Source organism: Lissotriton helveticus, chromosome 3_1 (assembly GCF_964261635.1).
Source record: "Lissotriton helveticus chromosome 3_1, aLisHel1.1, whole genome shotgun sequence".
NCBI lineage: Eukaryota > Metazoa > Chordata > Amphibia > Caudata > Salamandridae > Lissotriton > Lissotriton helveticus.
The window spans coordinates 1,605,841,312-1,605,913,400 of record NC_136061.1 but is presented as its reverse complement, the minus strand read 5'-3'; positions in this window follow the sequence as shown (position 1 = coordinate 1,605,913,400).

The window sequence follows — 72,089 nt, the reverse complement described above, 5'->3', positions numbered from 1 at the left end:
TGCCTCGCCAGCAATGCCAAGTTAGGAAATCCGATCCCAGGTTGCTAGCGAAAGTTGACAGGGTAGGTGCTGCAGTTTCCTAAGTGTAGATGAGGTTATGTAATGGGACAGGCAGCATTCCTGGTCCCTTGGCCCGTCTGGCCGCGGACGGGCGCAGACGGGCTGGACTTAGGCGCGACTTCGGCGCCCGTCCGCTGCGCTCCCTATAAGAGTGGGCCATTTTATAGACAAAGGGCGGGAGGGGCAGAGCGCTAGTCCGCTCGCCTCCTTCCTCACCTAAGATGGCGGCCGCACCTGATCGGCTGCAGTGGGCGGGCCGGGGGGGCAGATCGGGCCGAGTGCAGCGTGATGTAAGTCTCAACGCGAGCACAGGATAAATCAAAGATTAACTGGCGGCGCAAATCAAATACAAATAATCGGACTGCTCCAACGTGAGCCCAGTGGAATTTAAAAACAAAGGTTAAAATTACAGCACGAGAGTCAGCCTGTAATAATTTTCAAGGGAGTTAGCGCGCACAATCCTAAGTGCAGGAGTAAGACACTGATCCCGGTTACCACCACGGGATAGCCTCCAGCACCCTATCCAACTGGAACAACCTTCCCTTCCAACTCCATACAGCCTCCTCATTGGCAGACTTCAGAAAGAGACTCGAGACCTGGCTCCTCGTCGGGGAAACAGCACCCAGATTCCCCTAGGTGACAGTGCTGCACTTTACAAATGCTGATTGATTGATTGAAGTATACCGCCTCAAGCTAGCCACCAGTGAGGGCAGAGAAAGGGAATTAGAGAAAAACGTATACATATCCTCAAGAGGATAGAGGTGTGCCATGAACGTGGGCAAAGAAACACAATCAAGAACCCTCAGTTCCCAGTGTACAAAATCAAGAAGATGCTGATGATGGGGTAGCCATAACTGTGGCAGTCACTGGAATTGGCGTAGAACCTGGTCCAAAGAAGATGCGTGGGCATCTGCCCATGAGTCATCCTGCACCAGTGCTCAGTTTCGTGGACCAACCATGGACTACCCAACTCTAGAAGGACCTGGTTGGTAAGACACTATTACCCTGATTTTAAGATTATGGACAAACTATGGTTTTTCATGGGTGGAAGGTGGTCTTGCATCAATGACCGTGGGCTGCCTAGTTTCTGGTTACCCATCTGACAAGGGTAAGGCTGAGTAACTTTACCAGCAACCCTCACACCTCCTATAAACAGCCATGGAAATCGTGGCCGTTGACAGTTGAGGGAAGGGCTCTGCCTGCCTGTTATCCTTTTCAAAGTAGACTTAAATCTAGTCATCACGTGCATGATCCTCAGAGAGCCATATTTGTAAACTCACTTTTGTAGAAGGAAAAACTTTAGGAATTCAACGCCGAGTTTTGGTTCATTGCAATTGTAAGCTGTGCGATTTACTGACAGGAATAATTACAAAATGTTCCCATTCATTTTTTTTACGTGTTTGAGTTGCAGAAAAAAAAGGCAGAGCCTGTTTCCCGTTTAATACTGTTTTTTCTGTTCTTGTTGATAATTCTATGAAAGCAGATTGAAAGGCACAGTACAGCTTTGTGTCGCTTTGACATTCCCTAGGTACAGACGTAAGTGATTGAAAGCAGCACCTATTTTAGTAACTTTTGACGCAAATCAGTGAATAGAAAATAGTCAAGTGTACTCTGATAGATGAGAAAGAACACGCTGCACTGAGGTATGTCAAAACATTACATCGAAAAGGATTTGTGAGCCGAAAGGTCGCCAGCACGCACTATAGAATACCTCAGAAAACCTTACTAAGAAGCACTGGCACGTACGTATGGAATTTGTGGAATTTGTCGTGTTATTTGCCTACAAAAAGAAATGTATCCCTTTCCGCAGAATACTAAAAAATTGTTAAACTCGTCTTTGGTCCAGACTCCAGAAGAGATGATTGTCGATTTAACCCAATTACCAATTTGGCTAATTAACCCAATTAACTTTGGGAAAGAAAACTGTTTCATAACTGGGTTTTAAGAATTCTGGATACCCATGATAAAGCTAGAGACTAAGGCAATCATTTTGAGTAGAGTGGTACTTGCAGCCTATCCTGCGCAAATTGCGGCCCTTTAGACTGGTAGCCCACTGAGAAAATGCCAGGGTGACTGAATAGCCAGTCCGGACCTGTGAACAGGGTCAGACTTCAACCAAGGGGCATATTTACAATACCATGTCAGAGCCCGGGGCTAGTCCAAATTTGACAGTGCCATGTTAAAAAAAATTCAAAAGGCAGGGTTGCACCTTATTCATAACTATACGGTGCACCCCTGTGTTTCCCCTAACGCTGCTGCAAAAAAAGCAGCCTAGTGCCAGCGTAGGCACCCTACCACCATATAGCAAGGGTGATGGCACTACAGGGATGATTGTTTATGTGCAGGAAGGGATACCTTCCTGCACATAAACAATCAATAATGGAGATGTGCACCTTCCATGTGTGCTGCGGAATGCAGCACACATGGAAAGAGCAAAACACAAGGAGAAAATAATAAATTCTCCTTGTATCACCATTCAAATGCCTGGTATTCAATGGTGTTAGTTTTTAGTGCTGCCTCAGCCATGTAAATCTGGGGCAGCGTCAAAAAGCAATAGGTTTTGCTGTGGAACGCACAGTGCAACACCCGTTGCACACCCTTGGACGCAGAGTACTGCGGCGGAAAGGAGTATATTTGCAAGGTGACGTTGAGCCACGTAAAGGGGTTCAGCGACACCTTGTAAATAGGAAAAATTGCACTGTGCCATTGGAGCGTCAATAATAGTGGCGGTAAGGGCTTTTAAATATGCTCTAAATGAGACAGGGTAAACCAGAGAAACAGTATTCCCCGCATCTGTGGTGAATGACCCAACTATGGGGCCCATTACGATGGTGGAACCTTACCGTTAAAGGCCAGAAGTCCCACCATGCCAATTAGGATGCGCCCACCACCCTGGCGGTCGCATCTTGCATATTATACATTGCGCCGGACAGTGCTGTCAGCAGCACCCACCTCAACGCACAATATGCATGTTGTGCCTTGGCATGCACAACGTGACAGGCACCGCACGGTGTCTGCCACCTTGTGTATGCCAATGTAGGGGGGTACCGTAGGTACCCCTCAAGTGCAGCCCCCCACACCCCTGGGGGGCCCGCAACGGACCCTCAAAGTGATCACCGCATGCCTTTCCATGATGGACTCTCTGCCATGGAAAGGCATAAAAAATGCACATGCTAATCAGGCACTGCTACAATATTGAGGGCCTTTTCCCCCCGCCAGAAATCCGACCGGTGGAAAAGCGGCGGACAGTCTTTCTGTGTGCTGCAGTGCCCCTTGCCATTCTAATTTGGCAGAGTGAAACTGGAGCATCTGGCGGGCAGATCGCCACCACTGGGGTGGCGGTGGCCACCGCCATCCCGGCGGTGGCGATCCGCCTGGTATGCTAATGGGCCCCTATGTCTCCAAGGCCCCTTGCTAGTCATGGCCTCCTGTAGTGTGGGACTAGTTTGTACGTTATTGGCCAAGCAGGCTGATTTTGCTTTCCAGTCTTGCCCAGGCTATACAAGGTGCAGCTTTCAAAGCTCTTTATTCCTGCTCGGAAGTGGTGTAAAATGAACAATATCCCCAGTCATAAAAACTCAACTATTTCCTGGTTGTGGAGCTCCATGCCTGGACTGGCATCACCGGCATTTTCCCGGTGGGCTAGCAGGATGGAGGCCGGTTTTACTGCTGGTAGGGGCTTTGTTTATGGGCACCAGCCAGCCGCACTTTCTGCCCGCAGTGCTTATAAATAAACAATACTAAACAAATGGTTTTAAAGCGTTCATCAAAACCATTTGTTTTTGCTTTTGGTCGATACTTATCTTCTGCAAGGCCTCCATGGGCAGTGGTGACCTTCAGATCGCTCGGAGTGTATCGCGAGAGTTCTGCTGTTGCTTGGCAGAGTCCAGTGATAAAGACTCTCCTAAATTCAAAACTGTGAAATTCTTCATCATGCAATCTTTGCAACGCATTTCGGTTTAGTATATTAACATACACCATTGCATTGAGTAGCAATTGTCAGATGTGACAGAATCTTAGAAACATTCATGCCCTCATCAATACTGCCCTGATGACGATGTTCTTAGTGAACCAAGAGGAAAGCTGTATTTTGTCGGTATATGTTACATATAGTATTACTATAGGCTGACATTAGTTTTATAGTCTTCTTTTGTGCAGCGCACAGCCAGATCTGATGTATGTCAAGGAACTCTCATGTGATGATGAAGGAAAAGGAGGCACTGTGAAAAAAGTAATTGCCTAGGGTCACACAATGTGGTGAAGTGGAAGCCGGGATTGATGCAGGGTAGGGATTTTGTGCAATTCAGCCACTACATAGCTATCTTATTCTTTCTCCCATTTTAGATCAAGGCTTAGGGCTATTTGTATAAAAAGGAATGGCGATTTCCAAATATCGATTTTATCCGAATCATATTTGGAAATCACTATTCCTCATATTTGAAACTTTTTGTTTCATATTTGTCATTCCTATGGCGTTGTAAATCAATGTACCTTATGAATATTAATGCGGTACATCGCAGTTTGCAACCCATTTGAAATCACAGCCATCACAGGGATGGTAGCCTGCTGAGGTCAGCAGACTATCACGTCTGTGATTACCTTTTGCTAAAGTTTTTATTTTTGTTGAAATGCAACCCATTTTCCTTAAAGCCATTTTAACAATAAAAAATGAAACCTTTTGTTTTCATTTTTTAAGAGCAGGGACCACTGCTTGCTCTTAAAAATATTTTTGCAGCATTCACAAAGGGGAAGAGGACCCCTTCTAATTTGTAAATGCATTACCACCAACTTTGAGTTGGTGGTTGTTAGACCTGTCAGCCCTTTGGGTGGTCCCTCCTATTATTTGTTTATTTTTGTCCCCTTTTTGCCCCTCAACCCTTTCATTTTTGATGTCCACTGAAATTTTTAGTTGTTGACCTGGGGGTTAGGTACTCCTTGACCCCATGGTTCCTCTTAGGCCTAGAAATCCCTCCTTTTCTGAGGGCAAGCTTAGTTACCCAAAATGGTGGCCAGTAACTGCCATAACGGTTACTTCAGGAAAGGGACCCATAGGATAGCACAGGGAGGCTCTAGAACCTTGCAGCTGGTTCTAGTAGCCTGAGGCCTGCCTATATAAAGGCCAGTGGGAGGGTGGCCATTTTGTAGTGACCAGTGAGTTGTTGTGGAGCCTGGTCAGGAGAGGAGTGAGGCGATCTTGTGGGGAGGAAGGCGCACTGAGCGAGGGGAGATCGACTCCTGAGCCGGCGGCCTCTTAAAGTGACGTGCCCCCTACTCATCGACCAAGCCCTGCTGCGAGGGGATTGATTCCTACTTCCTACGTTGTAAAGTGCTAGGCTATCCACTGGGTGCGGTAGAAAGTTGACCTAGGTAACACCACACAGAAATATTTGTGATCACCGGAGTCACTCACTGCGGAAGAGATCCTGGAGCGCTGGGAGGAAGTTCCCCGGCGGTAGCTGAAGCCAACAGCTGTGTGGGCGCGTGCCTGCCGTGTGAGGATTCCCTCGGAGTCCGTGAAGGGAAGTCAGGCAAGCGCGGCTGAAGCGCAGCGGAAGCAGTAGTTCACCACAGCTGTTGCCGCGGTGACATAAGGGGCGGAGAAGCGCAGACGGAGGCCGGCTGTGGGCGGAGTTCCGAGCTCAATCGGAGCCTGCGAGAGAAGAGCCCGGAAGAGACGCGAATCGCCCTGGAGACCGGTGGAATGAAAGCGGTGAAGTCGTGTTCCATTTAAGCAGGCGAGTGCAGTCTGCTGCTAGCGGAGCCTTCCTCGAAGCCTAGCGAACCGCAAAGGTACAAGTGGGGAAACGAACAGACGGGAGAACCCTGATACAGTAAGCGGGGGCACCAGTTGGGCGGGAGGAGAAGCTGCATACCGATCTCCGATTCCCCCCACATAGTGACTCGCAACCCCAACGGTGATCAACCACTGTGAGACTGGCGTCCCCAGCAATTACCAAGCCTAGGGTGAATCTTCTGAGTGAGGGAGCCTGCTGAGTGAACAGTCTCTGTCCCATGAAGGGAAGCTGGGCAACAAAGGAGTCTTATGAGGAGGGAGAGGGAAAGGTAGAAAGAAACCCTTTGCCTTCAGCACACCATTGGGAAGGAGTTCAGAGTGAACTGGAGCTTTACTCTGCCTGTAGTTACAACCACCACACAAGTAAACTGGTTGTGGGATGAGACTGAATAACCTAGCTGGTACAAACCAATGGGCAGCCGGGGTAGAAATCTTTGCTAGTGAGCCCCTGAGGGAATAATTCCAACATTCCTGTGTGCCACCTGTATTAATTGATTTCCTCACTTGTTGTTATTCAGGTATTCCTCTATGGAGTCAAGACGCTAAAGGGTTAAGCGGGGTGTAAATTGATGAAATTTGTATCCTGCTGTTAAAAATAACCTTGAACCTCCGAGGGTAAGGATCAACTGTAATTAATGGTGTAGAAAAGTGATATTTACTAGTTGCTGCAATTGAAGCTGTGGAATTCTTCCTGTTGAGAAGGGAAATGTTGTGTGTGCAAAACTGAACTAGTGCCTTTATATACGTACATTAGTGTGGAGCTAATTTTTTTTATGTATTGAAACTCAATTTGCTGAAGAACAAAGAACTTATTTTATAAAACAGCTCGTATTTTCCTAAGACTGGTGTAGTGTCTTTCTTTTCTAGTGGATGGACGCTGTGTTACTGTAAGGGTGCGACGCAAGCCTTACACTGTGCCTTTGGGATAGACCTACCCACTCTGTGCCAAGCTACCCTATGTAATCTGGTAACCCCAGGTCCAACAGTGGTAAAGTGCGGATGTTTTGCAACCGCATTTCGGTCATAAACATTCAAACATGCCAATGCGATTTGAAATTTGGCAGGGACCCCCTAAACACACCCCTTCCAAATACCATATCGCAAAATTCAAATTGCGATTGGTAACAACTTACTGAATCGCAATGTGGACTCTGTACATTTCAAAATTAATTTTTGCGGTCTCAAAAGGGCAGATTCTCAGAATCAGCTTGCTTGCAATTGGAAAAAAGCTTTGTATACATGGCCTTTAATGTTTTGTATTTAACTCTTGCTAAATTAATGCACTCTGTTACAATACATACAGGTTAAGCATTTTTAATAAGGATTGATAGTAATAGAAGTTTTTGCTGAGGGTGATGTTTTATTGCTGAAGCTGAAATGATAACCAGAGCACTCACCGAAGGTCAGTGCATGAGACAATTTGCTCCATGTAGCGAAAGTCTTTATTCATTGTCATCCATTCTTCAAATAATTCATCCACCACACTCCTCACCATCTAAGTATTCATTCATTGGGTTATGCAGCCCTGTCTCCAATCTCTATTTATCCATTCAATGATAGAGAAAGGTTCATTATATTTGGAATTTCTTTTAATTTCCTGATGGAGAACCCCCCCACCCCACATACCACTTGAAGTGGTCAGGTCAGGCTCGCTACATGTGCTTGCTACATGCTGTATGGGGTCTGGCCTTACAACATTTTCTAGGATTTTTGGATTCCCAGTGTAGCCCTGGAGTGGCCAGCAGATGATGCCACACATTGATTTCCGACCAGGTTGAATTATTGATAGCCCACCTCTGTCTTGAGTAGAAGGTATGAAAGGCTCAGGCTTTTAGGCTCTGTGAGCATTTCAGTCCTCTTTGGGCTGTCTGTGGAGCCCAGTCTCCACTCAATGTCTAGTGATTTCCACAATTTTCAAAGGTCAAACAAATCAGGCTGTGGTCACATTCCCCTTCTCAGACAAGATGTTGGGAACTTTGGATCCACTGGGTACATACAGGGTTCAAGTGTACCTTTCATGCGTTTCTCTGACCAGAAATGATGTGCATTGCCACACGCTCTGGTCAAAGAAGGGTCAAGCAAGAGGAAAAAGTGTGAGGAATCCCTGTGGGCAACACTTATCTTACATACTCCATTCATACTTTATGATAAATATTCCCAAAACGTTTTCACTGTCCCTAAAAATTGTTGTACTGACCAATATTCACAAAAGGTTATGCTAGTGATGACAATAAGCAATTATATAAAATATGACGTTTAATAATGAAAAAATAAACATAAAAGGCACCTTTGTCTGCCGCAATCCTCTGGACCAAATTTAGGTTATTGGTCTGGACAATGGGCAGACACACTCACTGCAACAAATGGGGATATGTAACGTATCCACTGGTTTTGTTTGTAATTATAATACATTGTAACCATAGCACATCACAAATACATATGCAGCATTTACACTAGTAAGAAATCATGTTTTGTTATGTGAAGCCTGCTTACATAGTCCTCCAAGTCCATTGGAGTCCAAACCTTGGCTAAACGCTGAATGATTGATGCATGCATGGACCCCAGAAGAATTTTCTGTTTGATTGGCATTGATGTTTGACATGCCTTCAACATTGTGGTAGAGTGGAGGAATGTTTTCTGTAGGCTGGTGCATGGTATTACGGGAACACACAATAGGAGGTCAAAAGAATTTGTAAAGCTGTTCACTGTGCACATGCCAACACTAGATGTGCTGTGGACAGTTGACAATATTGTCTGAGACATGTTTTACACCTCAACCACGTCTGCGTCCTGCACAAATTTGTACTTGGGAAAGCATACTGTGTCATAAATATCAGAGCCTATCTCATGCAACATTTTGATCACATATTCCGGGTAACATGCTTTCATTTTCTGTCCATATTTTGTGTAAGAGAGACGTTTGAACTAATGATCATCATTTGGTTTTGGGGAACGTGATGGTACATGGGCCATGAGCATGCACGCCATCATTTGCACAGCATTCACACAGCAGATTCTGAGCTCTCCATCATGTGGGCCTGCATATATTGGAATTAATTTCATATAGCAAATTGGCCCTGACATTTGCACATGCAACTTTGTCCTACTTCTTTTCTGATTCTATATGTAAAGTAAAATGTATTTCCATTGACTGATGGTACCCCTTACAGATCTCACTGCAGTCAATCTATGGGAACACATACAGTCCTTACAGAGTACAAGAACAATCGGTTGACACTCACTGGTAGCATTGGGATCTCCGAAGGTCGCCACCTTGCCATGAGTGTGTACAGGTTTGGTCCAGCTACAAGACAAAAAAACTGGTACATTGCTCTGTGAATGCTAAACATGTCCACTGTGTACATATGAAGCACAGTACGTTGACTTCACAAATGCATGGCATTTTCGGTGTTTTGGACTTGTAGAATTAGACAAAGTTGGATTGCCCTAATGATGGGCCTATGTAAGCCACGTTGCAGTGTGTGCAGATGACACCAGGTACATCACGTAGCAGAAGCACAGAGTACAGACAGGGTACAAGACCAGCCTAGCTTGATACATGGTGCAAGGGTACCTGGCTTTGATGACTATGTGAACGGTCCAATTTGACTGACCACACTCTGCATAGTATGATAATGCCGAGGAATTCTAATGCCAATAGGTGTGCTTTACAGTGCTAGACACATCAGGCATTATGCATGCTTGTTTATCTTCTTCACCACGCTCCTTACATTTGACCAGTGTACTGTGAATGAACAACGAGCCTGCCCAGGCTCATACAGGATTTACTACCATTGTTTTTATAATATACATGTATGTGTGCACATCATGGGGGTAATCAAGCACCCTGTGAAAACTGTGGCCTAATGACATGTGAGTGTGCTCCCCTACAGCATACATGGCGGTAGGACCCCACAGTTTGGAGTCAGTTATTACCTAGCAGGCTGGATGACAACACTCCCTGCACAGTGCTGGATGGGTCCCAATATACATATTGGCCTCCCCTGCACTGAGTTGTATGTTTTTGCTATTGTAATGCCCCTGTGAACAGACCCCTGTGGCACGTTCTGTTCATTTAACTGAGTTAGCCCATATCTTGCTGTACTAATTTATATACATATCTGGGCTATTCTTGAAGAAAAACCTTTTGAAGATGTGTGCAAAAGCCACACACCTACGATTTCATGGAAAATAGGGACTTACCGATAGGCCCAACAACTTCGATCTCTTAATCAAGGAGATGTGCCTCCTCGCTGAGCACATCAGCCCATCTGTGCTTCAGTTGGTGGATACTCTGCTGGACATTGAAGATTTGACTCATTTGATATTGCACTTTCTCCCGCCGCTCCCATCTCTCATGTGTTGGTTAGCCTTTGCTCATCCTACTTCCACATACAATCATTTGGGGCAGGTACCAAACCAACAGCCACAGTTGGCCTCCAAACTCCTCCTCTGACAGGGGAAACATCCTTTACAACAAATCTATCACAATGCATGCTATTACGTAGCATGCCATTACAGCGCAAGTGCCATTACAATGCACTTGTAAAGGCATGAATGGTAGAGGTATATGTGGATTACATGTTAGTATAAAGTAAGTATTTATGGATTAGGGTGGGTATGGGTTTTGGGAAGGCAAGGGTAATTTTAGGGTTTGGGTGGGTATGGGTTTTGGCGTGGGAAGGTTAATTTTAGGGTTCAGGGTATGTATGGGTTACAGTTCAGAGCGGGTATGGGTTATTGGTTGGCAATGGTAATTTTAGGGTTCATGGTGGGTATGGGTTTTGGGATGGCAATGAATTTTTAGGGTTTAAGGTGGGTATGGTTTTTGGGGTGGCAAGGGTAATTTTAGGATTTAGGGTAGGTTTGGGGTTTTTGGTGGCAAGGGTAAGTTTAGGGTTTAGGGTAGGCATGGGTTTGAGGTGGCAAGGATCATTTTAGGGTTCAGGGTGGGTATGTGCATTGGGGTGGTAAGGGTAACTTTAGGGTTTAGAGTGAGTATGGGTATTGGGGTGGTCAGGGTAATTTTAGGGTTTAAGGGGGTGTGGGGTTAAAAAAAAGATATATTTAAAAAAATATGTATATATATTTATCTATATAATATATATAGATATATATATATATGTATTATATATATCTATATATATAGTTTTGGTGTGATCAAGGGCTTTCGCGCCCGAAACGCGTCACTGCTGGAACTTGGCAAATTAACAAAAACATCTTGCCGTATGAAAGTGGTCTGTTCTCCTTCTTCGCCGGTTTTTGCAAAGCTGGAGTTGGTTTGGAGAGTTATTGGGTGAATATATCTTTGCATTGTAATGGCATGCGTGGTAAAGGCATATCCGTGGCAAAAGTTTGCGTTGTAATATTAGGTCATTGTGAAGGCACTAGCATAGTAGTACCCATATTGTATTGGCACGCATGGTATTAGTATGCATAGTATCGTCATATATTTCTCTGACAGGTTCTTCAATCTGGCCCTGTCCGACATCTCCCTACCCACACTAGCTACCATGAAAACCAACCAAAACAAATACTATCCCTTCACTCTACCCATGAAAATAATATCCCCTAAAAGGCTAGACACCGGACAATACAGTGGGCAAAACTTTACAATATACAATTACAATATACAAATGACTGTAAACTTACGGAACAGGGACAGCAGAGATACCACCAAGATCAAATAGCACAACAAATCACAAGAGCTCACATCAAACGTATCCTACAGGCAATACAGACAAAAATACTGTAAGTGAAAGTGAAAGGAACTTCACACTTTCTTGTTTGCAGCATGGCTGAGCCATTGCATCATATCCTGCTTGGATGCATCCCGTTTTCCGACTAGAGAGTCATTTTTCCTACTAGAGTGTCACGTTTCTTACTAGAGCGTCACTTTTCCTACCAGAGCGTCAGGTTTGGTTTCCCACTAGAGTGTCACTTTTTCTATTAAGGCGGCATGTTTCCTACTAAAGTGGCCATTTTCTACTAAAGCAGCCCCTTTCCGACTTAAGCGTCACCTTTCAATCTAAATGAACACCTTTCTTTCTCAAGTGTCACCTTTACAACTCAAGTGTCTTGTTTCCTAAAGGGTCACCTTTCCTACCTGAGCTCCACATTTCCGATTAAAGCGTCACCTTTCCTCCTCAAGCACCACCTTTACCACTCAAGTGTCGAAGGGCCCGATGTAGGTAGCCCTTTACCGATCGGAATCGGCCGAAAATACCGATTTTCGGCCGTTTCCGATCGGTAAAGGGCTATCGAGATGTAGGGGCACATTTTCGGTATTTTTACCGAATCGTTATCATTTCCGAATCGGTAAAGTTACTCAATCGGTAATATTTACCGATTCGGTAATGATGACGATTCGGTAGAACTACCGAAAATGCAATGTAGGTAGCCAATGTTCCATCAGCACATGGCCTACAGAATCGGTATTTTACCATGGAATACAAATCCATGGTAAAAAACCGATTCCTGTGTACATGCACATCTGTGCATGTACACATGTGCCATGTGACAGACAGACGTGCCCTTAGGGCATGTCTGTGTGCCACATTGCACACATGCCCGTTTTGGGGGTGCTAGAGGGTGTCAAAGTGACACCCCCTGCACCCTTGTGAATTCTTTAATTACCGATTCGGTAAATACCGAATCGGTAATGCCTAATCATTCCTATGGGCTTCAAAGCCCATAGGAATGAATGGGCATTACCGATTCGGTATTTACCGAATCGGTAATTAAAGAATTGTTAAGGATTCGGTAACGAATCCAGATGTTGGGACCTACATCCCATTTACCGATTTTTGAATACCGAATCGGTAGGATTCGGTATTTCAAAATCGGTAAATGGGATTTACCTACATCGGGCCTTTAGCTCCTAAAGGGTCACCTTTCTTACTTGAGCGTCCCCTTTCTGACTAAGGTGTCACCTTTCCACCTAAAGCCTTGTTTTTGACTGATGCCTAGCTAGTGAACTTAGTAATGTGTTTGTTTTCATTGACACAACTTGCCCTTTGTGTGTGGTACAGTGTATAGATTGTTGCAATGCATGTGAATACTCCCAGGGGTCACTTTTCATGCTCAAAATTGTTTGGCAGATATGCTTGGAGACTTGGGATGTGTCACATGTGTGTTCACAATGCACATATGTGTGGCTGCTTGTGTTCGTAGTGCAGTACACAGTTTCATATAGCATTTCTGTACATGTACAATTAATAGATGTGCGTCGTGGGCCCACGTTGGTCAACAGGTCTGATGACATGATTGTAAACATTTGAGGCCATCTTCTAGTTGAAGAAATGTGGGTATGGAGATGTCTACTGGGACTATGACATGAACCCAAAAACAATGGGCCCGATTCACAAAAGTAATCTGAGACAAAATCCTAACTTTACAACTCTCTGTATTCACAAAAGGCAGTTAAGAGTAGTAAAGTTAGGATTTTGTCTTAAGTTTGTCTTGAGTTTTGGTCTTATGACAAAATCCTAACTTAAGCTTAACTTAAGTTTAACTTAAGTTAGGATTTTGTCTTAAGACAAAAACTTAAGGCAAACTTAAGACGAAATTCTAACTTTACTACTTCTAAATGCCTTTTGTGAATACCCAAAGTCATAAAGTTAGGATTTTGTCTCAGATTACTTTTGTGAATCAGGCCCCAAGATTAGATTCATACATTTATTTGCCAGTTGAACATTCATGATATGGTAGTTAGAGCTCCATCACTGTACATGTGATTCAGCTGAAGAACCTTTGCACAATGTGTGTGCGCCGACTATTGCCAGCCACAGAGATTTGGATGTCTCCACCATCTACCTCCTTCAACTCTATTGGATCCTGTTGTTGCTGGCCCCGTCTGACGGGACATTTGTCAACACATATATATTGTGCAGGATGGCACAGACATGTATGATTTTTGCACACCATTGGGGGTGAGTACAGCAATCTCCCCTGTTAGAAGCGGCTGTCTCTAGTTGGCAGAGGTATACACTTCTGACAAATAGGGACACACCTTTTCTAGTCAGGGCAAGGGGATCACACACTTAGATAACCCCTGCTCACCCCCTTGGTAGCTTGGCAAAGCAGACAGGCTTATCTCAGAGGCAGTGCGTTAAGCATTTATGACCACATACAGTAATAAAGTGAATACACTACAAATGGCACGACACAGTAGTATTATAAAAATAAGGATTTTTATATAAGGCTTAGCACAAGACCAAATAACGACAAAAATATACCACAGTCTTAATAAATACTCTTGGAAGGAAAAATAATAGTTCAAGCACGGTTTCTTCTTAGCACAAAGTCTTTAGTATCAAAAGCAACTCTTCTTCTCTAAAACACAGTTCTTGGCAACAATGTAACCCACACGGGAGTCACACGACGTCGAGGCAAAGTTAATCCAAAGGTTCGGCGTCGACCGCGAGGAGCGCTACGTCGAGCCAGGAGTCGCACAGACCCCAACAACACAGTACCTTGGAAAAGTGAAGCACTCGATGATCAGCGGCGTCGAGATGTCCGGCGTCGCGTCTTCGGCGTCGATCGGGCCTCGGAGTCGGGGCGATCTGCAGCGGCGTCGACCGAAGTCAGGCAGGAGCAGCGCTCACGAGGCGAAGCAGGATACGGCGTCGTCGATGTCGATGTTGCAAGAGTGAGCAGCGCTCACGGCGTCGAGAGGGCTCGAAGTCGATGCGATCAGCAGCGGTGCAGACACGAGGTCACTTGGAGCTGGAGCCGAACTCACTACTCACTGGCGATGTTGCTGGCGTCGATCGGGCCCGGCGGCCGGCGTCGAGGAAGCGGGACACTGGAGCCGTTACTCACGATGTCGAGCTGGATTCGGCGGCGTCCGTCGGCGTCGAGATTGCTGGATTCTTTCAGAGGTGCTGGATTCACAAGTTCCAGCCAACAGCACTTTAAGCAGATGAAGTCTTTTAGCCCTGTGACTTCACCAGGAGACTGGCACTCTTCCAGCCCTTGGAGATTTTCTTAGCAAAGATTGAGAGTACACACACAGTTCCTCTCTCCTGGTTCCTTGGCAAAAATAAAGAAGCAATGCAGGATTCCCCCAACAAACAGCACTCTGGCAGAAGGGGTAGGCAGTCCTTAGATCAGCAGGCTTCTTGTCCTTGGTTCAGGTTTCCTTGTCAGAAGTGATCTAAATTCTTGGTTCAGGGGTCCTTCTCTTATACCCCTTTTTGGCTTTGATCCCTTTGTCCATGCAGGGGAATTTCCCCCCATCTTGGGTTTGTTGTGGGTGTTGTCAGGCCGAAGCACCTGGCCTATTCACTGTGCAGGGCAGAGTCTTCAGCCGCCCAGCAGGAGCGGAGCCAGCATTGTCACTGGCAGGGGCAGGGCCATCAGTTGCCCGGCAGGAGGTGGGCCAGGAAAGTCCCAGGCAAGCACAAAGTCATCAGTCGCCTGGCAGGGGGCGGAGCCAGCATTGTATCAGGCAGGGCAGGCTATCAGGAGCTACTCTTCTCCTACTCGCAATGCAAATGCCCCACTCATCCCACACTGACTCATTCAGACCTCTGGAGCCACCCAGCTCCTGTCACACGCACACCAGAACCAGCAGAGACCGGTAGACAGTTAGACAAGAAAATAGCTACTTTCTAAAAGTGCTATTTTCAAACACAGAGTCCAAAAACCATCCACACAAACGGATGCGTTATTAAACCCTGAGTTCAGGGATACCAAACTCGACATTGCACCATGCTTCCCGAGCCCGCTAGGATTATAGCATTAATAATCCTGGCAGCCCATTCTAACTGATGGAGAGCAGTTTACCTTACACCAGTGAAAAACGAATATGGCTGTAATTCACTATTAGGACATGCCAACCTTGTCAGGCTTGTCCTACCTTATGCTTACAATGCACCCTGCCCGTGGGCCTACCATAGGGGTGACTAACATGAAGTTAAGGGAAGGTTTAGGGACTGGCAAGTAGGTGTACTTGCGCAGTCTGCGTGACAGTACCAGACTGCACGTGGTCTAGCAATGGTAGACCTTCAGACATACTTTTACTAGGCCGCTCTTGTGGGTGGCACAACACGTGCTGCAGGCCCACTAGCAGCATTTGTATTTACAAGCCCTGGCACTCCTGGTGCACTCTACTAGGGACTGACAGTAAACCAAATAAGCCAAACATGGAATTCAATCAATACAGCAATTTCACATAGGGAGCACTTGCACTGTGGCACTGATCAGCAGTGGCACAGTGCCCATAGCATTTACCAGCAAAAACATCGTAAACAGAGGAGGCAAACAAAAAAAATGGAGGAGAGACTCATGCCAATGATGCCAGGTCTAACACGTGTCCCCTCCAGCTGAAATGTGGGGAGAACTACCCTTACCCTAGGGAGTCCTCATCACTAAGGCGGAAAAATCTGGACAGACCATCAGCATTGGCGTGATCTGTGCCAGGGCGGTGTTCCACCGTGAAGTCCATCCCCTGTAGGGAAATGGACCACCTCAACAGCTTTGGATTCTCACCCCTCATCTGCATCAACCATCTGAGGGGCCTGTGGTCTGTCTGAACCCGGAAGTGAGTTCCAAACAGGTAGGGTCTTAGCTTCTTCAGCGCCCAGACCACAGCAAATGCTTCTCTCTCTATCGCACTCCACCTCTGTTCCCTGGGAAGTAACCTCCTACTGATGAAGGCTACAGGTAAGTCTCGGCCCTCTTCATTCACCTGTGCTAGAACAGCCCCCACGCCATGCTCTGAAGCGTCCGTCTGGACAACAAATTCTTTAGAAAAGTCGGGTGCCTGGAGTATGGGTGCTGTGCACATTGCAGTTTTCAGGGTGTCAAAGGCCGTCTGACAGGCGTCAGTCCAGATCACAAGTCGGGGCTGCTTCCTGGAAGTCAGCGAAGTCAAGGGGTGCACAATGTTACCATAATCCTTGACGAAACTCCTGTAATAACCCGTGAGACCCAAGAAGGCTCTCACCTGAGTCTGGGTTTTGGGCCGTGCCCATGCCAGGATGGTATCAATCTTGGGTTGCAGGGGGGCCACCTTGCCACTCCCTACTTGGTGCCCCAAGTACACCACTGAACCCTGCCCAATCTGGCACTTACTGGCTTTGATTGTGAGGCCTGCTCTGCGCAGGGCCAACAACACTTCCTGGAGGTGGTGCAAGTGTTCCTCCCAGCTGGCGCTGAACACTGCGATGTCGTCCAGGTAGGCGGCACTGAAATCCTCCAGTCCAGCCAAGACCTGGTTGACCAACCTCTGGAAGGTGGCAGGGGCATTCTTCATCCCAAAGGGCATAACCCGGAACTGGTAGTGCCCATCTGGTGTGGAGAATGCTGACCTCTCTTTTGCCCCATCAGTCAAGGCGATCTGCCAGTACCCAGACGTTAGATCAAACGTACTAAGGTACCGGGCAGCCCCCAACCGATCTATGAGCTCATCAGCTCTGGGGATGGGGTGCGCGTCAGTCTTGGTGACTGAATTGAGTCCTCGGTAATCCACACAGAACCGAAGTTCCGGTGAAGCACCAGGCGCTGCAGCCTTTGGGACCAAGACCACTGGGCTGGCCCAAGGACTGCTAGAGGACTCAACCACCCCTAAGGCAAACATTTTGGAGACCTCCTCCTTGATGTATGCTCTGACCTTGTCAGTCACTCTGTAAGCCTTGTGCTTCACAGGAGTGCTGTCCCCAGTGTCCACATCATGGACACACCACTGAGTGACACCAGGAATCAAGGAGAACAGATCAGGGAATTGTCCCAACAATTGGCGACAATCCTGCTGCTGTTCAGGGGTCAGGGTGTCAGAGAGGACAACACCATCCACTGACCCATCTTGCTCTCTTGCACACAGGAGGTCAGGAAGAGGCTCACTCTCCTCCTCCATTCCAGGATCTGTAGCTAGGAGCATGCCCACTTCGGACCTTTCTAAGTGGGGCTTTAAACGGTTGACATGCAGGACCCGCAAGGGGTTCCTGGGAGATTCCAAGTCCACCATGTAGGTGACATCGCTCTTTTTCTCCACAACCTTAAATGGTCCAGTCCACCTGTCCTTGAGCGCACAAGGTTCCACAGGGGACATAACCCAAACTTTCTGTCCAGGCTGAAGCTCTACCAGAGTGGCCTTCTGGTCGTACCACCGCTTCATCTCTTCCTGGCTGGCTTCCAGATTTGCCTGAGCAAGATCTCTGAAACGCCTAGTCTGGTTCCTAAAGGCCAGCATGTAACTGTATACATCCTGGGGAGGTTTCCTGGGAGATTGCTCCCAGCCTTCTTTGACCAGACTCAAAGGTCCTCTTACCTTGTGACCATACAAGAGCTCAAAGGGGCTGAACCCTAGAGACTTCTGTGGCACCTCACGGTAAGCAAACAACAGGCATGGCAAGAGGACGTCCCATTTACGCCTCATTGGTTCTTCAAGACCCATAATCATGCCTTTAAGGGTACGGTTGAATCTTTCAACCAACCCATTACCTTGAGGGTGGTAAGGAGTGGTGAACTTGTAGGTTACCCCACACTCCTTCCACAAAGACTTCATATAGTTGGAAATGAAGTTGGTGCCCCGGTCTGACACCACCTCTCTGGGGAACCCCATTCGGGAAAAAACACCCATCAGTGCCCGTCCCACCACGGGGGCCGTCACCGTTCTGAGACTGGGATTACTTTGGGGCCCTTTCTGGAACTCCCTCTGTTTACCCTTGTCCCCCCCACTCTTCTGCTGGGGACCCTGCCCACCTTTGGCTGAGTCTCCCACTGGACCCTTGTGGACCCTGGTACTGACCCAGCGGTCCGCCTCTTCAGCAAGTTTTCTAGGGTTAGATATCTTGCTATCAATAAGGTGCTGGCGCAGCTCTGGAAAACAGTTATTAGACAAGTGCTCCCAAGCAAACAAATCATAAAGAGCATCATAACTTTCCACTTTGCTGCCCTTTACCCAACCATCCATGGCTCTGCAAAAATATGACACATATTCCACCCACGTCGTACCAGGCAATTTCTTACATTCTCTAAAGGCCTGTCTGTACTTTTCTGGGGTTAGGCCATACCTTAACATTAAAGCATCCTTCATATGAGCATAAGATATCCTATCCTCAACAGGCATGTCTAACAGGGTATCTCTTCCCTCATTCACAAAGCGACCCCACAACCCCGCTCCCCAATCCTTCTCAGGGACCCGGTGGGCCAACAATGCTAACTCATATGCTTTAAACCATTGACCAATATCCTCATTCTTCTGAAAATCTTTGATCACATCTTTGGGAAAATAAAACCTACTTTCTGCAGGCACAGATGGGATGCTGCCACCAGAGGGATTCAATTCTAACTCTTTAGCTTTGAGCTCCAACTCCCTCATCCTGGTATCACGCTCAAAAGCTAACTTCTCTCTTTCAAACTCTAACTTTTTGATCTCCATATCAGCTTCTCTCCTGCCTCTTGCATTCTCTATTTCCAACTGCCCATTTATCTTAAGTTTTGCCATTTCCATGTTGTAAGCTCGCTCTTTCTCCTTTTCTTCTCTTTCTTCAGGAGAAAGACCTTTGGAGGAAACACTGCTGCCAGGAGGGGATGTGGGCCCATTCACTGGCACCTCCTCCTCCCCTTCCCCTGGCGGTACCACCACCGCATCAGAGGGATCTCTGGCCTCTACCCAGGCCTGCAATGCTTTGAGATATTCGGGTTTGTTTTTGCAGCCTGTGGTAAGAACTTTAAATTGCTTGCAAAAGGATTTCAGATCCTTTAACTGATAGTCGTTGATCTTACTCCTATCAAATTCCTCCTCAACAACAGGTGTAGTGCCTCCAGCATTACTCATGGTCAAAACTGGCAGTTTCAAAAATCAAGTTCCAGGAAAGCGGAGAACAAAAATAGAATATCCAACCAAAACAGATTGTGGCTGCGCTATGGTCTGCTTTCACTATGTAGCGCACACTAATCACTGCACATGGGTCATAAATGCAAAGTTCAAATCCTCACCGCTGACCCACCAATGTTAGAAGCGGCTGTCTCTAGTTGGCAGAGGTATACACTTCTGACAAATAGGGACACACATTTTCTAGTCAGGGCAAAGGGATCACACACTTAGATAACCCCTGCTCACCCCCTTGGTAGCTTGGCAAAGCAGACAGGCTTATCTCAGAGGCAGTGCGTTAAGCATTTATGACCACATACAGTAATAAAGTGAATACACTACAAATGGACACGACACAGTAGTATTATAAAAATAAGGATTTTTATATAAGGCTTAGCACAAGACCAAATAACGACAAAAATATACCACAGTCTTAATAAATACTCTTGGAAGGAAAAATAATAGTTCAAGCACGGTTTCTTCTTAGCACAAAGTCTTTAGTATCAAAAGCAACTCTTCTTCTCTAAAACACAGTTCTTGGCAACAATGTAACCCACACGGGAGTCACACGACGTCGAGGCAAAGTTAATCCAAAGGTTCGGCGTCGACCGCGAGGAGCGCTACGTCGAGCCCGGAGTCGCAGAGTCCCCAACAACACAGTACCTTGGAAAAGTGAAGCACTCGATGATCAGCGGCGTCGAGATGTCCGGCGTCGCGTCTTCGGCGTCGATCGGGCCTCGGAGTCGGGGCGATCTGCAGCGGCGTCGACCGAAGTCAGGCAGGAGCAGCGCTCACGAGGCGAAGCAGGATACGGCGTCGTCGATGTCGATGTTGCAAGAGTGAGCAGCGCTCACGGCGTCGAAAGGGCTCGAAGTCGATGCGATCAGCAGCGGTGCATAAATATTTAACAAGGACCCCCTGAGTACATGGAAATACAGTTCCTAGACCAGGGAAAAACAAATAATTGATATATATCAATCTAGGCAACAAACACAATAGGTCGGAAGGGACTGAGCTACAACATTGGTTTTTGTTAAAAAAGAGTACAATTTTTATTCAAATTTTATCAAGACACATAAATTAAAAATACAAATTCACTATTTGTAGTTAACACATATAACTCAATAAATTGAGAATACAAAACATCATTAAAACAGAAAAATAATCCAATAAAGTATATGGATGTACATAAAATAAACACAATCTGAGAGAAAAAGTGGCAGATTTAATCTCTACGCGCGTTTCGGCGAACCAGCGCCTTCTTCTGGAGCAGCCACGATAATATTTAAAAAAACGGAATATGTTACGGTAACTTGATGAATCGGTCTGGTTTATGTATAGGAAGAATATCCTTTCTTAATTTTTTGGTAGAAATTACTATTTTAATTTGAGATCGCGGATGGATTTTCAACAGAAGATGGTCCTGTGAGTTGGTTTCAGGTATTGATGTTTTAGGTTTTATATTTCCTGAATTGGAAATAAGAGGTTCATTTAGACCCGCCGGCCGGAAACAAGACGTAATGGCCACAAGATTATTTATTTATTTGGTGCCACAAAGAAAATATATATGCAATCCTCCTGATGTGGGGATTTTCGTTTAATGATGATTTCCTTTTTGCCTTTACTCAAAAGGAGTCAGTTCAATATGGTTAAAATAACTCCCTGTCGGATCGATATCAACAGGGCTCCAGGTTTCCGGCGGCGGGACACGGGGGTTCTGTAATCCTTCCACGAGCGATAGCAGCGGTGCAGACACGAGGTCACTTGGAGCTGGAGCCGAACTCACTACTCACTGGCGTTGTTGCTGGCGTCGATCGGGCCCGGCGGCCGGCGTCGAGGAAGCGGGACACTGGAGCCGTTACTCACGATGTCGAGCTGGATTCGGCGGCGTCCGTCGGCGTCGAGATTGCTGGATTCTTTCAGAGGTACTGGATTCACAAGTTCCAGCAAACAGCACTTTAAGCAGATGAAGTCCTTTAGCCCTGTGACTTCAACAGGAGACTGGCACTCTTCCAGCCCTTGGAGATTTTCTTAGCAAAGATTGAGAGTACACACACAGTTCCTCTCTCCTGGTTCCTTGGCAAAAATAAAGAAGCAATGCAGGATTCCCCCAACAAACAGCACTCTGGCAGAAGGGGTAGGCAGTCCTTAGATCAGCAGGCTTCTTGTCCTTGTTTCAGGTTTCCTTGTCAGAAGTGATCTAAATTCTTGGTTCAGGGGTCCTTCTCTTATACCCCTTTTTGGCTTTGATCCCTTTGTCCATGCAGGGGAATTTCCCCCCATCTTGGGTTTGTTGTGGGTGTTGCCAGGCCAAAGCACCTGGCCTATTCACTGTGCAGGGCAGAGTCTTCAGCCGCCCAGCAGGAGCGGAGCCAGCATTGTCACTGGCAGGGGCAGGGCCATCAGTTGCCCGGCAGGAGGTGGGCCAGGAAAGTCCCAGGCAAGCACAGAGTCATCAGTCGCCTGGCAGGGGGGCGGAGCCAGCATTGTATCAGGCAGGGCAGGCTATCAGGAGCTACTCTTCTCCTACTCTCAATGCAAATGCCCCACTCATCCCACACTGACTCATTCAGACCTCTGGAGCCACCCAGCTCCTGTCACACGCACACCAGAACCAGCAGAGACCGGTAGACAGTTAGACAAGAAAATAGCTACTTTCTAAAAGTGCTATTTTCAAACACAGAGTACAAAAACCATCCACACAAACGGATGCGTTATTAAACCCTGAGTTCAGGGATACCAAACTCGACATTGCACCATGCTCCCCGAGCCCGCTAGGATTATAGCATTAATAATCCTGGCAGCCCATTCTAACTGATGGAGAGCAGGTTACCTTACACTAGTGAAAAACGAATATGGCTGTAATTCACTATTAGGACATGCCAACCTTGTCAGGCTTGTCCTACCTTATGCTTACAATGCACCCTGCCCGTGGGCCTACCATAGGGGTGACTAACATGAAGTTAAGGGAAGGTTTAGGGACTGGCAAGTAGGTGTACTTGCACAGTCTGCGTGACAGTACCAGACTGCACGTGGTCTAGCAATGGTAGACCTTCAGACATACTTTTACTAGGCCGCTCTTGTGGGTGGCACAACACGTGCTGCAGGCCCACTAGCAGCATTTGTATTTACAAGCCCTGGCACTCCTGGTGCACTCTACTAGGGACTGACAGTAAACCAAATAAGCCAAACATGGAATTCAATCAATACAGCAATTTCATATAGGGAGCACTTGCACTGTGGCACTGATCAGCAGTGGCACAGTGCCCAAAGCATTTACCAGCAAAAACATCGTAAACAGAGGAGGCAAACAGAAAAAATGGAGGAGAGACTCATGCCAATTATGCCAGGACTAACATCCCCCCTGAAATGTTGAGACATCGGAACCTGGCCTTGAGTAGACCAGAGGTAAGCTCAACAATATTGGGGGTCGTGCAGAGTGCCTGGTTGTACTTCCTCTATGGCTTGGTCTGGGGGTGTGCATATGGATTCAGGAGCCATGGCTGGAGACCATCTCCTTGGTCAGCGGCTATAGGAAATTATAGGACAACTGTCAATGCTTTGGGTCACTGTTACAGATACATTATGGTCTATGTATGCAATGTGCAGATAAACAGTCATACACATTTCTAACTCTTTTTCACAATATGTGTTACCCATGGTGTTGGTCAAAGGTGTACAAATGTCTCCTCCATTACTCTGCATACTGGCAAATGTGATGACTATTGGGAGATGGCTGTGGCCACTCTATATTATGTGCTCCCGCTACATGAGTGAAGTGACAGCTTTGAGATCTGATAATTGGCTAGTTGATCCTCCATAGGTAGTTTGTGACATGACTAACATGGTTTACACTGACACAGACATATGTCCATGGTAATGCACAGATGTCGTTGGTGGCCTACATGACATTAGCACAGGCCTTTCATGGCACACTTTATTGCTCATGTGACATTGGTTCATACATGTGTTGCAGTTCACACATGTCACATGGATTGTTACACTATTCATTGCCTGCTTTCCACTATATTTTTGGGCATAATAGTTATCATGGTGCACATTGCTTCAGACATATGTATTGTAATGTGGCCCATGCTCATGTGGGACAGACTGATGTTATCACGAGGAGCTGTGTAATACATGAGTAGCAAAAATACATTTTCCATTCACATGTATGTGTAGGAGTAGATGTTGTAGGGGACTGTGTAAGTGTATGCCTTATATTTATTATCATAGCTGTGAAAGATCCATGGTGAGATTGGTGTCCTGAGTACACTGTAGTGCCTTGTCCAGGTTGGATATTACTCTATGTTGATGACTTTAGGTGTGTGGACATGTGTGGGTTGTGAGCTTGCTTGACACATGTGACATGTTGCATGGTGCATGTATGTGGCACGTCCCTCAAACGTATGGGCCGATCTGCTCCAACAGACACATAGGGGCCGATTACGATGGCAGGCGGATCGCCCCCACCGGGCCAGCGGTGGTCACCACCAGCCCGACGGGGGCGATCCGCCAGCCATAGTGACAGCAAAGACCCCCGCCACATTATGATGGCTGGGGGGTCTGCGGCGGACAGAAAGACCGTCCGCAGCTTTTCCGCCGGTCGCCTCGTCGACCGGTGGAAAACAGGTTTAACATGGTGGCGGTGTCTGGAAGACACCGCCATCCATATTATGATGCAGGCTCAGAGCAGCCTTTCCATGGCTGCATTGCTGCCATGGAAAAGGCTGGCGGTTCCTGCTGTTGGAGGCCTGTTGCGGGCCCCCAGGGTGTTGGGGGGTGGAGGGGTGCAAATGGGGGTACCTATGGTACCCTCCTGCTTTTACATGTACAATGTGCCAGGCACCGCGCGGTGCCTGTCATGTTGTGCATGTAAAAGCACAACATGTATATTTTACATTGTGGTGGGTGCTGCTTGCAGCACCGCCCGCCGTAATGTAAAATATACAGGATGCGCCCGCCACACTGGCGAGCGCATCATAATTGCTATGGTGGGACCGCCACAACTATGGCGGGCGGTCCCTTTTGTAGGTGCGATGGCGGGCAGACTTTGTTTGCCCGCCATCGTAATCGGCCCCTTAGATGGGTATTTCATAATCCATTTCTGATTTTTAGTGGTTCTGTTAGGTTCTTGGGTTTTGCTTACCTACAAGTAGGCCATTCCCACATTGGCCAGTCTGGAAACATTCATTTATGATGGAGTGTCTAAAGATGTATGCGTCATGCACACTCCCTGAGTATTTGGCAATCATGTTAGTGGACATCTCCCGATGGTCGATGATGGCCTGGACATTGATGAAGGAGGTGTACTTCCGGTTCCTATGGAGATGGGATGTTGCTGCAGGGGAAACCAGTTGCACATTTGTGCAGTTTATGGAGTCCAACATATGTGGGAAACCAGCAATGTCATAGAAGCTTTGCTTGACCTTCCTCTGCAGTTGTTGTGTGTTGGGGAGGAGGAGGAACTGTGGAGTTAGGTGGTTTATGGCGTCCAGGATAAATGGTAGAAAAGCTGAGTAAAAGGCTGGGAGATTCCTGCCACTCTGCCAGTTGTGATCTGGAATGCACCTGATGCCAACATGTCTAGTCAGTCAGTCAGTCAGAATACTTTATTTCGATAAAGTAATATCATAAAAAGACAATGGTACTGTACAGAATTAACATAAAATACAGTTACAATAATTATGCTTGCTAAAACAGAATTAATTTATACAAAATTGATTTTACACAAAAGTATCAAACATTTAAAATCTTCATAAAATTCATAAAAAGTTTCATAAAATTTCCTACAATGAGGTCATAATGTTACAAATTTAAAAGACTATTTCAATTATTTAAAATTGATCTTCCACAATAATTATCCTTAAATGCTATAACATATTATGTGTAGTAAACCCAGATTTCAGCTCAGTTCATATCCATACATTTACGGGCTTTCTTTCATTTTCTTTTTACTAATCCTGACTGCCCCCACTAAAAAACTAGCAACATGGAAGATAATCCTGGGGGTTTGTAATAATTGCAAATACAAAAGGGCAGACTTAACCTGCAGAAACCCAGCCTCCTTTAAAATTGGGACCAAAAATGTTAACCTTAGTTCCGTATAATGACCACAGAACATCAGGAAATGCATTGTGTTCTGGGTAGAAAAATCGTCACAGGAACACGGAGTCGCATTTTCTGGGGTACTCCAGTTAGGGAAATGTCCAAGGTTCAAATGGATCATATTGAAACGGAATCGGGTTAAAAGAAACCTATGATATTGGCGATTCACTATTTTAAGATAGGTTTCAGGTCCTGGTTGACTAGTGCAATGTCCTTTGATGTTATTGTCTCCGGAGAAAAAAAGAGCTCTGGTCTCCCCAGTTTGACAAAACTGTTTTTTAATATATGTCAACCACTGAATCTTAGTATTATTGTCTAAGAGTAGACAGTCTTTCAGGATAATATGGTTCAGGGGAATCTCCTGATTCAACCAGGTCTTCATCCAGGATATTAGAGGGGCCATTTTTATCCTGTCTGAAATAAAACCTTCCCCAAGTTCGGCATGAATAGAATATGAGGGAGTGGACTGTGGCACTGAAAGGACAGATCTTAAAAATGTATTTTCGGTAGTCTGCAGACAGTCCGGGGAGCGATATCCCCAGATTGAGCTGCCATAGGTGGCCACTGCAAGGCATTTAGCTTTATAGATTTTCATTAGAGCTACTATGGGCCTTGCCCCCAATCGTTTAGAAAAACCCTGGAGAGCAGAAGTAGTTCTTGCGAGGGAGATGTTTCTATTTTTTAACTGCGGTCCCCAGTTCCCTCTTTCATCAAACGTTATCCCCAGATAGGGGAATGTAGTAACTCTGCAGAGTTCTTCTTTTCCACAGGTGAAAGTTTTGGAGTACTTCTTCCTAGAACACTTTCCCATGATCATGATCTGGGACTTCTTAGCATTGATTTTAAGGTCCAAGGAGCCCATAAAATTCTCAAAAGCATCCAAACAGGCGTTGTAAACCAACCCCGGTCCGTGAAAGAAGAACAGCGTCATCCGCGTATAGGAGAACCGGTATTCCAAGTTCTCCTACACGGGGAATGTCAGGGGTGGCCTTCTTTAATACGGGTTCCAGAGCGTTTATATATATCATTAAAAGATAGTCTGCTATGTAGAAATGACATGGCAGAGTGATCGGCACTGAGCTTTTTCAATAAAAGTGTTCTGCAGTGGAAGCAATAAATTACTGCTGAACCAGCATAGACCTAAAAATGCAGCAAGGGAGATCCAGGGGCCAAAAGAGATGGGGCCCTGAGACGGTGGTGGCTTGTTGGCGTAACCACCAGGCTCCACATTACCGCACATGTGCTTGATTTAGAGTTTACTTAAAACTCTCAGGGGCATATTATCTAGATGTGCGTTATATAACGCACATCGCACATTTCCATATCGCCGGCTTTCGCCAGATTTTTTTGCCCTGTTAGCGCGTAATTATCAATGCGCAACACGTAAGCGAAATTAAATCCGGCGATAGTCGGCGATATGGAACATTAGCGCATGAAAACAAACGCTGTTTTCACGCGCTAATGTGTGCCTTGATAATATGGGGGGGTGGATTCAGCGTTATGATCCACACCTCATGTTATCAATGCCTTAACACCTGGTCAGAGCAGGCGTTGGGAGACCTGCGATAAACGAGTTTATTGCAGGTCTTCTTCTCCCAACGCCTGCCTTGGTAATAGGGTGTTCCCACCTCCAACCACATTTTACATGTGGTTGGACGTGGGAACGCCCACTTTGCATGTCATTAGCGATGTTTCTCGCTGACATGCAAAGTGGGCTTGAGGCAGGCGTTAGCATGCCCTTGTTAATAGGGCGCTGGAAGTATCTCCGCTTTCTCGGTACAATTCGCCGAAAAAGCGGCGATACTTCAGCTTGCTAATATGCCCCTCAATCCTTAGATCCAGGGCCAGCAACAGGATTTTTGAGGCGCCGATAGAAAGAGAAAGTGTGAGGCCCTTTTGATTTGCAAATGACTGCACATCACGTGGAATTACATCACAGTGACATCACATGAAGTGATATCACATTGGTAAAAACAATACATAAACGTCTAATTAAAACAAAAACTTATAGCGGTTAGCAGTAGAAAGTGGATACGTGCTTCAATTTTTAACACTGAAAACTCAGATACCAACAACCGGTCAATGACAAAGTCACCCCGTTGATATAGAGGTTAAACAGCAAAGGGGCTAATATGCACCCCTGCCTTACCCCTCTACTGATCTTAAAAGGCTCTGTACATTCCCCCCTCCTGCTGTATCTTATGCGTGCACCTGCCCCAGCGTAGAGTTCATCTAATGTAGACAATTATTTGGCTATCCAATCCAATGTCCCTTAGAGTTTGCCAGAGATTGTCATGCAGGACGCAATCAAAGCAGAGCTGAGGTCTACAAATGTCACGTATAGTTTTTTTTTTTTGCATGTATGTATTTGGAAACAATTAGGGAAAGATTTAACCCTTGCTCAATTGTCCCCCATCCTCCCCTAAAGCCATACTGGAAGGGCGATAACACTTCCTGTCCTTCCAGCCAATCCTGAATACGAGCGAGAATGACCCTACCTGCCATCTTCATAAAACCATCTAACAATGAAATGGGCCGATAGCAGGCAGGATCATTCCTGTCCCCCTTTTTATAGATCAGGACCAAGATTGCCTCCTGCCATGTCGAAATAAAACCTCTTTTGTTTAAACAGTTTAAGACTCTAGTGAGTAAAGGGGCCCACAGGTCCGGGAGCATTTTAAACACATCAATAGGGACACAATCGGGTCCTGGTGCCTTAGAAGCTGATCTTTCCCTTAGAGCCTTATAGACCTCTTCCAGTTCAAACTGAATATCTAAGAGGAATGGAGGGTCTGCTCCCTCAGCGACTGTTGATGATTGGGGGGGGGGGGGGCGCTGGTGAAGCTGACATGCCATAAAGGGCTTGGAAGTGAAGCACCCACTCCTGAGCCGTAATAGCATTGTCTATACGTGGGCCCTGGTCATCTTGATAGAAGGGAGCATTCACAGCCTTCCAAAAGGCTACAGTGTCCTTTTGCACGGAGGCTGCGTGAAGCGCTGCCCAAGCTTCAGATTTTATATCTTTCTTCCTTCTAGCCAGGGCGACACGATAGTTTCGCCTTGCCATTTGTACCTGTAGTCTATCTATTGGTGTAATGTGCAAAGCTTGTTTAAGTTCCCTCAGTGCCCTAGTGCAATTTGGGTCAAACCACCCAGGGGTTCTCTTAACTACATTGCACGGGTTTCTGGTCAAAAGCTGTTTAATTGAAGAGCAGATTTTTTTAAAGGAATCCAAGACGAGCTCTTCATCCTCTTCTAGGGTCAGGCACGTATTAATTTCTTTTAGGGAGTTATTTACTACGTTTTTTAGAAAAGTAGCTGGAATTACCGTCTCCCATTTAATGCAGAATCCATTTTGCTGACCAAAGATTGGATTATGGTCATAGTTACAGTGAGTATTATGGGATTGCACTTCTCGGTTTAATTTAAAGGTAACTAAGATGGGATAATGATCACTTATACCACTGGTGAGTGTCTCCCAATTAGTGACCAGTGGAACATAACGGGACGAAAGTAAAGTAAAATCAATGATTGTTTTTACCCCTCTTGCGTTGAAAGTGGGGGTGAATAATTTAGGCAGGAAGCAGGCCTCATTAATAAATGCCAGGGAATGATCTGCTAGTAGATTATTGAGCATATCCCCTAGTTTTGTGTGGGCAAAATGGCTAGACGCCCCCTGGTTTTCATCTTCCCAACCACACACTCCATGTAAGCTCATTGGACATAATGAGCAATTGAAATCCCCTACCCACAAAAGAGCCATGTCCCCCGGACAACTATCATCGATGTTCTTAAGGGTGCCTGACAATTCCTTAATGACGGTTTCCAGGTGTGCCATGGGGATATTATTATAGAAATTAACAATAGCAAAGTTTTTTAAAAGGCCCCATGTTACCACTAGTATTTGATAATAAACACTATCCAAAAAGCTCTTTAGGACAGTGGGGCCAGTGTCAATCGACAAATATATAGACAGCCCTCCCTTATGTCTACCCCTTTTGCTAGGGACTGCCGAAGTAAAAAAGGTTTTATATCCTAACAAATGGGATTGCTCAATAGCCCATGTTTCCTGAAGGGCTTTTAGTTATTTCAAGTCCAGTTTTTAAAAGGAAGCTTGTGTTGTCTATGCTGGGGAAGAATAATAATAATTACTTGTTTTTCATATAGCCCAACAGACCGCACCTCTGTCCCTTTCAAATGCTGTAAATAAAAAGCATCACTAATATTCATTTATGGCGCACAATGTACTGACCTCGGAAGGATGAAAGGCTCAGCCTGCCTTACAGTATTCAGACTCATAACCGTAGAGCAAAACATTTTGTCAGCTGCGAATCTTCTTCTCACTGAGTCATCCTGACTCGTCCATTGACACAATGGAAACATTTTAGAAACATTTGCATAAAATGGAAACCATTGACCAGTCTTCTTTAGCTTTTACCACTGTGCTTGTATCAAGTCTTCTTTTGTTACGTAATACTCTGCTCAACCTCCTCTAATCCACTATTGCTTCTTTCTCTCTTCTCTACGTATGCCTTGCCCTTTAGCCATTCCATCCTTTGTCTTCTTGTTTTTCCTTATCTTCTTGCACTTTGTCTCTCTTAATCCTCACCACTCCTTTGCTGTCTCTTCTTTCCCCATCACCACATCCTTCCCCCTACTTGCCACTCTCACCTCCCTCCATCCCAATTCTCTTTTCTGCCATTGTTTATCCTGTCCCCATCTCTACTTTCCATGCTCTCCTTTTGCCCGGTTCCTTCTTCCCTTCTTGACCTTCAATTGCCCTTTCCTAACCCTACCCCATGCCACTTGTTTCTCTTCTTTACACTGCAGATTCTTTCCCATTTATCTTTGTTCACTGTCTCCCCTTCCTGTCCTCAGCTTTCTCCATCTCAATTAATCTCTGCCCTCTAACTTTTTTATTTTGAGTTCTTCTAACACTGCTCTCTTCAGTCCTTTCTACCTCCCCTTCTTTCCCTTCCTCTTCTCACCTCATGACCCACCGCTGTCTCCTGAGTATCACTCTTCCTCCTCTCCCAGAAGCTGACTGGCCTCTAGACGCTCACATGGGAAGGGACAGAAAATCAGCCCTGGTAATGAAAGAGAGATGAGATTGAAGAGGATATGTTACATGTTACTTAAGGTGTTACATGGGCTTGGCATATAAATGATTCTGCCCCATTACAGCAGGACAATGAGCGACAGGTTCAGCCATGTAATCTACCGTGGGTGAAATGGATGTGATGTGATGTGATGTGATGTGTGTAAAGGCTGCCTGTAGCTGTACGCTGTCTTCACAGAAGCCCTTGGTAAGTTTAAATCAAACACTTGAATATTATCTTTAGATTTTACTCAACAAGTAATCTCAGCAGACAATGCCACTTTAAGGATTTTTGGTCCCTGGGCTAGACATAGTTTCGAGGTCAGTGTAAAGATCAAGGGGCAGATTTAGAAGAAAGTCACTCAGTGCATTCCGCTAGCCGTTTGGCTACGCCGCACTGAGTCACTTTCAAAGCACAGGGATGCAACATTTTTACAACAATGTGTTGCATCTCTGTGCTTCTCCCTGCGCTGGCGCGCAAACTGCTGCCTTGCGCTGGTCGCTGGCACCCTCTCACCATGGTGCAAGGATGCCTGCATCGTGGGGGGATTGTTTGTGTGCAGGAATGGGCACCTTCCTGCACAAAAACATTTCTCCTTGTTGCGCCTTTCTACGCCTCCCCTGGTGAGGTGTAGCATTCATGCGCATTTCCAGATTTACGATTCCTCGTAAATCTGGAAATGCGTCTGGTTCCATGGGTGTTGGGTGGGAACACACACAGCGACACCCACGGAACGCCCCTTTCACGCAAAATACTGTGTGTAAAGGGGCCATATTTACAAGGACAGGAAAAGCCACACAGGGTGGCTATTCCTGACCTTGTGAATATGGAGCAGTAAATGCGCCACCAGTATGACACAAAAAATGACGTACTGGTGGCCCGTTGGGCTTGTAAATCTGTCCCCAAATTTTGAATTTTACTCATTTCTGCGAACTTAAGGCCGCATGGTGGCAAAAAATACTAAATGATATGTCTTACCTAGAATCACCAAAAATCTGTAAGAAGGCACAGAGTATAGAGACAGAGTCAGAGACTGAAAAAGACAGAACAGGAAAGAGGTTTACCTAGAGAAATAGAATAGACAGAGGTCAAAGAAAGAAATATCCTATACCCAGGAGGCCCCTTAGAAGGTAGGGATCCTGGACATTTTGCCCACTTTGCCCATACCTTGAAACATATCTGGCAGCAGAGCAAAAGGCTTTATGGCTGCTCTATGGAACGCATAACTGTGGCACAGCCATGCAGACATTATTGCATCGAAACTTGCATGTGTCTTTAAGCTATGTTGTGGAGCAGTGTGGCTGCTATGAAGCATGTTGAAAAGTCATAATTAAGAAGTGTTAAAAGCATTTTTGTTACCTTATTTATAACCAAGAAGACATTATGTATAACTTAACGACCTTATTAAAAAAAATAACATAGAAAAATGCCTTCTGAATTACAACACGAGCAGCGGATGGTCACTAGGGGAGAATCAACAGATGCCCGATTCAGAGGGCAGACTGAGGTGGGGCTGGTTATTGCTGAAGTGGTGCTGAGGTGGTGGTTTGCTGATGCTAAGGGGATGCTTAGGTGATGCTGATTGCTACTCAGGTGGTGATGAGGTGATGCTGAGGTAGTGCTGGAGTGGTGGTGTGCTGGTGCTGAGTGCTGCTGTGCTGCTGAGTCATACTGAAGTGACGGTGCTGCGCTGATGCACAGGTGCTGCTCAGTGATTCTGAGTTGGTGCTGTGCTGAGGTGATGCTGCACTGATGCTGAGGTGGTGCTGTGATGATGTTGAGGTGGTGCTGGGTTGGTGCTGAATAGCTGCTGAGGTGGGGCTGTGCTGGTGCTGAGGTCGGACTGTGCTGGTTTTAAGGTGGGGCTAGGCTGTTGGTGGTGGACTGATGCGGAGGTGGTGCTGTGCTGATGCTGCTATGGTGCTGTGCTGATGTGTAAATGGTGCTGTGCTGGGGCTGAGGTGGTACTGTGGTGGTGCTCATGTGGTGCTGTGCTGATGCACAGGTGGTGCTGTACTGTTGCTGTACTGTTGCTGGGGTGGTGTTGCGCTGATGCTGAGGTAGTGCTGTGCTGATACTGTGCTGGTGCTATGGTGGTGCTGAGTGATACTGAGGAGGTGGTGTACTTGTGCCGAGGTAGTACTCCGGTGGTGCTGAGTGATATTGAGCAGTTGTTGAGTGATGCTTTGGTGGTGCTGGGCTGGTGCTCAGCTGATACTGAGTTGGTGCCATGCTGGTCCTGAGTTGATGCTGCTATGGTGATAAGGTGGTGCTGTGCTAATGCTGAAATGGTGCTGTGTTCGTGCTGAGTTGCTGCTGATGTTGTGCTGTGTTGGTGCTGAGTTGCTGCTTAGGTGGTCCTGTGTTGGTGCTGAGGTGGTGTTGCGCTGGTGCTGAGGTGATGCTTTGCTGATGAGGATACTTAGGTGGTGCTATGAGGTGCTGTGGTTGTGTTGGGTGATACTGAACAGATGCTGCACTGGTGCTGTGGTGGAGTTGCGTGATGTTTTTGTGGCGCTGAGTGATGCTTTTCTGGTAGTACACTGATGCTGAGGTGGTGGTGTTGCACTGATGGTCAGCTAGTACTGTGCTGGTAGTGAGGTAGTGCAGCACTGGTAGTGAGGGGGTGCTGCACTGATGCAGAGGTGGTGCTGTGCTGGGGTGGAGGTGATGCTGCAATGGTGTTGAGGTGATGCTGCACTGGTGCTGAGGTGGTGCTACTCTAATTCTGTGTGATACTGAGGTGGGGCTGTGTTGGTGTTGTGATAGTGTTCAGGTGCTGCTGAGGTGGTGCTGCAGGGGTGCTCATAAATGGTGCAGAGTGATGTAGACTGATGCTGTGCTGATGCTGAGGTGGTGTTGCATGGATGCACTGGTGCTGAGGTGGTGCGGTGCTGATGCTGCGATGCTGCTCATGTGATGCTCTCTGGTGCTGAGGTGGTGCTGGGTGATACTGTGGTGGTTCTGAGTGATGCTGTGCTGTGCTGCGCTGGTGCTGAGGTGGTGGTGCTACATTGACGCTGAGGTAGTGGTGCACTGGTAGAGAGGTGGTGCTGCACTGGTGCTGAGGTGGTGCTGCGCTGATACTGCAGTGGTGTTCAGGTGGTGCTTTGCTGGTGCTTATTGATGCTGAGGTGGTGCTGAGTGATGCTGAGGTGGTGGTGCTGCTCTGGTGCTCATGTTATGCTGCGCTGGTGCTGAGGTTGTGCTGCGCTACTGCTGAAGTGGTGCTGTGTTGGTGCTAAGTTGCTGCTGAGGGGGTGCTGCTTTGGTACTGAGTCGACATCACAGCACCTTGTGCCCTCTCCAGTGGCATAACAAATGGTGGGAGGGCCCCCCTGCAAAATATGCTGAAGGGGCCCCTCACACTTACATTAGTAGGGGCTGAGGGGAGGCCCCTCCAGTATGGGTAATCCTGTGGACTCCCACAAGCCGCCGGGGCTGCGGAGGCCTTTGTTATGCCCCTGGCCCTCTCCTCATTGGGCGCAGTGGATGGAAGGGTCCGTAAGAAGGTGCAGTGTCCGCAAGGAGCTTCTAGGCCTGGCACCTCGCAGTGAGACCTGTCCAGAGTCCCCCAGTGAGGCCTGTCCTGAACCCCAGTGAGGGCTCTCCTGAGTCCTGCTCCTTGCAGTGAGGTCTGTGAAATCGGAAAATTGGGCAGCACAAGCTGGATTATGTGGCAAATTCATAATTATAAGAAGGGCCACTGCAATTATGTAATCTTGTAGCTGCTGTTTTTTCAACATTATTATGTTTTGCTGTATTTGCCACGTAATCCGTCATCTGCTGCATTCTCTGCACATTTTTTTTAATGTTTGTATCTCAAACGGATCCAAAGTCACTTAAAAAAATTAAGCACACAGTGGAAGGTCATTCTCAAAGGTTGACAGGTCATCTTTCTGTTGTTTATTATTGTACTTGGACGTCAAACAGGTATTAATGTGGTGGATAGTATTAAGATGTATGTAAATGCCAAAATTAGGTAATACTAACAAGAAAAAGGGCTGTATTGACTCTTCTTGCCACCAAATGTAATCAACTGTGCCAAGTAATTTGCCAAACACACCGCACCACGGACCTTGTCTCTTTAAGTCTCAAACAACTTTCGCTCCAGCAAAACCAAAGTCATCGGCTCATGTGACAACATCTCTGCTTGGCTCGGCAAAGGAAAGGAATAGGGGACAGCTTGGGTGAAGCGATAGATTGAAGTGCAGGATTTCCTCAATGTCAGCTCGATCTTAGATTGGTGCAATACCTTTAAGATACAACTTTATCCATGAGATTTGCAATGTCTACCAATGAATCCCCAAGAATATTGTAGGTAAGAAAAATGTGATCTTAGTGTTAGTTTGAAAATGCCATCTATTAGAATTTTTTTTGTAGGAAGGTAAAAATGGTACAGTTCTTTATGCCTGGGAAAACAATGATTTAGCATTAGCATTTTGTTCATTTAAGCTCAACATGAAGAGGCTCATGCTTCCATTCAAAGATGCCCAAAGATGCCCACTTAAAATCTCTCTCGCCATTGGAAAGGGAGGAGGTAGGGGTCGGCTGAAGCAGCAAGGCGGGAGGGGGTTGAGGGACAGAAATCCTCTCCCTTTGAAGTCAGAGATAAGACCAAGATTTACAGCCCTGTTTACAAAAAAGTGTATAGCTAGTCGAAACATGACCACTGGGGAGAAATGTTATTTTAGATGTGAAAAAAGTTCCTGAGGCAGTAAGATGGGACAATAGGAAGCCTACATGACTTGGGGTATGCTGCATGTCATGTTTGTCGTCACGCCCACTGTAACCCCAACGGCGTTTCAAACTTACCTGTATTGCCCTCACTGAATCGCTACTGTACTGTATATAAAATAACCTTCTAATAAAATCCTTTGAAATAAAAAAAAAACTGAAGCAAGGGTTTTCAAACGACACTGAAAAGCAGGAGATGGGCAGTTGCCCACAAAATAGAATACAACATATCTCGAACAGACAGCACAATCGCTGTTTAGGCTTGGCCTAAAACCCACAAAACCAATGTAATGGATACTGTATTACACGGTTTGTAAACAGTTACTGTTCATGAAGCATTATAGAAATGGATACTTACTCAAACTCGAGGATCTTAACTTTACTACCAAAACAGGTTATTTTTTAGTTACATTAAATGTTGTACACAAAACTTGTGGCAGGCAACCATTTAAAAAGAGCTAATACACAACAGAAACTAGAGTGTCAAAGTGGCTTTGTTTTAGATTCATACATGCGCAATGGGTGTGCAGTGGAGATGCCAGTTCCTCAGGAGAACATAGTCACACAGGAACAGCAGCCCTGGAGCACACAGTGTGTCAGTAAAGGTCCCTGCATGCCGTAAGCTTGGTAGCCAACTAGGTCCTGGAACATTGCTAAGAAGAATAAACATATGAAAAGGTGGTACAAAGTATTGCTGAGTCACTACTCTCTGTAATACACATGCTGATACCTCTGGCAGCCATCTCTGCTGCTGGTGCACCAGATGAGAGGCTCCAGGCCTGGAATGGCATCACAGAGCACCAGGCATTTTCCCAGTGTGCTAGCAGGATGGAGGCCTATTTTACTGCTGGTGGAGGCTTTGTTGTTGGGGAGCTCCCAGCCGCACTTTCTGCCTGCAACGACTATAAATAAACAGTACTAAACAAATGGTTTTAAAGCGTTCTTCAAAACCATTTGTTTTTGCGTTTTTGGTGATACCTATCTCCTGCAGGGTCACCACGAGCAGTGGTGATCTTCAGGTCTTTTGGAGTATGTGGCGGGAGTGTTCTGCTGTTACTAGGAGCATATATGATAAAGACTTTCCTAAATTCAAAACAGTGCATTTCTTCATCATGCAAAGAGTTCAGTCCGCAGTCTGATTGCTGTATCATTGGTAACCAAACAGAATATGGCAATTCATGTCAAGGCCCAAGGTGAGTGTCGCAGAGTGTATTGGGGGACAGTGGAAGTTGATGATGCAGAGAAGTAAGATCGCAACCCATGTCCCGCTCCCAGTGCAGTCTCATGGGCTGTATCAAGTCCTGCGGGGTAGATGCCTTCGCACATGTAAACCACGTGATAAGGTTAGAGCCCGCATCTATCACATGGATTTCATGCAACAATGGATGTGTCTTGGGTTCCATGTCCTTGATGTGCCAAAGCTGCTGTAATTTGGCTGGCATTGTGCGCTGTGCTAGGATTTGTCCTCAGGGGATACCATGGTGTTCTCAGAAGTGTTCAAAGGGTACAAGACCACCATCTTGAAACAAGGTGCCCAGTATGTACACCCCTCCTGTCTCCCAAAGTTCCTCCCCTCTCTCCTAAGCAGGTCTTTGAAAGGTCGTATAGCCGGTACCTGGATTTCTGTTGAGTATGGCACCTGTGCCCGAGTCAAACAAAGGTTTCTAGTTTAGTTAGTATATTCCATGGTCACTAGTTTTTTGGAGCGCAGGGGGAGTTTACCAGCTGATAACAGCAGCTCATGTATCATTTGAGCAACTCGATCTAGCTAGGGTGAGCCCAGTTCAACCAGGCACCGATCTGCCAGCCAACATGATGGCCACTGTAGCTGTGCCACTACGTATTGGTACTGAAAGTTGAGGGCCCCCAGCCCTTCAAGGGAAACAGGCAGTTGGAGCTCCTTCAGTGTAACTTGTCTACGCCCCTTGTTCCATTAAAATCACCATCTTAGAGAGGGAAACACGTCCCTGCACTGTGCGGTGTAAGCTGCTTCAAAAGGATATCTGCGGCCTCAGGGAGGGAACTGCCCTCATGAGGTTGCCGTCAATTAATATGGGAGATGCGAACATTGAGGTAACAAAACGTGGAAGGCTCCCATTTCACTGGTCCATCATGAGGAGCTGTGGTGGGCAGGTCAGGATCACTGGGGGAGGCTGGTCTTGTCCCAATTTACTCCCACACCAGAGGCAATCTTAAATCGCTCAAGCACTAATTCAATGCCCCCAAACCCCTTCCTGATGTCCCATATGCAAAGAAGGATGTCATCTGCGTATAGGGAGAACGCATGTATCATCCTCGATAGAGTTAACCAAGCTTTTCCTGCCATGTGGCACTCAAGTGAGATATTTTTGAAAGCATGATAAAATACAAATGTTATGGGAACAAAATTATTAATTTACACTTAGCAAACACTGTAGCACATGAATCCCAAGGTACAGTAAGCAGCAGGCTACTTTTGCTAGAAACAGTGGTGCTAACGAGGTGAAACTGTGATGAGGCAGAGACAGCCTGATAAAATTCCACCGTCTGCTTTATATAGAAGTGTGATCCATGCAGTAGGCGTTTTACCCTTCTCAGTGTCTTGCAGGCTTAAAACATCCTGACACATTGAGGCAGAATTATACATTTTGCATACAATGTAGCATAGCAACCCAATGTGTTGTGTTGTGTTGCACAAGGGGGAAATTAGAGCTCTACTAAGATGGTACTTTTATTAGGTTGCCTTGCAAAGCACCCGGCCTTGCACCATGGTGCAGAAGTGAGTATGCACTGTCTAGTTTAGGATTTGTAGTGAAAGAATATCCTTTCATTACAAATTCCTATGGCTAGACAAATTCAGAAGGATCCCGGGCACTGGAGGTTTTCTGTACACTACAGCACATATGCAATGTGTGGTCTTTGCTTGAGAAATGAAAACATTTCCCACTGTTGCCAGCTTTAAGGCACATCCGTTTTTGACGCTCACCCTGGTCTGCTAATCTTAGTGTATCAGGCTTTGCGTCAAAATGTATGTGTGTTTGCAAAGATCTTCCCAAGTAATGTCCCAATAATTCTCCGTTTACAAAAAGTTATGCCATCGAGCTCATAGTGTGTTGTGTCCTGGCACTTACTGAAGAGAGAATATGGAAAGTTGACACAATGATGTGTTTATTGTAGGTTCTTCGAGCCACCGCTGCTCTAACACCAACCGAGAGCCACCCCTGCCACTCCTAGCATCCCCCGCGCTCGAGAGCACCACAACAACGCATAGGGGGTCTAACATGAGCATATTAACAAGCCTTGCTAAGCACAACATAGCGCTTTTTGTGCTGAGGAAAGGAAACCTTTCAAGAGCAAAATGTATTTCGTAATGGAAAGTAAACACCAGTGCATCGCTTTGGGAAAGTGAAAAGCCTTAGCAAACTGGGCTGTAGAGTGCTATTGATGTAAATACATGTAGATGGATCACAGGATACTTGGGCTTATGTTACAGGATAGGTTTATTAAGACACAGCAGAGCAGCGAGGATACAGCTATGTTGGCTTAATCACTATTATTCAATAATTTAGCATAAAATTGGACCGGTTGTCAAGATAGGATATTCATTATTTCCATACCTATTGTAGAGAGGTAAAGATGAACACCTCACTAGGAAGATTGCTCAAAATATTTGTTCTAGCTGAGACAGAGGCAGGCGCATTACTAGAATACAAGGCGGCTCATTGCAACACTGTACAGGCCTGAGTGTGACTGTGCAGCTGGGAAATACACATACTGCCAGATGGAGCATTTAACGAGTGCAGTGAACAATGCAAAGGAATGAGGTAAACATTTAGAAAATTAGAAACATTTAATGAGGTAACTAAAGACTGACTTGGGCTCATTGCCAACAAGTTGTGACAGAGATGCACATGAAACGCGTACTCCTTTGCTGTCATAAATTGTACTCTCTCTTGTTGGAGGACATAGAAGCTCTTCTGTGCGGTCCAGGATACCCTCTAGGGACATTGTAATACATTTGAGTTAAAAACATTGGTGCTTGAGAGACTTTCGTCAGAAAAAGCTGTGAGCTAATTCAAAACTTTGCCCAGCATGACAACTTTTTGAGTTGTTGTTGAAAAATGTGAAACATATAGAGAACTCTAACTTGATGAACTACTTCGCAAACAAGGACTTGAGCCCTTGTGTGGTGTCTCCAAGAAATGCAAATGAGGGTCAAGATCTTAATTTCTGATTACATTTTGTTAACAGACATGCGCCGATGCCCTGTTGTGCTGCAAGTATCCAGATTAATTATTCCACCCCATCCACAGCTCGTCCAATCAGGCAACCATAATTAAAGACCCTCTTCAAGAAGAAAGATGTAACAGACTTATGCCTGGCGTCAAAGATAAAATTATTCTACATCCTCTATCCTATATATTTTTATTCACTTGATCTACTTTTGTACTTCTGCTTAGTTTATAATGAATATGCCCATCAGCTAAAATGAGGATGTACTGGGAGCATAGTTACTCATTTTTGGAGCAGTGTAGTGGTGCATCCAAACCTGTGAACTACATTGCATCAATGAGAAAGGGAAAAGGCATCATATCTATTAGGATATGGAGCTGTTTTCCGCTCTCCAGAGCTGGAACACTTTGGGCTGCCATGTAAGAAAGCCGACACCTTTAAACAATACTGCAAGGGTGTGGGCACTTTGTTAATCATATGATTTGTACTGGAATGGGAACATTCCAGTACTAAAACTATGCTTTAACACTTTTCCATCGTTGTCTGTGTTTTGCACAGTTCTGCACACATGCAGGAAAGGAAATGATATGAAATGAGATGGGTGCCGGTTATTGTGACGGTTCCACTATTATCTCTTTAGCTATTTCAGGAATTCTGGAACTCTATGAGACCCAATAGACTCAAGAATACATATCATCACTTCATCGGATGGTGCTGAGGAAGGTGGACTGTTACCAACTTTTTGTCCACTGAAATGTTCACCGGAGGTTTTAATTGTCCACTTTTGTGGGTCTACGAAAGTGGAATTATAATTGTTTCTTTTTCCATTTGGTAGGACATCTGCCATGCAACAGGGACCTTGGTTTGAATTTAATTGGACTGATTTGACTACAGGGCATATTTGTGGTGGGCTCACTGACTAAAGTACACAAAGTCATGTGTTATATAATGCCTTACAAAAAACGTTTTTGTTGTTTCTGACTAATTATGTATATTCTATGAAGAGTAACGATGACTTTTTGGGTGAATTGTTTGAGATTTATTCTGAATACAGCCTAGTATAATACTGAAGAATTGAGTGTATGCTATTTAACTTGCTGTTTTTGAGTGATTGTGTGGGTATGGAAGAGTTACATTGTTGTTGCAATTTTGGTAGGTCCTCTTTTACCCTTTATTTTTACTCCATCCTATGTATATTGAATGTGTTACAGGGGCTAGAATCAGCTTGTCCTGTGCAGCAAAACTGCCCTGCATCTATTTTTTTATTTGATTATATATGTGCTTTGTATGAGCCTTCGTATATAACTTAAAAGAGAGTCTAAAGTTTACTAGTTAACCATAAAACACAACTTAAAAAAGTTTAACAATCATTTTATGTCAATTCGGATTTTCCAAAGTACAATCTTAAAAAACAAAATCATTATGCACATATCAAAGTACTTGGGCTTTTGTAGATGAATGTTATCAGTGAATCCTGTGACATTCATGGGATGGCCCAAGAATAATTGAGCAATACGTAGTATAATATTCATTTTAATACTACTATGAAATTAAAAGAACATCAAAATGGCATCACTGGTGAAAACGCTCTGGGCTGATCACGCCAATTCGATTCTGATCAAAATACCTTTTAGTTGCCTGAGAGGAAAAGGGGTTAACAGCAAATTAGATCCTGAAGTACAGTGTGATCATGGGGACCACACAATAAGATTCGGAATCAATAACTTGAAGTTAAAAGGCTTATTACAAACTCAAAGTCAGACTCAGCCACAGGTGGGCAGAGTATACTGGACGAGGGAGTAGCTTTGAAGCAAGTGTGACAACAAGCGTCCCTCCTCTCCCGTTCAGAGCTCGTGGGGCAATGCTAGATTCCTAAATAAATTGAATTAAGTCAGACTACCGTACTGGGTTGTTTTTGAAGCAACATAACAATTGAGTATTGTATGAAGCAGTTTTTTACATTAAATGTATAGGCACTAAAATACGGCAGCTATCAATTGGGAGTGACACTAAGGGATCAACTCTATCTGATGAAAAGCCATTGGGGAAGGCTTGAAACATGTAGACCGGGAGGAAACACATACATTATATTGTGCAACTCCCAAACACCCCCTTTTTTAACCATACCAGCCTCTGGATTCAATAAAGTTTAGCTTCCAAGTGACCAGGTATTTTTAACAATTTTTTCACCATCTCACTAACCCTTTTCACTCCTACACATATATATTTTTATCAATATAGTCCTCACTATTCCAAAAGTGCTCCCACGTCACGGTCGGTGCTGCACGCCCCGTCCCGCAGCGGGGCGGGAAGAACCCGATGATGAAGCATGCCACCAAGGGGCCTTTTGGTGGGTGAGGGTTATTTTAGAAAAGAAAATCTTTTTTCCTTAGGAAACATCAACATATCAACCCCTACTCCCTAGTCGATTGTCTTTGATTGATCATACCTTTAGTGCACCTTACCTCTTTAGTATTATTGATTCACACAAGTACAAAAGGCCAAATGTAATTATATATGTGGCCTAACCAAACTTAAAAGGATGGAGCCAAAATTATGCTACTCCAATCCCCGCTCCTATGACGATCTAGCCATCACATATTGCAAGCAGATCATTATCAGTCACTAGACCAATCAAAACCTAGTGGTCTAGAGCATCTTTTTTCTGGACTCCTCCAGGTGCTTCATATCATCATAATATCTGCTGTGACCTTCTTCTAACCCACATCTTTCTTTTCACTCCCATCTCACTTGTACATTCTGATATTCCTTAAAGATCAGATATAGGAATATCACACAAAGGGTGATTATCAAAAAGGGTTTCAAAATGGCACCAAGAGTTCCACTTCCCAAGCTTCCAAACCATCTACCTATCAAAGCAAACCTATTTCCAATAGCTTCTCAAGGACCTGTCACTTCCAACTCCTAATCCTTCGTAAACCCGTATATATTCCTAATATATTCCTCCAGGTCCTTATTTTCATTCGGAATATAAGTACAGCATTGCTGAACTTTCAATATCCAGAAGACTCCACCATCCTTTGTGAGCAAAAGGTCTAACGCAAGTTGGTTCTGCAAGACCATAAACCTTATCGCAATCAACTCAACATTTACAAGCAATAAGGAATTTGCTGTACTTGTAGATAACGTGTCCACTATTGTAGACTGCTTTCTAATTTTCAGGTCATTCAGAAAACCCTCTACAGACAGGATTATAGCACCAAAAATATCTCCTATGACTTCTGCTGCACTAACACCTTGCTTAATTCTGGATTTCACTTCCCATACAGGATAATCAAAATATTCTAAATGATACATCTTTGAGGAAAACTGTGCCAAGATAACAGGTACCATGTTGTCCATGTGGCAATTTGAAGTATGCATTCTGTCCACAAATAAAATAGACTTCAGAAATCATAGGATCCTGTCCCTCTAGGAAATGAGAATTTTTCCCTCTTGCTTCAAAATTATGTACACATTCACCCACCTAAAAACAATGGATCTATAAAACTGATCAACATGTATACACAACTTTCCCTTGTGTTCCCAATCTAAAAGTAAGGCAGGTACATTTCCTTTTTCCTGATGTTCAATTCCTTCACAACTCCAATTGTTATTTTGAGATCCTTAACACTTTCATTTTGAAATTTTAGGTCTGTCTATCCTCCACCAAGTCCCCCAAAATTATTTTCCACATCCAACATCAAACACGTCAAATTGTGTCTGTGTGCATATGCTACATCTAATGATTGAAGGGATATAAAATATTTGCCGGCAATCTCTGTGCCTTTAATATAGGGATTCTTATTTAAATGTTTGATAAGGCGTACTTGTGAAAGGACAACATCATCATTCAAAAAACACTATTGAAAACTAGCTTCCCCATAACAATAGGAGCCAATAACAAATACCATATGTTAGAGGGAGATGGTGATAAGTAAGTCTCTCTGACGCAGAAGCAGATAACTGAGTGCAAAAATATCAACTCCTAGCATTCATTATATTTATAGACTCATAAAGCAGTCTCAAATAAACATTCATGGTATATTCCCCCCAAATACATTTGTATGTAATTTCTTAACGACCCACAACTGCATGTTACTATCAGACGAATGTGGTGTGGTAGGGGCAACAGTAGACTTAAATCACTGAACTATCTTTACCTGAATATATAACCCTAAAAGCACTTTAACTAATACCACGACTAAAGCCATTAGTATGCCTACTGTGATGTATTTATGCCTATTTGTATTAGGATTGGCTTCCATTACTTCATTGGAATTTTAACCTTGGGTAGAATGTAGCAGCTGCAGAGACTTCTTTGTTGATTTCCACTGGTGAAAACAGGAAAACCAAGCTCAATTAATTGTGAAATATAATTATGTACCAAAGGGCATATTTACAAAGAAATGATGCAGCAAGTCACTGCAAGCAATTTAGCAGCACTGCACCTTTAAAAAAATGTAGGGATGAGCTGTATTCACAAGAATAATGTGCACCCCTGTGTTTTCCCTTGCGCCAGCGCTACAAAAGCTGCCTAGCACCAACTTAGACACCCTTGCGCCATGATGGAAGGGTGCAGACGTTGCAAGGATGATAGTTTATGTGCAGGAATGGCCTATTTCCTGCACATAAACATTCATTAAAGGTGATTTGCGCCTTCTGTGTGTGCTGCAGAATGCAGCTCACATAGAAAGAGAAACAATGAGGCGAATTAAAAGTATTTCTCCTTGTTGTGCCACACTAATGTATGCTTTTCAATGGCGTTAGTTTTTAGCTCTGCCTCAGATTTACAGATCACAGTAAATCTGGGTCATCGTCAAAAAGCAATTGGTGTTGTGGTTGAACACCCACAGCAATACCCATTAACGTTCCTGTCATGCAGATACCTGCGTCAAAGGGTGCACTATTTACAAAGTGTTGTTCAGCCACACACAGGGGCTTAGCTTCACTTTGTAAATATGGAGCAGGTCATTGCACCACTGAGCTTTGGAAAAAGTGATGCTCCAGTGGCACAATGCCCTTGTAAATATGCCCCAAAGTCTTCATGAATACTCTTTTTCCCCCTACAAGACCTAAGAAAAGTCTTTGATAATAAATGGTTCAAACTCATTCACTATTAATCTCAATATGAAATGCTTCAGTTCATTGACTAAGACAGGAAACTCGTTTGCATCTGAAAAGGGAACTTTATCCATATCTAAGATAAAATGTCTCAAGGCCCTCAGTCTTGTTAACAATGAAAGTTCAAAGGTAAAATCAAAATGGAAAGCAACTTTCCAAAGTTTCAATTGAACTTTCACAGTGACCCCAATATTCCCAGAACTCATTCTCCCTGTCATTTGCAAGAAAGTATATCCATTCAGGGCATAAGTACTACTGACAGGGCACTCTTGCTTGCTTTGACTTCCAAGATGGCGATCAGCTCCTAGAGGGCGGTGGAGATAGACGGGTCCTCGCTGGCGACCAGCGCAGTACCGGCGCACTGCTGATGTGTGGGCACAGGGTCTCAGTGCCCCAGCAGTGAGAAGACACTGATCAAATGCTGCTGGTGAAAGAGGTGAGCGTAACCTGGGTGAGGAGTGCGGGCAGAGTGGAAACCGGCTGCCCTGTGGTTTGAGTTCCCCGGCTTTGCTGCCCTCCCGCTGGAACACTAGCATACCCCTGAGGAGGGGACACATCACAGGGGCCCCAAGGCACGAACTGCACATTGACCTAATCGATTCCAGAAGTGAGGAAAGCGGCACACTGTGCGTCCTGGCTGCTGGAGGGTGATTAACTGGGGCGGTGTGGCCCTTTGCAAAATTGAGGCCCGGCTTTGGGCCTACTTGTTTCGACACTGGGCCCAAACCCCTGAACACACGGAAGCTATTACGACAGGGCCTGTGTCAACACCTCTCTGACCATGGGAGATTCATCTGCTGCAATATTAGTGAGCTGTGCTCTGTGCTGGGGAGCCCTATACTGCGGCGCCGACTGAGGAGAAAGAAGCCATCGTGTTGATTTGTAATTGTGAGCGGTGAATTGGGGCCCACTAAACTTTGCAACATAGGCTGACATTGGCCTCGAAAGTGAAGCTGCTTGAAAGCGCCCACGCAAACCTGTAATCTAGTCACCAGCAACAGAGGTGGGTGCCGTGCCCCGAGATCGTCGCTGCCATTGTAAGAGCGCAATATGAGAACAGCAGTTTTTAGTGCACAGTGGGTGCGACTTGACCTGTCTGGCCTCCCCCAAACAGAGCTGTGTGCTACACAAAATCTCACCTGGGCTCTCCTCAACCTGTAGTTAAAAGGACAGGGCTCCAAGGGGGTGTACACCCCTCTATACCATAACCCTCACCGCACCGGCGACAACAGCACCCTCCCCCGAGGGCAGCAGAGCATACAGACAGTGTTGGATTCCTATCTGACTGCCGGATAGACCGACAGTCATCCCCCTTCCCCCTCTGGCTGACTCACCTGGAACCCCGACAGGCTGATGGGGGCTTGATTCTCCTCCGTGCAGGCGGCGGATATTACAGGTGTGTCCAACTGACCTCTGTGAACAACTTCAGATTTTTCTGGGCTTCCTTGTATTCTCTCTGCCAACATGGTCGCAAAGAGGGGGCTCAAATCTCAGACTCAGAAACAGCTGACCAAATTTGCCTGGTCTCGACAGAGGGAGGAGACCGAAGCAACGCCAGGTGAGAACCCCAATACTTCTCAGCCCCGTTCTTCGTCCAAAACTCTAACTCTTGGAGAGGTCATGGAGGCTATCGCTGGGGTGCGAACTTCGTTGGAAACTCGCATTGACTCTGTGAACATAGAAGTCACTCTCCTCCGCGCAGACCTAAAGAAAATGGACTCGAGATTAAAGGATGTAGAAGTCACCACGAAAGCTCTGGTATTGGACACCTCTACTTTACAGGGACAAGTGACCCAGCTTCAAGACCAACAAAAGAAGACGGAAGAGCTCCTGGATGACTACGAAGGTAGGGTGAGGTGGAACAACATCCGTATCTTGGAGGTCCCAGAAAAATCAGAAGGGCCGACTGTGGATCTATATGTGGAAGACTTGGTGCTCAATAAACTTCAATCAAAGAGCCTCTCTAGTTATTTCTCCATAAAACAAGCCCGTAGAGTCCCGGGCGAGCGCCCAAAACCTGGTGCCCCCCTAGACCTATAATTGCAAGGGTCTTTAACTTCCGCGATAGAGACGTCATTCTACAGACAGTGAGAGCAGGCCCTCCGGTAAAGATTGACAACGCAACTTTCACCTTCTTCACAGACTTTACAGTTAGAGTTCCAGCCCAGAGATGCAGTTTTATGGCAGTGAAAAAAGCCCTCTGGGATAAAGAGTTTAAGTACTCTCTGCTGTTCCCAGCAAAACTCAGGGTGGAATCTGAGGGGAAATCATGGTTCTTCCTCTCGCCAGACGAAGCCTCGGAATGGCTTGAGGGATGGCGACGAGTGGGGAGATCACCAGACGGTAACAACAAGAAAGATCTCTGTAACTGCCAACATGCCCCGCCGATGTCACAGGAACGCAGCCTGGAGGATGACCATCTGGGTTGACACTGACCCCTTGCACTGAATTCATTTTCACTCCTGCGGACACAGCTGGGGGGCCTCTTGTACTCTACTGTTAATATTGACGGCTGAAATCACGACACAGTGACTTGGGCTTGTAACAAGTTTGTAGTCTGCCTTCTTTCCAAAGTTTGTTTTGCTAAAGTTCGGTCTACTGAGTAATGTGTTAGTGTACGCTGAGAAACACACTATGTCTAGTTAGGCGAGGGGTGATGGTGGTTGGTCAGGCACCCTCTCAAGGATGGGGCGGGCGATAGGTACTCTGCCTTGTTGGGGTGTGAAAAGTTGTAATTCCACGGGCAGGGGGGCAGGGTGGGGGGGTCAAGGGAGGGGGCGGGGGGATAGTTGGGTTGTTTGTTATTATAGTTATTTTACAACAGAGTATTCAGAGGAGCAAGTATCTGAAGGTGACAGATTCTGCTATACACATGCAGCCTAGGTATACAGTAGCTAGGGAAGGAAAGAAGTGTGTCTGCAAAAAGTGGCCAACACCATCTGGGAGGCTTATAAGACGGTGATCAAAGGGCGCGCACTGGCACAAAAAGTAGAATGCATTAGAAATCAGAACCCACAATTGACTCATTTAGAAGGTGAGTTACTACATCTTGAAACCATACACAACTCCTCGCCCTCTGAACACATGGCCCTTGCTCTCCGCAATAAGCAACTAGAGTACAATCCTCTTGCCAGGGAAAAAGCTCAAGCCAGAATACTCCATACACGCCACAGGGTATATGACTTAGGTGAGCGAGCCGGTAATATGCTGGCGTGGCTGGAACATCGGGATCAGGCAGCCAGGTGGGTCCCGGAACTCTTGAAGATGGGAGGCTAGTTACAGATCAACAGGAGGTGGCATACTCATTTGCCGACCACCTTGAGTGGGTATATTCTTCAAAAACGGCTGCCTCTGCCAACGACTCCTGTCAGTTACTGGAAGAAATGACCCTCCCTACAATTTCGGACAGTGACAGAGAGGCTTTAGATGCTGACATAACCACAGAAGAAATCTGTAGGGCTATATTTGCTGTTAAATCCGGGAAAGCAATGGGGCCCAACGTGATCCCAATTGAATTCCTCTGGGGCATGGCCCCCAAAATAGCTCCACATCTTAAAAACATGTATAACGAAAGCCTGGAGCAGGGAGCTATCCCCCTGGATCAAAGTCTGGCGTCGATTGTCGTAATACGCAAACCCGGTAAGCCAGTGACAAATTGTAGCACACATAGACCCATCTCCTTAATCAGCTCGGAGGCCAAGGTTCTAGCTAACTCCTTGCTTCACGCTTGCTTATGGTTCTCCCTTCCTTGGTCCATGATGACCAATCCGGTTTTATACCAATATTCATCAAGTCCTTAACGTCCTGAGCCGACAACCATATTTGCAGGAAGATGCGGTAATACTATAATTAGATGCTGCAATGGCGTTTGACTCAATTGAGTGGCCCTATTTATTTGAGTTCCTGATGAGGTTCGGATTTGGTCCTCGGTTTTGACAATGGATTGTGCTATTGTATACCGGTCTACTTGCCCAAATTCAAGTCAACAACTGCACATCACGGGTGTTTACATTGCAGAGGGGGACAAGACAGGGATGCCCCCTGTCCCCCCTCCTGTTTGCAATGACTCTAGAACCGCTTGTGCACTGGAGTCGACAAGATGTTTCCATACGTGGCATGCGATGGAGTGAGGATATAGTGGATAAAATATCATTGTATGCAGATGATATCTTAATATATCTGGCATCTCCACGAGCCTCACTTAATAGTCTTTTTAACGACATCACCAACTTTGGTAAATATGCAGGATATACTATTAACTGGTCGAAGTCAGTGCTGTGTGTACTTCATGGACCACCACCTAGGCTACTACGTGGCTACGGCATTGACGTAGTTACCAAAGGTTTTAAATATTTAGGGATTTATATTACTTCTGACCCCAAAATATTTTATGATCGAAATCTTCTTGGCCCCCTTCGAAAACTGCAGGATGATGTCAAGCATTGAAGATCACTGCCCTTGTCCTTCCTAGGAAGAGCAGCCTTATTTAAAAGTCTTGCAATTTATTTATTTTATTTTATTTTCTTATAAAGCTCTAACAATCATCCAAGTAGGATATCACGGCGCTGTGATTGCTAATGTGCATGTACCGTTGGCATAATTCGAGTTGGGTTAGTCTAGATGGGGGAAGAGGAAAGTTTTTAGCTGTTTCCTAAATGCCAGGTGGCATTCTGTGAGTCGGAGGGCCGTAGGTAATTCGTTCCACTTGGTAGCAGCGATGTGGGAAAAGGCACGCTCACCCATCCTGGCTCTCTTTACCCGACAGGCTTTTGCACGAGCCAGGAATTGAGAGCGGAGGTTCCTAGTGGGAGCATAAAACTGAACCCTGTTTCTGAGGATGAGAGGGCCTGTTTTGTGCAGTGCTCTATGTGTTATACACAGCATTTTAAAAGTTGCTCTTTGCTTCATTGGTAACCAATGGAGATCACGCAGACAGCTCTTGGCTGAATCATATTTCCTTTTCATGCAAATAGCCTTGGCCGCTGCGTTCTGCACCATTTGGAGCTTGGTGAAGAGATACTCTGCCATGCCTACGAACAGGGAGTTTCCATAGTCCAGCCTACTCATCAGGAGAGACTGGACCAGGATCTTTCTGCACTCTATTGGAATCCAGGGAAAGACTCTTTTGAGCATTTTTAGTATTGCAAAGCCTTTTCCGCATATGGCAGCTACATGGGTCTTCATGGATAGGGATGTGTCTATAGTTATTCCAAGATTCCTTGCTGTTGGTGTTGGAGCAGGTGAAGTGCCCAGGGCTTCTGGCCACCAGCTGTCGTTCCACAGTTGAGTGTGACCTCCGAACAGTAGTATCTCTGATTTGTCTGCATTTAGTTTAAGGCAGTGCTTGTGCATCCATACAGCCAATTCAGAGAGACAGTTTAGTAACCTGTCTTTAGGGTTGTTCTTTTCATCCAGGATAACAGTAAGTTGAGTGTCGTCGGCATAAGAACATATTTCGACACCCCACTTTCTGCCTATTCCCGCCAGGGATGACACAAAAATGTTGAACAAAGTTGGGCTTAGTGAGGCCCCCTGTTGGACCCCGTATTTGATGTTCCGGCGTGGGGACGAGAACTTGCCCATGTGCACTGATTGCGATCTATCCGATAGGAAAGACCGCAGCCAACCCAGTGCTTTGTCCCTAATGCCCCTAGATGCTAGGGTTTCCAGGAGCAGATAATGAGGGACGGTGTCGAAAGCCGCCGAGAGATCCAACAGTATTAGGGCAACTGTTTTCCCCTGATCTACATGCATTCTGATGTTATCCAGCACGGCCAGGAGTGTTGTTTCCGTGCTGTTGTTGGCCCTAAAACCCGTTTGTGTGATATCCAACAGGTTGTTTGCTTCGAGAAAGCTGGCCAGTTGCCTGTTGACCAGTTTCTCTAGGACTTTCGACAGGTAGGGAAGTTGGGATATGGGTCTGTAATTGGCCGGGTTGTTGATATCTAAGCCAGCTTTTTTTAGAAGGGGGGTGACTGTGCCGTTCTTCCAGCTGGATGGGAACTCTGCGGCATCTAGCGAGTGATTCAGTACTTGAGTCACTGCAGGGCAGATCAAAGGGATAAGCTGCCAGAAAATATGATGAGGGCAAGGGTCCAGGGGGGAGCCAGATTTGATTTCAAGCATCGCTTTGCCCACTTCCTCTTCAGAATATGGGCCAAAGCTGGTGCAGCAGGCTTGGAAGGCTCGTGGTCCACCGGGCTGCCTGATTTGGGGTTGGAAAAAGATGAATAGATCTTGTCTATTTTTTCGCAAAAGAAGTTATTCATCTTGTCGCAGCCTACTTGTGAGGGAGTCAGATTAGATGAGAGACTGGTAGGGCTGCAGAGCCCTTTTACTATTTTATAAAGCTCTTTGGAAGAGTTTTTATTCTCTAAAATTCTACTAGAAAAGTAATCCTTTTTTGCCTTCCTAATGGCTTTAGTGTATTGCGACAATTCTTTCTTGTAGACAGCCCTCGTCTCCTGAGTTCTTGTTAACCTCCATTTGTGTTCGAGCATTGTGCATTTCCTTTTTTGTGACTTCAGTTCTTGCCCGTACCAATTTTCTGACATGGTGCGCCTAGGTTTGGCATTGTGGCGATGCTGTGAGCAGTGCTCCAGAGCCGACGCGATGTGGTTCTGAAGTCTATCTGTTGCTTCATCAACACCTATCTTTCCTATAGAGGAGTGGACGAAGTGTTGCTGAAAAGTTTCAACTTTGAAATTAGCATAACTTCTCCTATGGGTTGCTACTTGGTAGGAAGGCCTAGCGTTTTTAGCAGGTAGGTGAAAATTAAACTCGACCAAAGAGTGGTCCGTCCACAGTAGTGGTTTTATTGCAGAAATGGAGATGGGGTTGATATTGGAGAACATCAGGTCAAGGGTGTGTCCCGCCCTATGCGTTGGTTGATTGATTCTCTGGGACAGCTGCAGGATCTCCATATTCTCGGTTAATTGTTTGGTGAGGGGGTTATTACTGTCGTCATAGTGGATATTAAAGTCCCCTAGGAGCAGTATATTTTTGTTATGAAGGCAGATTGGCATAACTTGTGCCAGGAGTTTAGCGTTGAAATCGGAGGTGCAGCCAGGAGGGTTATAGATGATAGCACCACCGAATAGAATGGTGGTGTTAGTGGATACTGAAAATGCCATGGCTTCATGGCTGCTGGCCTGAGTAATCGCCTCCTGTCTGCAAGTGAGAGAGTCTTTAAACAACAAAGCTACCCCACCTCCCTTCTTTTTCTCCCTATTCAAGTTGAGGATCTTATAGTTGTCTGGGAGGGCCGTAGCGATGTCCGGGGTACTGTGGTTGTCCAGCCATGTCTCTGTAATAAAGGCTAGGTCTGGTTGATCATTTTCAAGAATGTCCCAGATTTCAATGGCATGTTTGGGGAGGGACCTTACGTTTAGAAGGATACATCTTAAAACCAGGTCGGGGGTAGTGAGATTAGTAGGACAGTGCCAGGGGTTACTCAGCCAGTGGCAGTTCCGACAACTAACTGGTCCCATGGTGTTCAAGGGTCCCAGTTGTGCACACGAAGCATGATGCGATGTGGCTGTGGTGTTGCATTTTCTTAATTCGCTGCCTGAGTATGTGATGACGCCTTTCCTCAGCGGTTGTGGATGGCTGGTGGGTAGGACAGGGGTTGTGGCCCCGAGTCCCGGACTGTCGCGGACGGGCGGAGACGGGCTTGCCCTTGACGCGCCTTCGGCGCGCTGACGGCGCGCCCGCTGCGCCCGTCCGCTGCGCCTCCGGGGTGGTGGCTCCATTTTGTATTGGCGAGGGCGGGAGGGTGGGAGGGGCCGAGCACTCGTCTGCTCGCCCTTCTCCTGCCCTCACCCAAGATGGCGGGGGCCCCAGCAGCGTCTACTCGGCTGCAGAGGGGGAGATCAGGGGGAGCTTCAAACCACAGGCACACCAGGGATCTTGAATGGCGGCGGCGAGTGAAACACGGTATTTATGGACACACTACAATTTGAAAACTCTTAAAATCAGTCGGCAAATTGTTAAAAAGCGTTAAGAACAGTTTAGAACCAAATTTTTAAAAAGCGCTAGCAAGATAAAATGCTTTGCTTACAAGTCCCGGCTTTCCGCCTCAGGACACTTCTTACCACACTCCACACACAGTATCAATCAAAGGGGGAGTGTGATTTAGGGCTTTTTGTATTGGCGAGGGCGGGAGGGTGGGAGGGGCCGAGCACTCGTCTGCTCGCCCTTCTCCTGCCCTCACCCAAGATGGCGGGGGCCCCAGCAGTGTCTACTCGGCTGCAGAGGGGAAGATCAGGGGGAGCTTCAAACCACAGGCACACCAGGGATCTTGAATGGCGGCAGCGAGTGAAACACGGTATTTATGGACACACTACAATTTGAAAACTCTTAAAATCAGTCGGCAAATAGTTAAAAAGCGTTAAAAACAGTTTAGAACCAAATTTTTAAAAAGCGCTAGCAAGATAAAATGCTTTGCTTACAAGTCCCGGCTTTCCGCCTCAGGACGCTTCTTACCACACTCCACACACAGTATCAATCAAAGGGGGAGTGTGATTTAGGGCTTTTTGTATTGGCGAGGGCGGGAGGGTGGGAGGGGCCGAGCACTTGTCTGCTCGCCCTACTCCTGCCCTCACCCAAGATGGCGGGGGCCCCAACAGCGTCTACTCGGCTGCAGAGGGGAAGATCAGGGGGAGCTTCAAACCACAGGCACACCAGGGATCTTGAATGGCGGCGGCGAGTGAAACATGGTATTTATGGACACACTACAATTTGAAAACTCTTAAAATCAGTCGGCAAATTGTTAAAAAGCGTTAAGAACAGTTTAGAACCAAATTTTTAAAAAGCGCTAGCAAGATAAAATGCTTTGCTTACAAGTCCCGGCTTTCCGCCTCAGGACGCTTCTTACCACACTCCACACACAGTATCAATCCTAGATTTCTATATGCCCTCCAGAACTGGCCATTCCCCATTGCTGGCACAAATTTTGCTGCCATAGAGGGAGAGATCCGGACTCTATTGTGGGATGGCAGGGCACCTCGCATTGCCCTCCGGAAGCTCACGAAGGGGTGGTATGATGGGGTATCGCTCTTCCTGACCTTTGCTTGTACTACTGGGCCACACAACTGGTGGCCACAAACCACTGGATACACGGCTCTCCATCGAATCCGGCCTTTCATCTGGAGAGATACCAGATGGGGAGGGAGGGCAATCTAGGCGCCCTCTATAGTAAGGTTCGGAGGGGCCGCTATCTTGGACCCATGTCATTGACAGTGGCCATCTGGCATCAAGCAACTAAACGTCTAGGCTGGGCGGACAAGCTCACAAAATCCACACCGCTCTGGTCCACGCAGAAACTGGGGCTGCTCTGCCAATTCGGCATGCCCTTCAGACTACTATCCCAGATTTGTCCTCTATAACAGACTCCTCTCCTTTGGAGGACCGCCTACTCTCCGAACCGCTTCTAAAAAAGGCGGTATCCTGCACATATCGCAAGTTCTGTAATAATTTACCTGACCCCTTCCAGACTCTCCAGGACTAGTGGCAGGCGTACTTAGGGCCTATAACCGAGGAAGACTGGCAGGCGGCATTAATTTCCCCCGGAAACGATTATAAATCATCGCTTTTGTCTCATTCAATTGAATATTCTACATCGCTCTTACCTCTCAGGAATACTCCTCGCTAAAATAGGCTATAGGACAGACACACTATGTCTCAGATGCTATGGTCAGGATGGTACTTTTTACCATGTTCTCTAGATATATGCCCCATGATACGCCCTCTATGGGACAAGGCTACCCAAAAAATGAAAGACACGTTAGGAAAACAAATTAACCTGACACCAGGGTTGGGGATCCTAAACATCTGGGAGGCCACGGATTTGACTGAAATAGAACAATAATGGGTGGCATTGGGGTACTTATTAGTGAAAAGAGCTATTGCAATGTCCTGGTGCTCCGCCATGCGACCTCTAACAGTTGGCTGGATGGCGGAATTAGATCGCTGCATGATAGCAGAGAAAGAAGTCTAAAAAATGTGAGGCTGCCCTCAGAAATGGGATCGGACATGGAAATACTGGAATTCCTATAGGGGCGAGATTTGCACATCACCAACAGAAGATATGGCAATGCTTAGAAGAACATAACAGTGAAGCCCTTGTTAAATGTGATGTGACAATTACATGTTAATGCACTGTACCCTTGAATTTACATGTACTTGATCTGCACTGATGACTCTGTGATTTGACTTCCTAAAAAGTTTAAAAAAATAAATAAATAAATTCGGAACCTGATTTGTAGAAAATCTGGGAACATTAGCAGCTTGCTGTGACATCGGAGACTGGGAAACCGGCATCACTGGGGCTTGTGGCATTGGAAGCTGGGAAACCTGTACCACTGGGGATTGTGGTACCTTACAATTCTGAGATGTAGGTCTGGGTACATTGTGTTGCTGTATGGAATGTCATACCTGAGGTGGTACAAACCCTGGATTCTGACCTTGATTTGCGTGAATAAGACAACCTTCTCCCATCCAGTGCCCCAGCCTATTGCAGCAGTAACATGGATTAGTCTTCCTTAGTGTAGCTACATTAATCCAGGTACTTGGATCAACAGGGACCTCTACTCTGTGGCTGAAATCCATCCCCAACTTACATCGCCTGAGCTCCCTGCTAATACACTCCCTGCATCGTAGGGGCATTCCCTACAAATGGGGGATTCTGATTTCCTCTTTGAGCAGCCTTCATTTGCACCACCATCAATTTCTCCTTTAATTTCTTCTATTGCATTTCAATCTCATTGTTGCAATATTTAGCCTATCACAAAATCTAGTCAGTTGACTTATTCTGCCAACAAATCAAGTTCTATTGAATCACCATATTAATCTCTGGCCTCAATCCAGTCACATACCTAGACACATGATGCACCATATCTTGAGGCTCTAGTGTTTCTATTCTACTAAACTTTGTAAATGCCTGTAGCAATCTCTCATAGTATGCATGGAACAGCCATTACAGGTTCTGAGTCATGCAGTGAATCTTGACCCAATCAATATCTTGGGGTCGCACCTTAGACTCCAATCACGTCATCACCTGATCATACTTCCTCATCAACTACAGCTGAAGGTCCTTTAGGCACAGGATCACTTGTCAGCTCTCTCTCTGACCACTCAATAGCTATTTTGCATGCTGTCCACACATTAATTGGGACCACAATATCAAGCAAGACATTCAAATCAGTCCACAAAACCTTTGAAAGTTTCACAAACCACTCAACTTACTTATACCACTTTTCAGGCTTCTCTCTTAATTTGGGGAATTCATTTGTAAATGACGCAAGTTCACTTCTACTCCAAGAAACCCCCCATAAAGGGAAGCTTGTAGCTACCATCTCCCCACCTCCAGGAGGAAGTGGCTCTCCCGTCGTTCTCTTGTGAGTCGTTATTTTCTAACATTTAACTTAACACTTATTTAGTTAACTCTGAATACAGATAATTTCTGAATCTGCATCTTCATCCCTGATATTCTCATATATTCTATGTCCTAATCACTAAAAGCAAGTTAGTGGATTTTCAGTAAAGCCTAAGTCAGCTCAAAGTCTACCTCATATTTTTGGGATAATTCAGATAATTTGGCATGTGCTTGCCTTGCTCTCCTAGTAACATCTTTACTCATGGACAAAAGTTCACTCTGTTTCTATTTGATCCAATGCAAGACAACCAATTATCATTTCAACCAATTCCAACTTCAATGTTCCCACATCCACCAAGTTTACTTTCAAAGTGGTCTGAAGAGTTCCCTGACTCACTTCCGCACTCCCAGTCTCATTCAATGTAGCATAAAGAACTTTGAAAAAGTCTACCAGTTTCTGGACATTAGACCGGGAGGTACCTCAGGGGCTTTAAATACTCCCTTTACTTCAGGTGTGATGCAGTGCATTTTTAAAGGTGGTCCCAGGTAAGTCAACCCAGATCAGCAACCCCAGAATTGGCCTTAAAGGTCCAAATCCAGTCTGATGTACAGATGGGTCAGCATTTGCACCTCAAGGAGAACTTGCATAAATCAGACTTAAAGGAATGAATTGTCCTTCCCTCTGACTCATAGGTGTAATTTCTGATGCTTTTGTTTAGAAGGGACAGCTGAGTTTTAAATCTTATTCCCCTGGAACCAGGTTTATATATAGATACCAGTGGTCCAATGGTAACAGGAACTGTAAGTGCATCTGGGACTGTACAAACAGTGGAGGACCCATACATACAGGTCCCTGCATTTCCTCCTATCATGTTTTGATTCACTGTAATAGTCCCCATCGCTCACTGGTCCTTCTGCACAGGATGTACCTTACTTACTGGTGCAGTAGCCAGTCTGGTATTCCCACCATCAACCTCCCTCCCACCTCCCTCCAATTCAATCTTATTATACAGAGGTGGTACCTCAGATATTAATACGTCTCTTTTCAGTCCCTCTTTGAACTTCTCCATTTTGCAAAAATGGGTATAATTTTGCTCCTTCTCTCATATCAGTTCTCCACAATTTCTGCTCTGTATCTCACCTTGCATCAGCATAAGTACGCACTGCCTTTTTCACTTATACCTGATATCTTTTTTTTCTCTCATATAAGCTGCACGCGTGCAAGCTTTAAGCACTTTGAACTGCGCAAGTCTATGTTGTGGTTTCATCTCATATAGAATTCTCAAATTTTCAATATTTCTCAAATTAAATGTACCATAAAGTAGAAAAGCTAGTGCTCCTTTTTTCTCAATGATCTTGTGCCGTTGTTCTAGCCAAATACATGTGTGTAAATCTACATTTACTAAAACACACAAGATGATGGACGGATTGTTGCACATTGGCAAAACTGGAGGTGAATGTTTTGCCAATATGCAACAGTCCGTCCATCACTTTGTGTGTTTTGTTGCTCACCCTATGTGGGAAGGATATGCCCAGACATGGATCCTGTGCTCACTACGCCACTGGAGTCAAGCTATCCTGGCTGATGATGGCTGATAGCCAGAAACCGGTCCTAGGATGCTTGATTCCGGTCCAAGGAAGACATAGCTTTGGCAGTTCGGGCTGGACTGTCTCACGAGGCACAGGGTCAAGACTGATTTGCATATGGCCATGTCTGAACTGGGGTGGCGTGGTGAGCAAAATAACAATGGATTAAACCCAGATCTGTGACTGGGGGTGAATGTTTTGCCAATGTGCAACATTCCGTCCATCACTTTGTGTGTTTTGCTGTTCACCCTATGTGGAAACGATATGCCCAGACGTGGGTCCCATGCTCACTATGCCACTGGAGTCAAGCTATCCTGGCTGATGACGGCTTATAGCCAGAAACCGGTCCTAGGATGCTTGATTCCGGTCCAAGGAAGACATGGCTTTGGCAGTTCGGGCTGGACTGTTCCCATGAGGCACAGGGTCAAGAATAATTTGCATATGGCCATGTCTGAACTGGGGTGGCGTGGTGAGCAAAATAACGTTGGATTAAACCCAGATCTGTGACTGGGGGTGAATGTTTTGCCAATGTGCAACATTCCGTCCATCACTTTGTGTGTTCTGCTGTTCACCCTATGTGGGAAGGATATGCCCAGACGTGGGTCCTGTGCTCTTTCCGCCACGGGAGTCAAGCTATCCTGGCTGATGACGGCTGATAACCAGAAACCGGTCCTAGGATGCTTGATTCCGGTCCAAGGAAGACATGGCTTTGGCAGTTCGGGCTGGACTGTTCCCATGAGGCACAGGGTCAAGACTGATTTGCATACGGCAATGTCTGAACTGGGGTGGCGTGGTGAGCAAAATTACAATGGATTAAACCCAGATCTGTGACTGGGGGTGAATGTTTTTCCAATGTGCACCATTCCATCCATCACTTTGTGTGTTTTAATCTACATTTATTGCCATATTATGTCCTGCGCCATCCTCAGGCAGTGCTTCTCCCCTCCCCCAAGAGGTATCTGACCTTCTCCTCTGAACAAATCTTGTATAACTTTAAAATATTCATTTTTTTATTAAAATGTGTTAGTTTCAAATCATCAACCAATAATAGCATGGCATCTCATGACGCCAATAACAGCACAGCGTTACACCAGCTGACCTATCCCAGCACGGCACGCTGTAATGACAATCTCACTCATTGGAGCAGCTCACTCTCCTTCACATTTTTCATGTACGCACTCTTTTCAGCAGCACGCTCACAACTAAACACAATGCAATAGCAACAAGTAACAATTATCTGTTTTACTAAAGACGCAACAAAAAGCAATCATACAAAGTAACACAAACACACTGTTGGAAATGGCCCTTTTTGCAAGGTTATCCCCAAACTTTTTGCTTTTTCCTCCTATTTTTCCCTGACCTGTGTGTGTTGGTTTTAGGACTCTGGGCACTTTACCACTGCTAATCAGTGCTATAGTGCATATGCTCTCTGTGTAAATTGTGTTATGGATTGGTGTTTCCATGATTGGATATGTGATTTACCTGTTAGCCCCTAGTAAAGTGCACTGCATGTGCCAGGGCCGGTGAATCAAATGCTACTCGGGGGACTGCAGAACTGGTTGTGCCACTCCCGTGAGTAGCCCTGAAAATGTTAACTCAGACCTGCCATTGTAGAGTCTGCGTGCAGTTTGTAACTGCCATGTCGACTAGGCCAGGGCACACACTGGCCGGTCCCTAACCTTTCCTTTTCTTACATGTCAGACATCCCTCAGGTAGGCCCACAGTAACCCTGTGGACAGGGTGCAATCATGTGAAAGGTAGGACATGCCCTGGTGTGTGTGGCATATCCTAATAGTGAATTACAGCCAATTTCGTGTTTCACTATTGGAAGGCTACCAGTTCCCCATAGGATAGAATGGGAGGTTTTGTTTATAACATCTTATAAACATAACTGGCCCAGGGATTTCGGTAAGAAAATAACATTTAGTATGCCTGAACTCAAAATCTAAAGATGCATCTTTTAGTGAAGGTGATTTTTACATTCTGCATTTGAAATTACCACTTTTAGAAAGTGGGTATTTTCTTGCTCAGTCATCTCGTGTGCCTCCGCTGGAATGTGGAATACCTGTCTGAGTTTTGGATGACAGAAGGCTGGGGCGCCGGAGGTAGGTCAGGAAAGGGCTGAATAGAGCTGGGCTACGATGGGGGAAGGGGGAGGAGATTTCCTTGCATCTCAAAAGGCCTGGTCTGCCTCTGACAAATGCCGTCTCACCTCTTGCCAGGAATTCACACCAGAGAATGCCCAACTGATTCTGGCCGGGCACAGACACGCTCTGCCTGAAAAATCAAATGATTTTTGGACATAAATACTGGGTCCCAGACGCCTTAACTTTAGAACTCATCTGGAACAAGAAGACTGCCAAGAAGGAGAGCCAGAGAAGCTGCGAAAAGGAACAACTGCTTTGCTGGCAGCTTTGCTGGAATGACCTGCAGTGGCTGCTTCTGTCTTGGGCAGTGAAAGGCCTGGACTGGACTTTCTGCAATCCAATTTGTGAGCCTCTCCAAGGGCTTGAGGTAGAGCTTACCCCCTGTGTACGAAGCCTCAGTAACAACAAAGACTTCAAGTTCTTCTGCCCTCAGCACTGGGGGCTGTGTGTTTTGTGCTGCAAACAGAGGAAAAGCAACTCGACGATGTCTACGATGCCGCTGCCAACTCCGTGTCCTGAAGGCACCGCCGAGGGTACCGCTGCACCGCAACCTTGGTCTTACCGACGATGCCTGCTGATGCCGCCACTGAGCCGCTGCTCGCACTGCTACACGTGGGCAGAACACTCCGCACCGCCTTGCTTCACACCGAAGCTTTGGCACCGCAGAGAGCACTGCTGCATTGACGCACCACGACCCTGGTCTCAACGACGACACCTGTTGATGCCGCCACCAAGCCCCTGCCCAGACCGCGACCTGTGGGCACTGCACTCCACACCGCCTTGCTTCACAAGGACACCTTGGCCTGCCTGAAGCTGGCTCTTCCCACCGAAATTGACACCCCTGCTTGCACCGTGGTTTGGGGGCACCGCTCGTAAGTCACACGACGCACCGCTCTCATCCCGCACTGCAGCCTTTGCCTACCAACGCCGGCGCTATCGACTCCAGTTCGTCAGTCGACGACAGCGCTTCAGCAATGATGACGCAGCTGCTTGCACCATGGCCTGCTAGCACCGTGGCGAGCACCGCCTTCATCTCACACCACAACCCTGGTATCACCGATGACGCCATCTGATACTGCCACCGAGCCGCTGCTCGCACCACGACCTGGGGACACTGCACGCTGCAACACTGCACTTCACACCACAGCACCTGACACCTGCCAGAGCCAGCGCTCCTGACTCCACCAGAGAGGAGCTTGCCCTGCAACATGAGTGACTTCAAGGGTCTCAGCGCCCTGCATTTCTCACAGGTACTGTTTGCGGGTCTTCCTGACACCGTAGCTGGCCAACAACCAGCAAGAACTGTTGGATTTGTTGTTCATGACACCGTGGTAGCCCGAACGGAGCTATCCACACAAGGAACTCTTTTTAATCAGCATATTTTTGGAACTGTGAATTTGGTCTTGTCTTAAGTATATGCAAATAGGATATTTTTCTAAACTGGTGTGGTGTCCTTTTGTAATGCATACCCTGTTTTACTGTTGGTTATGTGCAAATGCTTTACTCACTGCCTCTAAGATAAGCCTGGCTGCTCGTGCCAAGCTACCAAGGGGGTGAGCAGGGGTTATTTTAGAAGTGTAAATCCCTTATCCTGACTAGATTGGTGGTTTCTGCCTCACTTTTTCACAAGTCTCAGCTAGCCAGAAATCCCATTTTTAACACACACATTCAAATAAAACCTCATACTGTGGGGAATCACTCTGATAAGTGCAGCTTTACTCTGCAAAAGGTTCGCCACACCAATCATACATCACTGACATACAAAGATAAACGTCCCTCTCTCAAATGGGCTGTCACTGACGTCTCACAACAAACCCACAGAACCTCAGCAGACAATTACAATATTATGTCTTCTACACTTTTTCTCATCCCAGGATTTAAGGCCACATCGAACCTGATAACAACTTCTCCACATTAAGTACATCACTCATAATCATCTAAAACCTTATTGCATCGTATCGCACAGTCTCCGCAAAAGACCACGCAATTGCCACAAACAATGCAAGCTAAGAATAATCCATTTAAACATAACCCTATTGATACTCACTCCTCTGCCATTATAACTCACTTTTGAAACACTGGAACATCACCAAAACCAATTCTCCAAGTCGAATCATAGGCGCTAGGGAAAGAGATTTGGTAGGGACTCATCTAAAGTAAAAGTTTCCTAAACCCCTCTACATCTGAGACTGATTGGGGCTAGTCCTTCCACTTTGATCCTGGTCAATGACCTTTTTAGTAGCCTGAGAGGAAAAGGGTTAACAACAATTGAGATCCATCCTGAAATACAGTGTGATCATGGAGACAACAATATAAAAGTTGGAATCAGTAACTTGAAGTTAAAAGCTGTATTACAGAGTCAAAGCCAGACTGATATATATCAATCTCAAAAACATAGAATAAAAGTATAAAATAATGAAAGGGAGAACAAACTTCTTACAATATTGGTCCTCAACAGAAAATAGCATATAAGGATCTCAGTAGTAGCAACACAGAAAGCAAGAAAAAGGACTTGATGACTAGACCTTCTCTGCATACATGGAAAAGATTTTAAACATCTACTAAACCCTACACTAAACTAAAGGTAAGCGAAGCCCTAATGAATTGAGGAAGCAAGAAAGGTGTTAACATCAGAACCCCTGTAGAAGTTCTATTAGTAAACAGTCATTGTGAGAGGTTGGCCTGTTATATGATGTCCACTTATGTAAGTGGACACCCTGCCCCAGTCCAGACAACCCTTAGTGTGATATAGGAGGTCTTTGACAACCTTAGAAAGCTGGAGGGAGAAGGGTCCAGGGGAATATTTAAAGACCAATACACTTACTACAATTCCCAAATGACGGAGCTGATAAGGGCTTATGACATCTAAATATTAGTTTATAGAAATGCTCATTGTATAAACACTCCACATAATCCATACATTCACCAAATGTGAATATGTGGTCGTTTACCAACTGGGCACACAGCATTCCGTTTAATAAACTACGTTTCCCATGAGTCAAGTTGACGGGTGTTTATGACACGTGAGAAACGGCCAATGGGCGAACGGTATATTCTAGCGCATCACAAACTCGTGCATTGAGACGGCAGACTGACGAGGAATCCAATGAGGTTCGTTCGAATAATCTTTAAATGCGGCGCGTTACGGGACCGCGGCACCTCCCCGAACAGCGCAGATGCCTGTTGGGTGTACCGACGGACAGGTAGGCACAACAGCAGACCTATCGAAGTGGGGATTTCTTGACTATTCTGAGTGTTGCGTGTGTGCCCCCATAAAGTCAGGCGTCCTTAGGTGCTTTTTCGAGTTTCACCCTTTATAGGTAGATTTAATTTCTGTGTAGAGTATCTCTTTATGTGAAGCGCTTGTTAAGAAAGACAACTCTTTTTGAAACGAGCAGAGCCTATATGGCTGAAGAGTCTTACAAATGGCTTAATTTTGTGACACACGTTTCTAATAAATTTCCCAAATACCATTGGAACATGCATGTGAGTACTAGGAGATGTACTGTCACCATGAGTATTGTTCCTCATGTAGTCAGCATGACCCTCCAGCCTTACCAAAGTAAGACTGGATAACTAGAATAGTAACAATATTATGGACAGAATGTTTGTTCAGCAGCGGTCGTGAGAGCTTCTCATTATCGACTCTATGGTTTTTTATTAGAGCGGTGCGCCATTTTCCTGAGCTGTAGCCAGGTGAGGAGCGGCGCCTGCCTCTCACACTCAAGGTGAGTGAGAGGGAATCCAAATAAGAATGGGTTGGGTAATGTTTTTCTAACATACCAGTCACGGGCTATTATGCATTAATAAAGCTCACGTGAGAGATAACTTTCTTACCAATATGTTATCTCACTTTCTCTGTTTTCTTCTTTCTTCTTATATTGTGTCTTCTTTGCATGGTACATCTTGTGCGCTGATATCTGTTTCATCCCAAAAGAGAAGTGAGAGGACTGAATCAGGTGATATTTTTGATTTTTTTATGCACTCACTCGTTTTTGAAGCAGTAGCAAGGTAGAATATTGGTCCTGAGGAAGCAGGAGATACCGGTTGGATCTATGAACTGCAGAAACATGTCGACCTTAACACACATGCAGTAGATATTTGTTATGAACTACTGTTACTTTGCACTTGATGTTTTTAATCTTGGAAGTGGTTTGCTTTCTAAATAAAATTACTCGTGCATCCACTATCCAATTTTAATAAAAGCACCTTCACTCACAATTTTTGTTTAGCACTGCTTCCAGTTACCACTATCTAGAACACCTATACCTACAGGGTGGACACACCACTTTGTGTAATGTCCCAAATGATGACCAGGGCGGTTCAGAGTGTGTAACTGATGGGAACATAATCACATTGTCATCAGTCCCTATGCATCTCACTGGATTCACAGGGGTACAGGTTGCAGACTAGATACATTTGAATACAGAGTTAGTAGTTTTTCTAGACCCACAGCTATTTCTTGTTAGTATAGAACCTTAGAAAGCTCTTTAAGAGGTAGCTGTGGAGAGTAGTCTTCAGGCTTAGTCCAGAAGGAGTGTAAAGGAGCTTGTTTTACCTGAATTCAATCTTATAGGCAATGTTCCCTCTAATTTTTTTCCTCTGTGTGCGGCAGTGGAGGGTCTCTGTGCGCTGCAACCATGGCTATGTGCGCCAGGAACCAAACCGCGCGTGTCTGCTGCGCCGAAAGGCACTCAAAACGTTTACTTTAAAAAGTGAAAAGATTGTGCATTTTTACATATACAGAGCCACAATCAGGGTCTTAAGGGCAGTTTGCAAATTTATTGTATTGCCTGTATTTTCATTGTTGTGTCTCTGACTGCTGTTGTCTGTCTTCCCCGCTGCCTCTACGTGGTCTATGCCCCTTTTTCTTCCCTCTGTTCCCCACGCTGTCCCCGTGCCCTCTCTGCCCGGTCTTTCCTTCTATACCCCTCGCTGCCCGTGTCTCTGCCCAGTTTTCCCTTCTGTTCCCCTCGCTGCCCTGTGCCTCTCTGCCCGTTCTGCCTTCTGTTCTTAGTTGCCGCTATATTTCTGTATTCTGTATTCTGTATTTTGCCTCTGTGCCATTAGTTTTTTGTGCCCGTCTGCCCTCAGTGCCACTCGTTTTTGTGCCCCTTTTGCCTTCTGTTCCACTGGTTTTTCCCTCGTTTTTGTGCCTTTCTGCCCTCTATTCCACTTGTTTTTCGTGCCTTTCTTCCCTCTGTTCCACTCGTATTTTGTGCGTTTCTGCCCTCTGTTCGACTTCGTTTTCCCCCTCGTTTTTTGTGCCCTTCTGCCCTCTGTTCCACTCGTTTGTTGTGCCTTTCTGCCCTCTGTTCCACTCGTTTTTCCCTTGTTTTTTGTGCCCTTCTGCCCTCTGTTCCACTCGTTTTTTGTGCCTTTCTGCCCTCTGTTCCACTCGTTTTTTGTGCCTTTCTGTCCTCTGTGCCACTCGTTTTTCCCTCGTTTTTTGTGCCTTTCTGTCCTCTGTTCCACTCAATTTTCAATTTCAAATACTTTATTCGGTTTTAGAAATCATAAAACCATAAAAGTTACATTGCATCCAATACAATTATTAAAATTCATGGGAGCACTTATACATATTTCCTAAGCACAGTACATAAATAAACATTTATATGGAAGAGGGGGGATATATATATATATATATATATAATAAAAAACAATCATCCTCGGGGGATAGCTACTGGGATGACAGCTACAGTGTAAGGGCATGTTAATACTCCAGACGATTTCTGATTTTCAAGGAGGATTTCAAAAAACCAACTACAAATAAGGTGCATTCTGGGCTCAACATTTGTAAGAAGCAAAGGGCAGGACGAACCTGAATAAAGTTAAACTTTTGTAAAAGTACTTTTAAATGAACCTCCGAGGAGCGTCATAGAGGCGGCAAAAAACATAAAATGCACCAAGTCCAGAGGTGACACATTGTCGCAGCCACAAGATGGTAACACCTGGCCTCTGTGGCTTCCCTTCGGTTCTGCAAGTAAAAGATGGAAATAATCCATTTGAAACCTAGTTAAAATGAACCGCTCATGAGCCGACAAGGGCCACAGGAGATATGGCTCAATAAATGGCGTGGTTTTAAGCATCACGAATTTGCGGACGCTGGGTTTGCACAGATCTTCCCCATCTCTGTTACATTTTTTGAGTAGAATAAAAGACTTCTTTACGAACTCCACATCCGCAGCGGTAATAAAATCAGGTCTTAAAAAAAGGTCCGGAGGCCCCAGCTCCGCAAAGCAGCCTTTTATATATTTTAACCATGGAATATTTAGCAAATGGTCCAGACATAAAGCTTCTTTCAGTAACTGGTGGTTTAAAACAAATTCTTTACTCAACCAGCATTTAAGCCAGAAAAGCAACGGGCGCAATGCCAGCGTGTCACAGATAAATGGTAGCCCCATTTCTTCATGAACTACTAAATTTGAGGTTCCTTTAGGTACTCCCAGAATCTGTTTTAAAAAGTTGTTCTCTGCCACCTGAATACCCTCGGGTGCTGCATACCCCCATAGCTCACTGCCATAACTGGCAATTGCCACACTTTTTGCCTGGTATATTTTCAACATTGCCGCAACTGGGCGCTTGCCCATCTTTGTGGCAAAGTTGAAAATTGCTGTGTTCACTCTCATAAATTCCCCCCTTTTTCTCTGAGCCGAAGTCAAATGTCAAAGGTTTTTATATAGCGCCTTATCACCGCAAGGTCTCAAGGCGCTTGCTTTGGGAACCGGTCCTGGCTTTTTCCCTGTGAGATAACCCCTACTGGGCATCCCCAAGGTGAAAGCCAGGCATCCCGCCACGGGGGGGCCGTAGTGGAGATTAAGCAAGCTATTGCCCAGAGTTGCAGAGTGTGAACCCGTGATTCGAGTAGGCACCAAAGCGAGAATTATCGAGTCCGTGGACATTTGGGCTCAAGACCCTGCCGCGTCGGGAATTGAACCCTGGTCCCGGGTCTGACCTCTGCTTCAGGGTCTGCCTCCTCTAACCAGTGAGCCACACTTCTCCACTTTAGACGATCATCAAAAAGGACACCGAGGTATGAAAAAGTTGACATTATGGGCACTTTCTCATCATTCACAATAAAAGAATACTGCTTCTTTGGACGTAACCCGACCTGCATTATATAAGATTTGGAATTATTTATGGCTAGGTCGCATTCAGCCATGAAGCTACGAAAGGTATTCAGTAAAGACTGCAAGCCTTTTGGGGTTCTGGCAAGGAGGACCGCATCGTCCGCATAGAGCAGGACAGGCAGACCCTTATGCCCCACATATGGGAAGTCGGCCCCAGTTTCAACCAAAATGTTATCAAGATCATTAATGTACAAATTAAAAAGAAACGGGCCATAATACACCCCTGGTGTACTCCCCTTTCACAGTTAAAATTCCTAGATACCCTATGATCCTGGGCAAATCTTATGTGTGCCTTAGTATCCCTGTGCAGGTCCCTCAGGAAGTCAACCAGGCTAGCCTCCATCCCCATGGCCCTCATGGACCACCACAATTTCTTCCGATTAACACAATCAAAAGCGGAGGAAAGGTCCATGAACTCCATGTAGATCATGCCATGTCGGGCCATCGTGTACTTCCCAAGGATCATATATAGGTTAAGGCATTGTGCCAAAGTGGAGTGCCCAGAGCGGAACCCATATTGAATATCAGATATAACCCTGTTATCTTCTGTCCATGACGTCAGTCTATTCAAAACAACCCCCCCACAACCTTAACCACGAAATCAATGAGGGAGATCGGTCTGTAACAGGAAGTACAGTTACAATCACCCTTTTTGAATACCGGAACAATTGTTGAGGTACCCCATGACTCCGGGCAACCTTCCCTTACCGCAGCATTAAGCACGGCCGTGAGAACAGGGGCCCGCAAAGGTTGGTTTGATTTAAAAAGGTCAGGCGGAATACCGTCCGGACCTTGGGCCTTGTTGCACGTTAGCCCAGAAATACCTTTCTCCACCCCAGGCTGCGAAAAAGGGGTCAATGTTTTGCTTTGGGCTTCAGCTGGGATAGATTTTTGGGCTGTGGCACTCTTGAATATGGACCCGAAATAGGACACCCATTCGTCTTCAGTTATGTTACTACCTATATCCCCTGCCCCCTCTCTTTCAAACAAGGGTCTATTAATAAATCCCCAAAATCTTGTGCTACTGCCTAGCGTACTTGGGCCTAGGAGTTCTCTCCATGTTGCATCCTTTAGTTCGGTTTTACGTTTTGCCAGTGATATTTTATAGCTTAAACGGAGAGCCCTGATCAGAGGATGGTTTCTCAGACTTTCTTTCAGGGATACCTTTAACTCTCTGGCAGCTTTAGAGCAAAGTTGGTCAAACCATTTAGGATCCCTAGGCTGTGTACTATGTCCGGGGACAGTCAGTAAAACCCCCACCTTAAGAACAATCCCCTCAAAGGCCTTTAGGGCGCCCCTGATGGGTAAATCAGGACACACACATAATTCTAATTCTGGAGTGCAAGATTCATATACTTTATCATAAAACGATTCTGGGTTCACCTGGGAACACTTGAGACGTCGCCTCCCATCCGTGGTTCTCAGCGAACCCGGCGCCAACACTCTTGCCTGCTTTTCCAGCAAATCACCCTCCAGGCGAACACACGCCGGATTATGGTCACTAAAGATGCTTTCTATGATCAAGAAGCCCCAAATTATAGACTGACAACCCATCGAGATCAAAATATGGTCTATAAAGATCCCCCCGTTATGCCCTTTAAAAGATGGAACAGGCTGTTTACTATGTTCAGCAGCAAGAGACATAGTCTGGATTAGGTCAAATTCATCAAGTAATTCTTTTACTCACTAACACAGATATCTCCTACCCAGAGATATGCACAATGCACACAATACTTTGCATAGAAATGACGTAAATATCACAGAATACACAGTGGACCCTGAGGGGGGGGCAAGCCATATACTAAGAAAGTGGTATAAGAACCGCAACTCATGTCAGGGCAATGCTCAGAGGAAGTAGAAGTGTCAGGGACCCATGGAACCACCCAAGATGAGTGACTAGAAACTCCACAGAGATCGTGTGCAATGTGGGAACACAACTGCATTCCCTGTACAAATCAACGTTTAAGTCGCAGTTGCAATTTTAAAGATTAAAGACCCTCGTCAGTGGACCCTGAAGAAACTGTGGAAGATAGAAGGCTGGAGAGCCACCCGACCCGTGGATACCCTAGTACCCATATTACCTACACCAGGGAAGCCGGGTGCATAGATGTGAATGGGTGTCGGAAACCACGGTCAAACCCAATGGAGGACTTCAGGAAAATGCTGCTGCTGAAGAAGGAGAAAGTGTACAGTGGAATCCAAAGGTGAATTCAACTTGAGGAGTACCTGCAAGCAGATGGGACAGAGTCTATGTCAGGAGAGACCTGGAGTCCAGGAAGATGAATGCCCATCGATGCCAGGAGTTGCAGGAGAGGTGAGGATACCTTTGACTCTGCAGCTGTGAGGACCAGGAGCTGTACATTCCCTGTCTCATGTCGGATGTCGAGAGTTGAGAGGTCGGTGTCTGTCGGGAGCACCAATAAGCCTTGGCAACTGCACACAACGTGGAAGTCGAAGAAGGTGCAGTGTCGGGACCAGGAACGCCCAGGGGACTCACCACAATCAGTGGAGTCAGAGCAGACCCCGAGCAATCAGGGGACCCCAAAGGAAACAAAGATGACCCTCAACAGGACCCACAGGTCGAAGGATCTGGAGGTCACAGGAAGACCTCGAGCAGCTCACCAAAAGATGCAAGTCATGGTGCAACTGATGCGATGTGATCAAAGATTTTGGTCACTGGAGATGCTTGAGATTAAGGCTACTTGGAGGCTGAAGATCTTTGTGAAAGGAAAGAAACAAGCCTTTACAACAGTAAGTCGATGCGGTGCACAGGGGTTCAGTTCCTGTGGCTCAGACAAAGGGATACTGGCCTCAAACTTGGTGAGAGGAAAGGGCAGGTCTTGAGTTATGAGAAGAACCACCTGTGTTGCTGAGCCTTTTGTAATCCGTGGGAGCCCAGGATCAACAGACCAGTCAGCTTAGTTGCGGTGCCTTGCAGATGCATGGAAGTGATTCCTTTACTCCAAGGGAGATTCCTTCAGGTGTCTTGGATGCCCACATGCCTTGGAATGTTCCTGTATGGTACACAGGCACAGACGCTGCTGCGACTGGAAGGGAGACGAAGTCGAGCACAAACGAAGTCCAACGAAGTCCAGAGTGCCCAGACGGTAGAAGTTGATGTGGACTCTGAATTGAATCATGTCCCACGATGAATCTAGGGACCTACACCCAGGTAAACCTTTAAGTACCCTAAGGAAAGGTTTGAGATGATTCAGGGGTCCCTACCAGGGGAAGGTTTGGACAGGGGAGGATACTCCCATGTCCTTTGTCCAGTTTTGTGCCAGAGCAGGAGCCAATGACTGCCAGAGCTGCTTTGAACTGGGCTATGCAAGGAGGCACCAAATGTGACCCTCATGCATACTAAGGGGTGCTGGCAAGTGCACCCACCCGGCCCCAATACACTTAATCCTGTCTGGGGGGTGGTTACACCTCACTGTGACAGGATACCTATTGTTCTGCCTTCCCCTGCTCAAGCTTGGCTCAGCATCGGGACGGCAGAATTGTGTCTCTGGTTGGCAGCAGCCATGTTGTGCTATCCGAGTCTAGAAGTCTGGCACCGGGAGCACTGAGAGTCTAATTAGGCCTGTTCCAATGCTTGGTATCATACCTCCCACACCATTTATGGTGTGGGAGGTATGATTCCAACATGTTTGATACCAAATATGATCGGATTCGTTTCAGCCAATTTCGATATGTTTATCGCGTAATTACGTGGTGCCCCTCTATATGATATATGGCTGTCTCACTTACAACCCAGGTGAATGGACTCTGTAGGCTGTAGGGGTGTCCTGCTCATGCAGGTGCACCCTCACACTTAGAACCAAGCACCCTGCCTTCAGGATTGTAAAGGCCTGCTAGAGGGATGACTTATAGGTATTAAGTGCAATGACCCTAGACATAGGAAACCTATAACTTTCATAAGTGTTGCTACCACCAGCTTACACAGGCTGCAATGGCAGGCCTTTAGTTGCATTTTAAATGGTCTCCCATGGGTGGCATAATGCATGCTTCAGCCCATGGGGGACCTCTGGGTTACTTATGCCCTGGGTACCTTAGGACCATATACTAGGGACTGATAAGGGTACCCCAGTATCCAATCTGGGATGTACCTAAGTACTGACCACAACCATTTAGGGGAGAAAGCAAAGAGACTGGGGTTCTGATTAGCAGGATCCCAGTCAGACTAGTCAAATACAGATTAGCACCAGGCAAAAAGTAGGGGTAACCATGCAGAAGGATCCTACCTGCCTACAGTCATATATAGCATGAAGCCACAAAATCCGAGTTGTTGAGAGATGTCTGTACCTCTCTGAATCTAAAAGGGATTCTGACTAACCCGAAGGTAGGTTCACTAATTAAGAAGCACACAGAATATTAGAGAAATATGACCTCATACATATCACAGTACTTTTCCAGTTCCCAAGAAAGAACTTGGCACCTTGAGCACTACTCCCATATTCCAGTCTCCACTTCCAAGGCATCCTTGGATTCTTCCTTGCCTCACTATCTCCAAAATACAATGTGCTTTGGTCTGCACCTACCAATGAGAAAAACATGCAGATAAACAACTTTCACGTTAGTATTCAATATCTCGACTTTAAGCGTAAGGCCCACAATCACGCTAATTTAACAATTCTCTTTAACTGCATATTAGTTCTACAATCTAACTATAAGCCAATAAATGAAATCTTTAATAAAGGAGTTAACTTGTTTATACTGTACTCTTATATGTAGCACAATATACCAATAACATTTTATTAACCAAAAACGAAAACTGATCACAATTTATGAAGAAAGCATTAAACACACATATGATTCATTCTCACTAATCCCTCGAAAATCACTGCATTAAATGCATTTTAGCGCACCGCTTTACAATATAAACCTATAGAAAA